The sequence below is a fragment of the Mustela putorius genome, unplaced genomic scaffold (assembly GCF_011764305.1).
Source record: "Mustela putorius furo isolate JIRA1106 unplaced genomic scaffold, ASM1176430v1.1 tig00000832_pilon_pilon_pilon, whole genome shotgun sequence".
NCBI classification, from domain to species: Eukaryota; Metazoa; Chordata; class Mammalia; order Carnivora; family Mustelidae; genus Mustela; species Mustela putorius.
In genome coordinates this window covers 6023340-6095428 of record NW_025421491.1, presented here as the reverse complement: position 1 = coordinate 6095428, position 72089 = coordinate 6023340, and the positions used below count along the sequence as shown (strand labels likewise).

General features: G+C 40.2%; 1 protein-coding gene across 1 annotated transcript; it reads right to left on the bottom strand.

Annotated features, from left to right (window-relative positions):
• Window positions 1–13833: 13833 nt before the first annotated feature.
• On the bottom strand, window positions 13834–61645 carry ADAMTS5 (ADAM metallopeptidase with thrombospondin type 1 motif 5). The gene is made up of 8 exons (XM_004757449.3): window positions 59770–61645; window positions 48773–48905; window positions 37360–37527; window positions 28261–28544; window positions 27056–27239; window positions 26520–26695; window positions 24558–24733; window positions 13834–20570 (listed from the first exon to the last, which is right to left on the bottom strand). Exons 1-8 carry the CDS (start codon window positions 60874–60876, stop codon window positions 20003–20005), a joined length of 2796 nt encoding a protein of 931 aa, XP_004757506.1. The 5' UTR covers window positions 60877–61645; the 3' UTR covers window positions 13834–20002.
• Between the last annotated feature and the right edge of the window lie 10444 nt (window positions 61646–72089).

Genomic DNA, 72089 nt, shown 5'->3' with positions numbered 1-72089 from the left:
ACTCCCCTTCCCTGTTTTGAAATTGAGCAAGTACTTCCAGGAGGAAAGTTGCAGTGATCACACGGCTCACCTCATGTGTTTCCCTTCTCTCCATTAACATGATCCTAGACTGCCAGCTGTCTAATACCTGAAAATAGGTGTTTTGCATACTTTTTTCAGTTTTCTTGTTATTTATAATGGGAGGGTGACTCCAGTTCTTATGACTGGGTTACAGGCAGAAGAGACAGTCCTTTGTTAAAATTGTAATCTTTTTAATTTTTTTTAATTTTCATCTGTGTCAAAACAATAATTTGTGATTGTATACTTTCAAAATCCACATTTGTCATACACACTTGTCTTAAGTGGAAGTAGTATTAGAAGATTTTATTATGGAATTTCTTAGATATTTCTGTCTGAATCATATGACTTAAATTTTGATGACAACATCCAAGACCAAAACCTTTTAACAAACCAATCCCCCAAAGCAGCAAAATGTGTTTGTTTCTTTCACTTTTGCATTTACAAGTTTCAAAGTAAAATTCATGTTTAGAATAAATTAGTGCTGCTGTAAGATTTTCATTCCTTTATCTTATTTTGCATATTAGAATCATATTCTTGCATTAATTTACAAAGCAAAGAAATAAAAAGACAAGAAAAAAATTAGAATATCAGCATACACACACATAAAACCATGTATTGAACACAAACTTCTTTTTTCTTGGATCATTTTGCCATGCAAATAAACACTTCCAAAAGAGACAAGAAAACATTAGTACCCCCTGGAATATAATATATAAAGATGAGCTTTAGTGTTTCTCTTTGGAAGTTTAAATAGTATTCTGCCCCCAAACAGGACTTTAAAGAGACTCCTTTCTGTTCACAATCATGTCTACCCAATGCTTCCAACTCTGGTTATAATCTCACTTTGATCCCCTTATCTACTCTCCCTTCTTACATTCTGTCTGCTCTTGTTCTAAATCAGACTGACACATCACAGAGGCAGGATTTTAAGTGGGACAACTCCAGATTCCTAGTGAGGACCAGAAGTCCTATGTACTTTCTGAATCCCTGAAGCTCAAAGAGCTGTTGGTTTGGGTCAGTGTGGTAGAGCGGGGAACAATGAGAAAGCTTGGGCATGATACCATGCTTGCCACAGAAGAGCATCCTGATGTGACATGGAAATGTGAGGTGTTTGAGGACATGAATATGGACCTGATCCTTTTGAGTCAGTAGATGAAAGGATGTTATTAACAGTGTTGGCAGGTTATTTGAGTTCTAGTCATGAATTATTGATCTTTTCCGTAAAAATGCGAAAGGGCAGGTGACCACACATTTTCTAATTAGTTTTGGCATCATCAGCTTCTAGTCATCTCTCTGTGTACGTGTTTTCTTTTACAGGTAAATAAACTAACTCCAGCTGCACTGCTGTGTCAGCTCTTCCAACGAGGTTGGCCCCTAGCTCTGAGTTGGCTGCATACAAACCTAGTTCTGTCTCTAACCTAATATTTGCTTTGACTTTTCATTCCCAGGTCCATAATACTCTTGAATTCCTCTCACGATTTCTATATATTTTAATCCAATGAAGCAAGCATTGAGTTAGCACCCATCTGGAATCAAAGTATGATGCAATATTTGGAAAGCAATTATAAAACAATACACAGTACCATCTTATGTATGAGGAATTATTATTTATCTAATAGCTGGAGGTTTTAGAAGGATCTTGGGGTATTTAGAAAGTGTTAGGTGTTAGCATGACTTAAGGTAAGGATGTAGATGTTGATGATCACCTTGGGTCTTCTCAGATCCTTGAAACAAATTTCAGTGAAATTAACAATACATGTTGTAGGTTGAGTCAAGATATGGAACTGTGATTTAAAGGATGGAAATGTGACCATTTTCAAGGTTTTCCACTTACAAGATGTTATTTCTTTGGTAGCTCTTTTTTTTTTTCCTTCTCATTTTCCCATTGGTTTTAAATTATTCATCTTAGTTTGAAACTGTTCTTTGGTACATTTTGAAAGGTAATAAGAAAGTTGCGGAGAAATCAAATGAAAAAAAAAAAATAAATGAAAGTGTTTAACGTGTGACCCAATACTAAGGCAGTGAATATAGTTGTGGGGTGGAAACTTTTCAGACATAAGGAAGTTTAGATCCAGCTCCCTGCCATTTTGTTTGATGTTCACGTGACTCTCTACTCACCTAGATTATGTCTCATTAGTACTTAAAGTCAGTTAATTGTGATCTCATGCTCATTTTGTGACTTTTAACATTTACATTATCAGTAGGTTTATCAATATTTTTATGTCATAGTCACATAATAGATCTACATGAGAAGAAAATAAGGGTTTAGCTACTTAAATTAGTTCTCTCGGACATGTACATTTTCATATTAAATGTAGGAAAAACTATATTTTTTTAAGTTTTTGTTACAGGAGTCCAGAGTGAGCATTCATTCTCTCTCCCAACTTTTCCTTCTCATATTCTTTCTCTTTCACTCAGTGTCTCTCTGCCTTTCTCTATTTTTACTCGTGGCTTGATTTTATTGGTATATCCAGTCTGTCATTCATTCATTAAATGTGACTGGAAGCAAAGTTCCAATAGAAGTCTAGCACAAACATGACTGGTTTATTTCAGTGTAAGCCCATCAACCAAAGGTGGAAAAAATTCCAAAAAACTCTATTTGCTGGAAAATTTGCTAATAAGCTTTTGGTTACTCAAAGGCTTGCTCACAATGTGGGAGCTGAGGGTGGGGGAGGGCTGGGTGGAGAGAAGACAAAATATAATAAACACAACAGAAATTCACTGGCATCAAACTGATTGGAGTGCTTTAGGAAAACAAGTTAAGAGAGAACTATGAAAACCGGCTTTGTACTTTGGAAAAGTGGAACGTTTCAGAGATGCCGATTAAAAAGATTGAAACTAATAGCAGTGCCCCAAAGCAAGGTTTCTGTTTCAGGCCTGTGTATGCACATTTTATTCTCCATTCATGAAGAAACCTTAGTCTGCAAACAGAATGTATACCAGACCCCTCAAGGATCTAAGAGTTTCATCGACATTGAGAATTAATGTAAACACAAACTCATCTTTTAGAGTGACAAAAAGTTAAGCTAAAATGAAACAAATGGAGGGTTTTTTTTTTTCAGGCGTACTTGTTTTCTATTCCATTTGTTGACTCTACCATGAATTTAAATAAATTCTCGGTGTGTTCTTGGTTTATTTGACTTGATTTTAAAAGGCAGAGGGTGAATTTCAGTCTCTAAATTTGAAAGAATGCATTTGGAGTGAGGTTCTCCTAGCTTCCTGGAGGAAGTGGCAGTTAAATTGGCCCCTAGAAAAAGAGTACAATTTCAGCAACAAAATGATGGGGTAGAGTCTTCCCTTCAGAAGGGATGGGGTCTTTGAATGTTAGGACAGGGTGAAGGACCAACTCTTATTAGATGAGTGAGAGTGACCTTATGGTGCACGACAAAGGCAAATGGTGGGGGGGTGGAATTAGGCTTGCATTTGCCGTAGACTCTGCCAGCACTAGGAGTTCTGTCTGAATAATTGATATTTGGAAGACACTGACGATTTTAAGAGGAGCCCCATGAAGTTAAAGTGCGTATGCTAGGAAGGAGAAATGAAGAACGACCAATGTTTATGGAGTTATTCCTCTGTGTTATGCATTACATAAGCATGCTAAATACTCCATTAGACAGATTGGGCAAGTAGGGCTGAGAGGTTGAAAACTTGCTAGCACTGTAGATTTAATATTCAGAACCAGGCTTGTTGAATGAACAAAGCCTAAGCTTCCACAGGGACAAGGCGGAAGAATGCTTCAGGAGCAGAGATCTGGGCATAAGGCAAAGACACCAGGGTTAGAGGTCCTAGAAATTGACAGAGAGTTCCTAAATTGGTATGTAACATTACACAATGTAGACCAAACACCGGAATTCTAGATTTGGTTTTTTTTTTTTCTGATTTTTAAAGTTTTTAAGATTTCTGGATTAGCACACTAGGCATGCTTAATAATATAGCTCTTTCCAACTTCCCATTCAAATATACATAATGATATACAGAGTAGCATGATCAGATATGAGAGTCAGATGTGTGGCTGGAAAAGTTGGTTGGGATTTAAATGCTCTGAGTACCCACCATCCATCATTTACTAGATTCCAGAGCCAGACCCTCTAGGGTGAAGAATGGACCTGTAAATACTCTTCAAAGTGTGGAATTCCCACGGATGAGAACCCACTGTGTTTCTGAATGCAACAGCACTATGGAAGTTTGTAGCTCTATCCTGGTAAATGTAGCCAAAAAGATTTAGTTAAATATCCAGGAAAACATGCTGCTTTCAGTATTTGGCTTTGAACTGACAAAGGGAATTAGTCACCCCCTGTATATCACATGCACAGTGACTCAGAAGCAAGGTAATATGTTTTCAGAGAGGGTTCTCAGTTTTGATGACTTGTGTGAGCATACCAGTCGCTGTGTGTCAGGTTTCGAATTGAGCCAAGATGGGCCTTTATGACTGAAAGTCATTTCTGTGAGAGAGAAAGCACATCAAAGTGCAATCATTTTTCAAGTGGTACACTCGCTTCTAGAGATGTAGCGTCCTTGGCCTTGACTTGAAAGCTGTGGTGTTGAGTCTTTTAGGAGGTGGAAGGTAATGGTTTTAGACAGCAGAAATAAACGAGAACCTCAGGAATCCTTCTGGTTTGGCTGATGGAATCCAGTGGCAAGTACACTGTATACATCTGGAAATGAATAATAGCCTCATGAAAATGTAAGCAGAATTTCATAGTGTGTCCGCCCCTGATCCCCTGATCTTACCTGCTCTTTAACCACAATGCCTGTGACAGTCTCTGCCCCACCCCACTCTGTCTCACGTTTTTCTTCGTCTTCAAGAGACTGTTTGTGGCTTCTTTTTGGTTTTGACCAAATTTCCAGCTTTTGTACTGCTGGTGATTTCCTTTCAAAATTGTGGTTTAAAAAAAAAAAAAGAGAGAGAGAAAGAAAACAAAACCCCACTTTCTCCCCTCTTTAGTCAATTATAATAGCATTAGGGCTATTCTAAACAGTCAAGTTTGAGAATATATATTTTGGCATAAATCTTCCTATGCAAGTCTTTATACAACTGTCATTCTTAAAAAAGATTCTTAAAGAAAAAACAAAAACCTAATATCTAGGGGCTCCTTGGTGGCTCAGTCTGTGAAGCACCTGCCTTCAGCTTAGGTCATGATCCCAGGGTGCTGGGATGGAGCCCCAAGTTGGGCTCCCTGCTCAGTGGGAAGCCTGCTTCTCCCTCTTCCTCTGCCTGCCGCTCTCTCTGCTTGTTTGGTGTGTGCTCTCTCTCTCTGTCAAACAAATAAATAAAATCTTGAAAACAAACAGGCAAGCAAACAAACAAACAAAAAACCCCAATATTTATAATTAGTGGTTTACATTGAAAACTGACTTGGGATTGTCTGTTGTAGTACTGTATTTTTGTATTTTCTAAAGTTTTCATGTTTCAAACACTCCCTAAAAACTAAAAATGTTCATTTATAGCCCATACTATTCAAAAATAAATACTATTTGCACCTAAAATAAAATAGTGTGTTAAAGTGCCCCTGAAGGAACAAAACTTTCTTTATTCTCAATTCTTTTCACTTGGCTATATGGAAAATATTCCGCTTAGCTCATTCAGAAAAATGTGCAAACCTGGCTTTGGGCACAAGACTAATTTTCTAAAATGGACAGGCCAGGGCTGGTTTCTATACATTTCTTACAATCAGTTGCCTGTGGCTAGAAGTAAGACAAACAGTGATTTATACCAATTGCCTGTCATCAGTCTATGCCATGTTCACCTGCATAATCCAATGATTGTCTTGGCGATGCCCAGGCTCCTAACCTACCTGAGATTATTTGGTTCTTAATTCGACAAAATACACACCCAGTGCCAATGTTCCAAGAATGAAGCACGGGCCCCCAGCCCCTGCTGCTCCAACTTCCTAACAGGGAGGAGAAAACAGTCACAGACATGTTGACTCACACATCTTGTTAGAAGGTAAGAAGTAGTCCCCCGAGAGTGTGGATCACACAGGCAGAGTAAGACAGGGGGGGGTCCTTTAAAGCAGTGTGGTTTTTTGTTTGTTTTACATATTTTATTTATTTGAGTGAGAGCATGATGGGGGGAGGGTCAGTGGGAGAAGCACACTTTCCTCTGAGCAGAGAGACTGATGCAGGACTCGATCCTGGAGTTCCCTGAGCTGGAGGCAGTCACTTAACCAACTGAGCCACCCAGTTGCCCCTAAAGTAGTGTTTTTCAACCTCAATACTACTGACATTTGGATGGGGTAATTTTTTGTCATGGGAGGAGCTATCCTGTGCATTGCAACATCCCTTGATTTTATTCATTAGAAGCCAATAACATCTCCCCTCCCTCTATTGTAACAATCAAAAATATCTCTAAACATTTTCAAATGTTGGGGGAGTTCAATATTTGGTGGGGTGGGTCAAATGTCCCCTGAATGAGAACCACTGTGCTTGGGAAAAAGTAAAACTAAGCTTTCACAATGGGCAGCACTGCCTAATGAATGAATGCAAGAAGTATACAGCAATCTATAAGATGAAAGAGATTAAGACAAATATTTATTAAATATACTTAAAAATAATACACCCACACAGCATCCATTGACACTTTTGGAAAACTATTATGGGGGATAGGAGGGGTAAAAGTGAGCCTTCACAGTTATGATAATTTTGACTCAACTGTGTTTGCAAGAAAAATTAGGGTGTAAGAATAATAGAGATGTTTTTCTACACTGGCCCTTATTTCGACCAACTCACTGGTTTAAAATCTACCCTCCTGGTTATATAAAATAATCATAATTTTTCCTCCTCATGATTAGCCTGTAAACTATTTGAAAACATATGCTATGCTGTTCTGAAGTTCCTTTCCAACTTTTTTCATCATACAAAATAGAACTTAGTTTTAAGTTCCTACATCTTTCTCACTTCTTTTCTATAATGGAGTTTCAGTCTGCTGATATAATTCCTAAATTAAGGTTTCCAGGATTAGAATGAAAACTCAAATCAAGTAAAAATGCTTTTGTCTGCAAGAAAAAGAAAATCTAGTAAGGACTTAAAACCTTTAAAAAGTTCCCACTGAACAAGAATTTCATAGACTGTTGACTGTTGGCATTGGTTAAACTGCTCAAGGACCCAGTATCTCCCTGACCATCTGCCCCACCATGGTTCATATGGACATAGGAAGGAGGTGGGAATGTATGTTAGCATTAGCAGTGTTTGTAACATGCAGAAGAGGAAGAAGATCACTGTGTTGAGTTCTATCAATGCACTTCAAGAGTCTAGATCCTTTCTTGATGACACTTCCTTTTTCAGATTTTATTTATTTATTTGACAGAGCAGAGAAAGAACACAAGCAGGTAGAGCAGCAGGCAGAGGGAGAAGCAGGCTCCCTGCTGAGCAAGGAGCCTGATGCAGGGTTCCATCCCAGGACGCTGGGATCATGACCTGAGCTGAAGGCAGCTGCTTAGCTCCTAAGCCACTCAGGAGTCCCAAATGACATTGTTTTTAAGTGTAGTATAGAAACGATTCTACTACAATATAATTTCTTTGTCACCTATGTATGCTTTCTTCCCGGCTTTACATCTTTGAATCCTGGAACTCTGTGTTGTTTGTTATCATACTCCAAAATTATTACAGGCCACATTACACAAATGATCAGTACATTAGTTTTTAAAAATTGCCAGTGTGTACTAAATATGCTCTACACATAAGTGAAATTTTCATTTGCAAGCTGTTTCTTAGAAAATTGTCATTTAGAACATGTTTATTTTTCCTTTTGTTACATTGGAATTACTTGTTTAGCTTTTGAAAGTCCATGGATTCTCTAGATATGATATATAATATTTTGTGTGCATTGCATTTATTAAGCGAACCTCAGATTTAATCAGCTTATTAAAGTGTTATTTAGTTCAAGAAATTTGAGTTTCTCATACAATATAGATTTGTCCAGAAAAAAGGATGAATGGAAGATCAAAGGAAATGTACTTTGAGAAGATTATTTTCAGGAAAATAGGACAACCAGAAAGGAATCTTTGTTGGAGATTTCCGTTTCTTCCTCTGATCCTAAAGTTACAAACAAACAAAGAAAAACACCTTCAGGGACAGGCCTGGGTTTCATGTCAAATTCTGTCATGAGCTCACACACTGGACACTAGTCAGTGGTGGAATTAAAACAACAGCAGCAGCAACAACAACAAACAAGAGTTTTAGGAATCTATCTTTATTGGATTATAGACCCAAAATAATGGGCTCCAGAAACACTTTACTCCAATATTGAAATGGTTTTGTTCTTTCGCTAAGAAAAAGATGTGATACATGAGAGTCCTTTCTAAAAGCTCAACAGTGCACACCTTTTAAAATTTGTGCTCATGGGTTTATATATCTGACTGGCCCTCTATAGGACCAATGGTGGAAGAATTGGTGGGATTAGAAGCGAGGTCCATCACTTTAAAGGATTTGGAACCTGACCATTACATTAAATAGAGCTGTATTAGGTGCTGTTTGTATCACTTAAACGACACATCTACTGAGTCCTCATCCTTTTAAGGTAGAGGGTTTTTACTTGTTCGTGAAATGACTTGTAGGTGATTGAACAGTTTACTGTGTTATTGTATACATCTGGCTTAATATATTCTGGAAAATGAAGATTTATTATGTGTTCAACTCCACATCGACAATTGATATCAAAGTCTTTCTTTACAACATTAAATTTGGTGCCTTCTTAAGTGAGGCACTTGTGGTCCACAGAATGGCAACAATTTTTAGACATGTTGAAATATTATTTTAGGGAAAGGCATGTGGATTGTGAAAACAAAATCAAAACAAAAAACAATAAAAATCAATTCATCTTCCCCACCCAACCAGGGAGATTCCCCAGAGTCAGGGCCAGTACAACAATTTGATTACAAGACTGTGTGACTTATTATCTGTAGCTTGCTTGTTTTATACAAAAATAAATATAAAGAGTAATGATTTCCATTTAATTGTTAACTATTATGCCTTTGCAATTCTAAACAGTGTCATTTCTGAAATGAAAGCCTCCATTTTTATGTGTGTAGAAAAGATACGTTAGTGAGAAAAATTAACTTTAAAAGGTTGATTAACCAAACCAGAAAAAGTGGCATATTGTATGATATCAACTTTTGGAAGAATCAAGAAAAGACCTTTGAGTGTGGCCAGTTCACACATGATGGAATTTTTAATTCATTGTGTCAAAACAGAATGTTCTGAGACTTCCAGATCTCAGCCATGAGGAACCCTGTAGATTCCACTGGTTGTCTAGAAACACCTGCTCTTGGAACCCAGGACCACCTTGTAAGACAACTGACTATAACTTGGTGAAGATAGCACTGGAGAAAGGCCCGAGATTACATAAAAAGGGAAAGGAGGGGCTGACCCTGACCCTCTGACTGTCCCTGCCAAGACACTAGGCATGTGAGTGAACCAATCTTGGCCCCTCCACTCCAGGCAGCCACCAGATGCTTCTCACCAAATGACCCCGGGTGACCTGTAGGAGCAGACATGTTGTTCAATGGAGCCCTGACTCACAGAATCACGAGGTTCAATAAACCATTGTTTTAAGCCACTAAGTTTTGGGATGACTTGTTAATAGCAATATAGAATCAAAACATCCCTGTTAAATCTTTAACTTATTTGACAAAAACCTCTCTTCAGTATATACTGCAACAAATGATTTGTTATCTGCATTTTGGAAAACATTGTTGCAGGTGACAGATTTTCCCATCCATCAGCTGTCTCTTCTCATCCTGTTTTTGCTTGTTCTCATCACTGTGATTCTCACTCCACAGCCAGCTTCTCACTAACCGGGTCCCCAAGTACATATGGATCTCTCATCCAGCAGCCCCTGTGACTCCATATCAAAGTTAGCTTAAATGGGGGTCTCATCTCATGCCTTCATGCTATTTCTACTAACTCAGATACTGTGTTTGTGTCTTGTGTTTCTCCTTTGTATTGTAGCCCTAATAACTGGGCCTTACCCCTGTCATTCTGCTTAAGGGTCTAATCAGCTCATCTTTCTGATGCTCCGTTCTAGATTGGGATCCCTCCTCATTTTCACTTGCATTTTCATTTTCTGTAGGCACCATAAGAATCGCCGCATATTCAGCAGCTTAAAACAACACCAATTTATCATCTCCCAGTTTTATAGATGTGGAGGCTCAGCATGGCTTTGGTGAGTCTCTGCTCTGGGTATTACCAGGTTGGAATTACAGTATCACAGCAGTATATCCCTTTCCAGGGGCTCTGGGGACAAAGGCGATTGCAAGTTTCTTCATGTTGTTGCTCGAATCTCATGTCCCGCCATCGTAGGACTGAGGTCCCTGTGTCCTCCCTGGCTGTCAGCTGGGGGCATTCTCAGCTTCTAGATTCTGCATTTCCTTGACTGGTTGATACCTTTCTCCATCTTCAAAGCCAGCAATGGCACAGGGAATCTTTCACATCCTTGGAATTTCTCTGACTTCCCCTTGGGCCGTTCTCTTCTGCGCGTAATTCATGTGATTACAGCAGTTTCCCCGTGAACCCAGAATAATCACCCGATTTGAAGGTTTGTGAATTGGTAACATTAATTTTGTCTGCAAAATACTTCACATCAGTCTCTGCATTAGTGTTTGATTGAATAAATGAGCGATGGGAGTTATAGAGGGATAGCTTTAGTATTCTTCCCTCTACAACCTATCATCTCAGGAATTGAATAAAGATCGGTCTTGTAATCAAGGAACTGAGTTCTTGCTACCACCCTACTACCTTGGCTTCTCTGCTCCCCCGGCCCAAACTGGCCTGCCTTTTGTCCACAATGTCAGCATGACCTGTTTAAAATATTCCCTTTACCATATGGTGCCCACTTCCTTCATCTCCACTGACGGTTTCCCACACCCCCCGATGATGAGTATTTGCCTGGATTGCCATCTCTTCATTCATCCGTTCTTTTTCATCCATTCAGCAAGGACTAATGGAGCACTTATTGAATGCCAGGCATCTTCCTAGAAGCTGGTGATATGGCAGTGAAAAGAACAAAAAGAGTCCTCAAATGCGTACATTATGTACACATATAAATGTATGTATCATGATACCAGACATGTATATGCAATGATTATGTAATGTGATTTCAAGCACTGATAAAGGTCATGAGGAAAAATGAAGGAGAAATGGTTCTATTTGATTTAGGGTGGTTAGGAATGGCCTGAGAGGTAATATTAAAGCAGAGACCTGAAGGGAGGGAAGAAACAAGGGTCTCTCTGGGGCAGAATGTTCTAGGCAAAAGGCTCTGGACAGGGTTCATGCTTGGAGGGGAGTGCCAGGGTGAGGGAACTAAGAGAGAAAGTCAGGTAGAAGGCAGGAACCGCATCCCTGCAGACTTTGAAGGCCATGAAAATATGATTGTTTCCTACTTTGGTTAAGATAGGAAGGTGTTGGAGAATTTTTAGCAAAGGAGCTAACTGATCTGACTCATGGCTTTCTGTGATCAGTCTGGCTGCGACATAGGAAACAGGAGGCATTTGCTGTTGCTCAGGGTAGAAAAGGTGGTGGCTTGGACAAAGACAATAGCAGCAGAGCAAACTATCAAGGAGCTGTTCTTAGTAAAACCTGGAGGAAAGGGACCTTTCTTGATTGTTCCTGGGCACTAATATCTCATCTGGCACGCCAATCGCAGTCACAACTCCAGACACTGCCTGCGGGTTCCACTTGTGTAGATCCTTGTGTCTTGTCTTCTGCCCAGTCTTACCCAGCTCTAAAGTCTGAGCTTTCATCTTGAAACTGACTAAAACACAATGATTCAAGGAGGGAAAGAAAGCAAACACCTTTGAAGAAGCAAAGAGATAGTAAAGAGGCTCAAGAGAAAAGAAACAATGTAGGTACATTCCTACAATGCCTGGTAGGTACCAGACTTATCTAAAAGACGAGTGGGTTAACAGCCCCCAACACTTTTGTAGATGAAGAATTCATTTAACCTAAAACTAGTTCAGCCCCTGTTTTTGGAATGAGTCTACTTCCAAGTGATTAAGGCATGCACTTTCCTGCCCTCCAGGATTGAGATGCTTTCAGTAATGAATAACAACAACAAAATGTCTTTAACTCCAATTCAAGGCAAACCCTGAGAAGACTTAAAATAGGGAGACAAGGTACTGTGGGCAGCTAGAAGTGAAAAAAGAATTAAATATTACAGCAAAGTCTATGAATTCATGTCAAATGAGGTCCTGGGACTGCTTCATGGCTTTCTCCATTTCCAGGAATAGCCCAGGTAGCTGATCGTCCTGAGATTTTATTCTTTTCACCCGTGACATGGGCATGGTGGGGGAACAGAGAAAGAGAAGTTACACCCTTTGCTTGTGTCTGCATTTAGACACAGGTGATCATTCATTCTGTGGGAAAACATGAGTTTAGTTGAACAGCTGAAACAATAAGACATCAAGAAAGATTCCCACGAAATCTAGGAATCATGGATGATTTGGACCTTTCCAGTGTCCGGAGTGCCATTTCTAACCATTTTGCTGACTCTACTCCAAATCTCAAAGCTCCCCTCAGGACCATTTTTTATGTCTTTGACCTTGTCTGAACCAGCTCATTATGAGCTGTGAAGGAGTTTGCAAGGTTAAATACCAATTTAAAAAAAAAAAAAATTCTTCCCAGCAATTTGCTAGTTTTCAAAATCAAATTCCCTCTTCTCTCTCCTTAAACAACAGTCCTTTGTACACTCTGAGCACTTGCCTCTGTTCTTGCTGCTTTTCTGACTCTCCATAGTTTCCTTGCTGTTTTTACTGGAATTTCAGGACTTCTCTTGCATTTACTCAAGGGGCCCACTGCATATTGGGCCATGGAAACACTCCCCGAATTTCTCCCATCTCTCATAGTCTTCCATTCACCAGAGTCGCTCCCTCAGACTCACAATCCATGCAGATTGAAGACTCTCAGTGCCTCAAGAAGCTAGAAATTGCTAAGAAATATCGATCATGCTTATCCCAGTACCTGGCACTTGGTAATCGCTGGATCACCATTTACAGTTACTACAACGTGATCGTCATCAGCAATACCACGATCTTCAGACCAACCTCATACCAGTCATGGGGAGAAACACATGGGGGAAAGTTTGTGAGATGTTTAGCACAGGGTGTGACCCAAAGATATGGCCAACTGATCTTAGCATATTATGATGCTGATTGAGTTTCTGCACCATCTTTTAAACGTTTAGGTGTTTAGAACTACTTTTTAAAAGTCTATAGATCCTACTAAGAAGGTAATTGAAGGTACCAGAATTCTGAAATATTATTTGATATAAGGGAGAAATTCAGTGTTTGCAGCATACACTAATAGTAATGATTTCAGGTTTAGAAGGAATCAATGTCCTTAGGAACCTTAATGCCATAAACTTGTTAGCAAACCAGGATTTCCCTAGTGAATGAATGCCAGTTCGCTTTGAATTTCCATGCATGCATTAGTACTGACTCTTTTGTTTTCTTTGTGGCATAAGTTTATCTTTAAAAAAGTAAAAACAAAACAGGTAGATTAGGGTGCTTGCTGTTCCTAACATAACACCAGAATTTCAACACTAGAAATACTTTAGGGGGTGACAGTCTGGTAAGAAGAACTTAAAACAATTAAGTCCAAAGTCCTATAACCAATGTAGAAGTATGAATTGTCTATGCCAAATGGGAGAAGAATGGTAGAAATTACAGAGAGCCTAGGGCTTCCTTAAGACCTGGCTTAAGACCTACTGTTGTTACGAGAAAATTAAAAATAAATGGACAATAGTTTCCAATTCTAAAACATATTATATGCAGTACATACTTTAACCTAGTTTACAATTAACATTTATTATGCCCACTGAAACCACAAAGCCAATGTTTAATTTTACAGTTTAAAGTCACACATAGGGAAATGCTTTACAAAATAGGATATTGTTCCTCAATGAAAAATATTACAGTATAGGTCCCAAATGACTCAGTTCAAGTGGTTTACCTGAATAACAGAGCTGTTGTGGAATGCAGGCTACAAGACACAGTAATGCTTTCAATAGATGATTCAGGTTCAAAATTTGCCAAAGCTGAAGAGACATTTTAAACAAGACCCGTCTTAGTTTTCCAAGATTTTTGGTTTTTCAACTACATTACATTTATGGAAAAACACCATCACTTCTGAAAAAATTGAAGATAGTAAGCAGCTGACATTTTACCATTTGTATACATCAACATGTCAATCTTTAATATCTTACTCTACCTTGAAATCATGCTTCATGATTTAAAAAATGTCAGTTGTACCCACTTAGGTAGATCACCTGTCTTTACTCCCAGACTCTAATACAGAAATCAAATATTTGTGCCACTGGTTACATCAAATTAAATACATTTCTGCAATCTGTTAATTACCTGTGGTCTATTTAAAAAGCATGTATATGATTTCTGCTCATATATCATACTAAAATGTAATCAGTATTTGTCAACTCCTTACATGTAAGTCATGCCTGAGCGTGTAATTCAATAACACCATCCAGACACAATGTAGTTTTCTTAATCAAAAATCTAGTCTTACAAAGTCACACCCAACATGATCTCCTATTCTATTCTCCTATACTCAGTCTGGGTTGAAGGGCTTCTAATATGCTGTGCATTGCTGAATGAAAGACTCAGAAGTTGTAGCCAAGTGTTTACCATGGACATAAAATATCACAAAGCTAAAAAATTCAGGCTAAAACACAAGTTTGTGTATAGGAAGCAAAGTTGTTTGTTTGAAAGGCAGGTTTGACAGGAACACCAATGGCTTAGTAAGTGATGTTAACATGACTCTTCTGAAGGTCTGTTCCTCTAGCCTGACACTCTTCAAGTTTTGACGTCATCTTAAACATCCTTGCTGTACCTGTAGTTTATGTCACTGAACCCTGCTGATCAGACTGACCCTCAGATGCAATTTCCCAAACACTGAGTATCGAGTTGTGCTTTGCCTTGACCCAAAACTTAGAGTTCTCTTTTGCAAATTGAAAAATCATGTAGAATAAAATAGTAACTCAGATATACCACACCTGACAGTTGATCGCTGAAGATATTAGCACCTTGATAAAAATTACAATCGTTCGTTGGATGTGCTAAAAGAAAATGAAAAAAAAAAAAAAAAAGAATGCTTCTTTATTTACAAATCACAGTTCTCCTCACAGTGTTAGACTTTGGATCACTCTGATGTGGCCAAGTCTTAGACGATGGGCCATTTGGTTTTTCATTTGACCTCTGGCAGTCCACATGGACCAGTTGGTGGAGCTCCAGGATCAGAACCACAGGTAGCCAACTTATTGCTAAAGTGCTACTAGATTAGGAAGGTGCAACTAACTGGGTTAACTAATATGTACATTTCAGTCTTAATCTCTTTTAAAATCAACAGCTTCTAACAACATATGCTTTTATTTTTTCCCACAAAATCTGCATTGAGAATTATGGTATCATTGTTCCAGAAAGACATTTGGCAGATCGGATACTTTTGTGATCTGAACATCACGTATATTTCCATTTTTGTCTCACTAATGCAATAAATTCTTATTTCAATATGTTCCCATATGTTAAAGGACTAGATGATTATACATTATAGACTGATATGTTTCGTGATCATATAACTTCAGAAGTTATTTCTTTAGTTAGTGCTGGCAGAAAGACTATTAGGAAGATTGGTTTTTCAGTGCACTAATTAGCTAACTTGATCTACCTGTTTGACAGTCTAAAACTACAGGTTGTTGGCAAATAAGAAAAATGATAGAGAAAATATACCAGTTCCTTGTTTATGTGTCTAAGTGATAGATCACCTGGACCCTGACCTTGGTTCTACGATAACTTCTGTACTCTTGGTTATTCTTAACTTCGAAATGTTAAAAAATATCACGGATTTTTATTGCCTCAAGTTTAATTATAAATAGATTAGTACTATTCACCAATCCTCAGCCATAAACTATTAATAAAATTTGGCCATTATTCCATTCAATTTTATTTCACAAAGGAAGTGAACTCTAAGTCATACACAAGTTCTGGACTTCACTGGATCTGGTTGCCATGCTCACCTAAACTATTACGATGACCTTGTTACTAAGGAAGGAGTCAAGGGGGAAAACATTGGAACCAGAGATTGAGCTAGTCAGCTGTATCTCCAAGGGTGTTTTGCTTTATTGCTGTGACCAGACTGAAATCCTAGTCAGAGGCAAGCTGATGTGATCAAAGGTGACCTTCCTTGCCCAAGTCCTATTTGCACTCCATGAGATTTATTAGTAGTAGTACAAAGTCACACTCTATCAGTGGAGACCCCATATTTGTAGAAATAGCCATGACTACTAATATTTGAAAAACTTAAATTCAATTTGTTTACTCTTACTATCAAATCTTACCAATACTAGAGACCAAATGATTTTCACTTTTAAGGAGTGTTTTGGAAGCAGCAAAGGATAAAATTTGGTTTAATTATCACCCATGTCTCTCAGAGGTTGTGTGTACACAAATTTTATGGAATAACTCAACAGCTCCTTGTCCAAGTTTATCAGTAGGAAATGAATGGACCTGGTTCTCATTTGTGTCTTGGCTTCTGTGGAAGCTTCCAGGATATCTATACCTCAAGTTTAGAACTGAGACCTTCGTTGGTTGAATAAGATTTTTCTTATCTGTGACTTGAAAAAAAATTAGTATTAACGAAACCCAAAAGAGCTATTAATGTCACTACAAGTAATGAACATTACTAGTCAAGAAAGATTAAATTTAAAACTTCCTTAGGAAAACTAGAATATTAGAATAAGGATACGTGGGGAATATATACATATATGCCTGTTTCACGCAGAAAGCCTTCTGTAAAAAAATACAAAAGCAACCAGTGCTGTATATTATGTAAACTCACAAAGTGTACTTTATACACAAACATGAAGCATAAATTAAAAGTAGGACAACAGCAAAACATTTTAAATATAGAATTTGCACATATTTTTGTTAAATAAGAATAAATACTTTTGTCACACAAATTCACATACCAGTCGCAAAAACAATAAATTACTTTTTTTTTCAGTGCTGCAACTTTATTTTTGTTTGTGATAAATCCCTTAATTCTTAGTTTAGTGGGATAAAACTGTTTCCACAGGAAGGCAAAGGAAGTTGAATTGAGTGACTCAATTAAAATAACGCCTTAAACTTTTAACAAGGCAGGGCTTAATTTGGCCTTTTCTGTTCTGGAAGAAAGAAATGTGGTTTTCTTCTGTGCTCCCTTTATTCAGTGAAACTTAATCTGAAGTGTTTAGTTTTGTGGGATTAGATTCTTACTAACCTGAGCATTTTCAGACAAACTTTTTCTTCCCCGCCAAGGAAGGAGCCTCAGCCTCACAAATGGCAGACACCTTTTTCACGATGCAAGTTTGGAAAGGTGAAATGCATAGTCCAGCATCCAACTGGTCTGAACTAGATTTCATGACGGAGGATTTTCCCTTACCATTCCTTATATCTACTGAACACTTCATTTTTCTGAATTTCAGTCTCCAGTCTGTATTGTTTTTCTCAGGAGTTTAGATAGACATACATTCCTCAGTCAATCTAAAGGAAACTCCTTAAAAGCACAGAATAGTGGTTTATTCCTTTTAAGCTCTCTTGGATCATTTCATTGAGAAGTATAAAACTTCATTAGATCGGGGAAAAATAAATGTGAATACAGTATAGAGAAGCAGAGTAGGAGACAAGCATGTTTGCCCTTCTATTACTTCTTAATGTTGCCATGAACATAACCACAAAAGATAAAAATAAACTTCGTCAGGATTGAGTTAATTGATTAAAATTATTTTGTAATTGGGAAAAAGTAATGTTGGCCTTTTACTAATTCTCTCGCAATAGTCAAATGGTGTGATATAAACATTTTTTTTCTGACTGATTTGGATAGCATTGTTACCTCTCCCTGATATCTGCTGAACTCCATCAAATGTTTGGAGGCCAAAAGTTCTATACGGGCCTCACTTTTCTAATTAATAATTTATTAAGAATAAATGACCAAGTCTAAAGCAAAGAGAGTCTATGAAAAGCCAAAGGATGATTATCAGTTTTGTAAAACAATTATTTGTTTTACCAAATAATTTCCTAAGAAAATATTTAAAACAGTGAGACATCCATTCTTCACACCCACTGAAATGAATGTGATATAGCTAGATCAATTACATAATTCTTTTATATTAAAAATATCTTCTAATAAAAATAAACTCTTGTGAGCTTAAGGGAACTCAAACAATGGTCCCTTAACACCTTTATATGCAAACCTTTAATAGTAGGCACATTTGGTATGATTATTATAAAATTTTATAACAAACAATTGGCTTTGTAATATTTCATAAAGAAAAAGAAATCCCAATGAAATTGAACACTTTGGATTTTCTGAATTATGAGGTGCAGGGGTGCAGTTTACTGTTTAAAAAAAATATTTTTATGCATATGATTGTAAAACTTTTCCATATCTAACATCCAAACTTAACAACCTACCTAGACAGACTATGGAAATAGAAGCAACAAACTTCTCAAAAATCATCACATTTCATCACTCAAACACTTATGGGTACAACCAAATGCTTTCCAATTGGGAAAAATCTTAAGTATGGTATTGTTATACTCAGATTTAAAAAGAAAATGCAAGGAATTATTGCCTGTATGGTGTGGAAACAGTCTTATTAATATTAACCACTTTTTTTTTTTTTTTTTTTAAGCAAGAGCCACATTAATGATCACCACTTCTAGATGTGGCTAACTACAAAGTGATTTTTAATACTCCTCTCAAACTAAGTCAGCAAGAAGTACAAAACACTGAAGGTCTTACAGAACCCTTGAACAAACAGACAAGCGAAAACAATTACGCATTTTAAAGGCTTGCTGGTAAGAGGTATACCAGTGTTGAAGGTGTTGGATGTGAACAGAAAATTCTGCAGTATGTTTTGCATGAATATTACACAATATAAGGTATCAGATGAAAGCTTCTGAATGGGGAAAGTGGTGTGAAAATACAAATGACTATGGTGAAATATGCTTTTTTTTCCTTTTAAATTCTAACACAAGAAAACTAGTTTTTAGAGTGAGAAACTAGTTTTCAGACTCTTCGTAACACACACACACACACAAACACTATTACTACCTCCTAGTTATGCATCAGTTTGGCTGCTGCCTGGAAAAATGCAGGCAGTCGAAAGTTTAAGGAAATGGACCCGTGTATGTATTTTAAATGACTAGATACACTGAGATCCTTTTTCTGTTTAGAATTTTTCAGAAGATGCTTGCTGTCAAAATGGGTTTTTGACTAAAATTTGATCTCCTGTAGTCTGAAAGTATGTGAAATCTTATTAAAAACAGCAGCAAGTTCTTAATTTCCAGTAAAACATCCACAGCTCTTTCTGGAAACTAGGAGTTGAAATAGCTGCAGACCTACTTTGGTCAAACATTTTTTATAGAAATATATATATGTATGTGTGTGGGGGGGTACACACACACACACACACACACACACACATTTTTTTTTTATAGAACCAAGTGATATAAAGTGACATACCAAGGGAGAATGTATTTACAAACAGTAAAATTTAGCTATGGTGTATTGTGGATGATAATGATTATGATGCCTTTGAAGACATTCTAGAAGAGGTAGGTGACAAGGGGGAGACTGTTGTTCCACCATCTTCAAATGTCCCCTGACTCTACATTCATCAGTGTTTTTCTCATTCTTGTAGCCCAGGGGACGTTCGATAACTCCCAAGTGTTTCTAGTTTCCAAGGTCACCACTGTTCACACGAAACAGTGCACATCTTCCTTTGGTCACCAAGAGCAGATTCTGCCCATAATTAGACTCCTGTTGACAATGCCATCGAAGGTGACTTTCTGTGCGTTAGGTAGACCTCTTTTCACCACGACTGATCACCACCATTGGCCAGGACTGATCTGTGATGAAACATCCAGTTATCTTTGCGGAAGATCATCACCACAGGCTAACATTTCTTGAGCAAACATTGCTTAAATGCGGAAGGCCTCTGAGAGAGAAGACATCCCTTCGCTAACTTGCGGTTTGCATCCTGGCACTGCACCGTTCTGGTGTGCCAGCCCGTGTCACAGGTTCTAGAACAGGCGAGCCACGGGCCCGTCACCCACTGCAGTTGTGGAGTGGGCGAGCCCACTTTATTGCTCCCGTGGCTGGTGACAGAGTTGACTTTTTGGGTGGACTTCTTGGGAACAAAAAAACTGTAACGGACATCTAATGCTTTAGTTGGATCCGTTGCAAGAATCTGCACTATGAGAATTTCCTTCGTAGCTGAGTAGCCCATCCCGTGCAAAAAGTCATCCCTGTGGCTCCAACCGCTGTAGTTCATGACGGTTCCATTGATGTCAATGATCGTTTCTGAGGTGGAGATCATGTACTTCCCATTGATAAGGTACTCACCGTTTTTCTTCTTCAGGGCTAAGTAGGCAGTGAATCGAGTCTGGTCTTTGGCTTTGAACTGTCGGACTTTTATGTGGGTTGCCCCTTCTGGGATCCTCACCACGTCAGTGTAACCCTTACTGGAAGCAAAATGTTCCCAGAGGAGAGAGGGGGAGAGAAAGAGAGAGGAAAGAGGGAGAGGAAGAAAAGGAAAAACGTAAGTAAACACTTAATAAATCGACAAATCAAAGTTCTCTAAAAATCTTACCGTAACACAAAGTTTTAATGTAGTTAAGAGATTCATTTAAAATTGGCTTCAAAGATTAGCTTTCTTATAACAAAATAAAATTAAAATTAGACTATGATATTGTATACATTTTTATTATGATGTTCAAAATTAGGATGATGTTAGCAACCTTTTTTTTAAATGTATACCGACTTCATTTAAAGATTTACAAAAACATTATACATCTGCCCTCACTCTCACAGAAAGCTTTAAATTAATGTGTCTCAAACTCATTTGCATATTAAAATCATGTGGAGAGCTTTTAAACATTTTAAGCCCCAGACCCCAGGCCAATTAAACCCCATCTGTCAGGATGGGCATAGGCAGCAGGACTTTGGGAGTCCTTCCAAATGAGCAGAGCAGTTGGGGAACCACAGGTTTCACTGTTGAACTAGAGACAGAGTAGAAGCTCTGCTTCTATTTCAACTAGAATAGCGGATTTCTTGAGTAGAAAACAAATGAAATATAAAATTCTCTAAGTGCGTAACCATAACTTACCAATATCATCAAAAGAAAAAAATAACCTTTAATGCCATAGCAAATTTCCTCTGATACTTTTGTGTCCATGAACACTATGATAGATTGAGTGAGGTTTTATGATGGGTGACAAATAAAGTAGGTCTCTAATGAGCTATCATCTGTTCAGGAAAATGGACAAAGGCATCAATATCTCTAGTATCCGTAGCTTAGGACAGAAATGCCAATTAAGTGCCAAGGGACTATACCAGTAAGGAGTCATTTGTGAAACCCTTTGCCTCTATAAGTAATTTTATAATAAGGTCACCCCATGTTTTGCTTTCTTAGTTATTTGAATATAAAGAAATAAATTGTCTGTGAAGTTTGATGTGTGTGAAATTTAATTAACTACCACTAAATTCTTATTCAGGTTTGGAGGTGATAGGGCAACTGATTCATACCCTGAAAATCCAAGTGTATTTCCCCTGCTCAGGCATTCCCTCTGAATTAGAGGGGAGGCTCCTCCAGAGGGAAGCCTGCTGTCTACTGGGCATCTGATGGACAGGGACTGATGGCTACACAGGGGTCAGAGTTTCCTACTGCTGGGAAGAGAGAAAATACAGTACTGATGTTGCTTATCCATTCAGCGTGACTCATTATTTTTAGTTTTGTAATACAGTTTAGATTTGTTACAGGACTTATTTATTTGAAATATCTAACAGCAAGAGATCATATGCAAACCTACAGTGGCTTCGAACAAAACCAGGAGGGATGTTGGAGAGAATATATCATCTTACATAGAAAACATACAAAGTGTAGGTATATATATTAAACATATAAAGTGTTTGAACAAGTGCACTCTAAAACCAATTGCAGTGTTAGGCTCTAAAGCCATGACCCTTTACTCATAGTTTACTCCTTTCCTGAAATCTTCCCCACCCCCCCTCTGCCAATCATACTTTCTAACAGTCATGTGAAAATATGTTCTGGTTGTATTCAGAGTTTAAATGATACATATCAGAGTGTAAAGAAAATAAAGAATGCAGGGTAAGGGAAACTGGTAGGAGAGCATTTTTTTAATGCTTATTCCTGAGAGCCTGTCTCAGATTCATGAGAAACAGTTGGGACTGGCAGCACTTCCGGGGTCTTCAGACGGAGCTTCCCAAGGCCACGGCCAGTGGGAGGACTGGTGCCTTGATCTCTTAGCACCTTAGTAAAATATGATTCTCTTATTCTCCTGGTACTGAGCAACAGAAGGACTGAGTTGCCATTTACTGAGATGAAGAACATTGAGAGAGGGGTGAATTGAGGTTACGGTCCTATTTGTGAAGTGGCTTTAGCTTGATGAAATATTTTAATATGCATGATCTCATTGGATCCTCACAGCAATATGAACTTGCAAGAACATTACTATTAATTCCATTTGACTCTCAAGAATTCTGATAGTAAAAAAAAACAAAAAAACAAAATAAAAAATAAAAATGAAGTGACTCTCGAGAGATCACACAGTCTTTGTAAATCACCGAACCAGAGCTTGATTACAAAGATTTCAGCTCCAAGATCAATGTCCTTCTTTATACACTACACTAGGCCAAGGTAATTTATCTGGAAACGTTAAACAGACCATTTGTACCACATAATATAATCTTGGTCAAATCAATTTGCAAGCTGTCAGGTTGCCCACCACTTATTGCTCTCATGAATTTCTTCATCTTTTCATGGGACAACAAATGTGCAGACACTGGTTGCCAACACAAAAAACAAAATGCCAAATTTACTATTTAGAAAAAGTGGCTTCTAAGTTTATGTAGGAACACTAACACTACATAGTACCTAGTATATAAGGTATTTTTTTTTAAGATTTTATTTATTTATTTGACAGACAAAGATCACAAGTAGGCAGAGAGGCAGGCAGAGAGAGATGGTGAAGCAGACTTCCCACTGACCAGAGAGCCCAATGTGGGGCTCGATCCCAGGACCCTGAGATCATGACCTGAGCTGAAGGCAGAGGGTTAACCCACTGAACCACCCAGGTGCCCCTACATAAGGTATTTTATTTCCTACTTGATTCCTGAATTTCTTCTTCTTCCTTCCTTCTTTCTTTTTTTTCTGCCCTAAGATATAGACTTTGCTTTGACATTCATCGGCCATGCAAAATGAGATGAGCCCTAAACTTTCAGAGTCCCAGTTTCCTAGACTTCATCATTTCTAAAGTGTCTTGCACCTTTGCAATATATAAAACTGCAGTACACGGTAGACATGTGGGATATTTTATAAATAGAATTCAATAGAATTGGATGAATAATTACTAACTCACTAGTAAATAGGATTAGTAATGCATATTTAAAGACAGAATAAATTCTTTAGCCATGCTATTTTTTTTATTGTATGAAAGATAATTTAATAAATCCTTATGGCTACTAGGTTTACATATTACCCTCCAGCTAAAAAGAACACAGCACACCCATCAAGAAAAATACAGGTGCACTGGACCAATACCACTCAGCCTAAGAGTGGTTTGGTGAAGAAGAAAGACAATCCTGCATTCCAGCAGACCCTTTAGCCGTTCCCTGATCCTCACAGATAACATAATATTTAACAGAGGGATGCCTGGGTGGCTCGGTTGGTTTCGGCTCAGGGCATGATCTCATGGGTCACAGGGTTGAGCCCCTCGTAGAGCGCTGGATCAGGTCAGTGGGGAGTCTGCTCGAACATTCTCTCCCTTTGCCCCTCTCCCCACGTGTGTGTGTGCATGTTCCCACTCTTTCTAAAATAAGTCAATAAACCTTAAAAAATATTTAATTCCAGAAATTGGTACTTTATAAACTTGCATATTTAAAATGAAAGCATAATCAAAGACCGTAAGAGGAAGCAGACATTATTGTACGTTCTTTATAGAGTCGATATAAACCAGGAGCGCTCACTATAAATGACACTGCTGCCTCCAGCCCTGCAGTTAACTGACGTTTGCAATGGGACATGTCTTCTCAAGAAAAATACAGCTTAGTGAAAATGTGTCTGTAAAATGAAATAATTATGATGGAAACCAGCCGTCCTCCCCTAAATGCGGTTTCAGGAATAACAGATCTGCCAGAAATCGCTAGTGGGGATTTCACAGCTTTTTTGTTTTCGGTGCTCGCATGCTGTAAGATCTTGACCTCAGAGCCACGCAGTTTCTCTGCTTCCAGAAGCCGTGGGAGTTTGCACTCTGCAACCAGAGCTTTCTCACGCCCTCTTTGGTTGTCATACGTAGGATATATTACTAGGGCCATGCTGGACCTCCTCCCAGAGACACCTTACGATGTAACACAAGTCCCCTTTTCTCAGTGGTGCAAGTCTAAAGCCTCGCTTGATGCCTGTCAGGGCAATGATTCTCTCACCTTACCTTTTTTTATTGAAAGTTCCAATCACCTTTGTGCAGCTGGAGTTGTCTCCCCCACACACGGCACACTTGTCATACTGCAGCTTTGAGCCGATGATGCCATCACAGCCGGTGCGTACACACTTGCCCCGGACACAGACGGAGTTACTATACGGCCTGCATTCGGTCCCATCTGTCACCTGAATAACAAGGACCCCGTTAGCAATGGGAAGGTACCTGTGCACAGGTACTTGGTTTTCATGGTAAAACAGCAAGTTCCAATTTGTGGAGTTTTGTGTTTGACAAGGATAGTGCATCGAAAAATAACCAACCAACCCCAAACCCTAGTGGCCTGAAAAATCCTGATGTCTTGCCAGAAAGCAGATCTGGGATAAATCTGGGTTATGCCCTTTTTCTCTTGAGCTTAATTCCAAATATGCCAGGAGACCTAAGGTACCCATTTCCCTTGCTGCTGTGTGAAGCACAGTCCCCAGGACGATTTCCCTTAGCCTGGGGGACTTGTCACTTGTGTGGAGAGCAGAAAATGAACATGCTCCAGATTGTGGAGATCCTTCTTTGTGGCGTGATTGTTACTATAGAAATAGATTTGAAAATCTGAAATTGACATTCAAAACCTTGTTAATGGCTGGAAAGCATTCCCTATCGTGCGCTGAACTGTCAGATGCTGAAATCGAAACCAATGAATTAGCGTAGAAAGAGTCTGGGGAAGTCAGAGGAAAGTACTTGCTGGGAGACTCTGACTGCATGTTGAGTAAAGGAATCAGTATGTTCTTAAAAAGCAGTTATGGGGGCGCCTGGGTGGCTCAGACGGTGAAGCAGCTGCCTTGGGCTCAAGTCATCATCCCAGAGTCCTGGGATGGACCCCGCGTCGGGCTCTCTGCTCAGCGGGGAACCTGCTTCTCCCTGTTGCTCCTCCTACTGGTGCTCTCAGTCTCTCTCTCTGTCAATTAAATAAATAAAATCTTAAAAAAAAAAAAAAAAGCTAGTTGTAAAATAGTCGATATATGGACTCCCTGGTTTGTACATGTGAGTATATATAAGAAATATGTACAGTCTTGTATGTAAATAAACAGATGTGCTTTGTACTTGTGTATATACAACTCTTTTCATGTGCGTGTATGTGCGTGTGTGTATGTGTGTGAACCGAAGCAGGACACACGTCAACAGGCTCACAGCTCTCCGGGTGGTGGCAATGCCAGCTGATATTTTTGCTCTTATTCTTTGTCCTATCTTTTAAGTGAAAATATATTATCTTGCAATAAAAAGACAAAGTATTTTAAAATTACTTAAGTTGGATGTTAACTTATTTTTCAGTCATATTTCACACATATCTGGAGGCCAGATTCAGATTTTAAATGTAGCACCTGTTTATAAATTAGAAAAAACATTATTTTATGTTGCTTCGTAACACCAATTGTGAGGAATAAAACTTAGTAACTTAGAAAATGCTGTCCTGTGAAAAATAAGGGATAATTTCACATGCATATATTACAATGTCAATACCTATAAGGACATTGGTTCATATTAAGGGTGCAAGACATTTAAAGGTCTGGGTCAGAGATGATGATCTTGAAACCTATTTTCATAAGTCACCAAAGAAATTCTTAATTAAATGATAGAAAAGTAGAGAGCTTTCTTGCTTTCAGTTTCCTATACCAACGTACTGAGGAAATTCAGGTTGTTTTCATGGCAGTTTTGAAGTGAAGGTCACACCTTACCTTCCCTGACAGTTACAACTTTTCCAAAATAGCTTTTAAAACATTAACTCGTTTTGTTTACAGGATATTTTTTGTTCTTCATATAAGTTTTGCAAACAAAGACACTACAGAGATGAAAATAAAACCCTCCAAAACTTAGTCATCCAATAAATAATGACAGTTGATATTTAGTATCTCTAGGCTTTATTCTACCAAATAATTTCTGGCGAGGACGCTTGCTGTTTCTGGACAGTCGGTGTGCGGTTACCTTTGGAGAAAACACCACGTAGTAACCAGTGCCCTTGGCTCTGCAGGTCAGTTTGCACACGTCTCCCAGCAGGACGCCTGCATATTTGGGGACCCACTCCACAAACGTTTTCACTCCTTTTGCGTCAGACTGATACCCATTTTTGGCCTCACACTGCTCGTGACGAAAAGATTTACCTAAAAAACAAACAAGTCATGTTATTACTTTGTTTCTTCTGAAACTCAGGCATAGTCATGTGCATTTGAGTAATTTTAACATGAAGATGAGAACTTTTTTTTCAGAGCTTCTTTACACACCAGTGCTGGGTTTTATCTGTACATGGGAGTTGAAAGCAACAATTATTTTCTTCCTACCCTCTAAATATCTGATTTTTTTATTAGTAGTTTAAAACATCGCTCATGTATTTGTTATTGATTCTCACACTGGTGGAACTGTGGAGTTCTCCAGGTGATTTCTCCAGCCTTCTCTATCTGCTACTGCTAGAATACAAATTACACGTGGCACATGGTGGTTGCCGACACTTGGGAGCAGCGTACCGTTAGGTGGGCAGGGCATGACATTGCAGGAGCGGTAGATGGCCCTCTTCCCCGTGCAGTAGCGGCCGCTGTTTCTGGGTGCGGGATTATTGCAGTGCCGGTAGGCAAACTGTACTCCTCCCCCACATGAGCGAGAACACTGGCCCCAAGGCCCCCAGGACCCCCAGTTGCCATGGCTTGATGTCTAAAATAGAAAATAGAAGACATTTTAATGCAGAAAGGAGGAAAAAAAAAAAAACATTCAAAACATATATTTAGAAATCACTTGCATCCGATGACATAGTGGAAATCCCGTCACAGGTATAAATTTTCATGGACTTGAACATGGCCACAGATATTGGACATTCTGGAATTATAGTGCAAATCCAATTCTAAGCAAGTCATTGCTTCTGCTCCCTGCCGCCCCCTGGCACTAGGATCTGGATGTTTCCCTGGCAGAACAGAGCACGCTATAAGGAGTCCTGGGTTTTTCTGTGCCTTCTGATGGTGCATTGCTGTTAATAACCACTTGAACCATAGCTAACTTTCTGTCAACTCTGATCCTGCATCTTGGACAAAATATATGATGCTAAAGATTGTGCATGATGCCTGGAATGGTTGGTTGCATTTACATTTTTTCTCCCTGTTTAGCATTGATATTCTGCATTCCCTTGTTGATACCACACATCCCATCAGAGACAGACCCTCTGTCACACGCATAATGCATTTGACCTGAGTTTGGCTTCAGTCTCATTAGACTAGAGTCCTTCTCTGTAGAGAGGGACTGTGACAGATATTGAAATGCACCCACGCCCCATGCACACACCACCTGCGCCCACACCACAGGGGAGTTGTAGACTCCGGGTCTATCATTCTGCAGGGTCTATCATTCTGTAGCAGGAAGCAGAGACACTTCTAGAGGGAAGACTATTATAAACCCCTCCGCTTAGGACTGGGTGATGAATTTCTTCTGGCTGCTGTCAGAGTATCTAAGAATGCACAGTTGTAGGACAGTCTTAGAAGACAGAAGCACTGTGCCTTCTGTTAGTGCTCTCCTCGGGACTTCGAAACTCAGAGATGAGCCCACAAATGCTCTGCTTGGGCATCTCAAGGAAAAATATTTTAACTGGGGAAGAAAGCCTTCTTGTGACAGTGCCCACACATGTCACAGGAATGGACTTCAGATCCTGTGTCCCCAGGCATTGCGTGACAAGCAAATCACTTACTGAATAATATTTTTTCTTGGTTTTGTCCACACACTTGCCCTGCAGGCAGATCCTCCCTTTCCCACATGGTGTTCCCTCCACGGCCGGCAGCTTCTTGGTGAGACACACCATCTGGCCTTGGCGCACCACGGCGCACCAGAGGCGGGCGCAGACGTCCATGCCGGGGCACACGGAGTACTCGGGCCCAAAAGTCAGGTTGCACTGCTGCGTGGCATCGTACGTCTGTCCGGGGAGTTCTTCCGGGCCCAGGATCTGCTTGCGGGGTAGATCTAGCAAACAGTTACCTAAAAGAATAACCAAGATTGACCACTGCTCTGTGTTTGGGTTTGAAGCTACTAAAATCCTGCATCTGAAAATTCAGTGCTCACAGATCTACAGGCTGAAGCCCTGGAGGAGGGCCTCCTTCGGGGCCGGTAGAGCGCACCTCTTTGCATTCCCGAACCCCGTCCAGGATTTTCCGTGGGCTAGCTATGTGCTCTGGGACATCTCTAATAATGGCAGTGGGATGATCAAATAAAATTATTTTGTAATAATTAGTTGTGAAAATAGCCATTGTGCTGAGGGAGTAGGAGAAATTGTCACAGACCTATAGGAAATAATATAATGGATATAATAGCAACGACAATAGTCATAGTAAATAAGCATTTACAACTCTGAGAAAGAGTTTATCCATGTTGTCTATACTTTTGTCTACTTTTAGATTTTCTCTTCCTCATGTGCCCACCCAAGTCTCCTCCCCATTAATTGCATAAACAATAAAAAAAAGTGAGACCTGATTCATTCTTGCCCTCAACAAGCATTTGGTCAGCACCTACAATGTTCTGGCATACTAGACATAGTATGATATTGGGATACTAGATATTGGGAAATACTAGATATTGGGAAATACATACTAGATATTGGGAAAACACACAAAAAAATCCAGATCCACCCCCTCCACCCCTGCGGTCTCCCACTAAGGTGGAGAAAACAGAAAAAATCAAGTATTTCTTCTGGACGTATGTGAATTTTAATAAAGAATTCAAGAGTCACAGAATAAAGGAGCAGTGGGCAAAGACAAGACATTATCTTTGATAATTTGGAATGAAACCCATCTTTTAATTCTTCTTCTTTGTCACCGTTTGGGTCTGTTCTTTAACACAACTAGTAGTTGTTGGGTACTCGAAGTATGTTGCACAAAGTTGGTGCTCTCCTTACATAATATGGGGGATATAAGGGAGTAAGTTTGGGGGAATCAATAGAAGTGGCCACATACTCGGGCAAAACAAATTCAGAAGCTGATACCTTCTTCCTCTCCCCTCAGAAGCTTCCCTAAGACTCCGTGACCTGTGGTTAACACCATGAATTGTCTCTGGGCCTACGGGATCATGCACATCGCCCTTCAGTTTCTGCCCACTTTTGTCTACTTAGGATTTTGGGATTTTCTCATCAACTATTCATAGTACTAAAAATAAAAAAAAATATTTGTTACACATTTACACCATTCTCCCTTTCTTTTCTTTTCTTTTTTTTTTTTTAAGATTTTATTTAATTATTTGACAGACAGAGATCACAGGTTGGCAGAGAGAGAGAGAGGGAAGCAGCTCCCCACCAAGCAGAGAACCTGATGCGGGGGCCTGATTCCAGGGACCCCGAGATCGTGACCTGTGCCGAAGGCAGAGGCTTAACCCACTGAGCCACCCAGGCACCCCACCATTCTCCCTTTTTAAAATATATTCACTTGTTGGGGCAACTGGGTGGCTCAGTGGGTTAAGCCTCTGCCTTCAGCTCAGATCATGATCTCAGGGTCCTGGGATCAAGCCCTGCATTGGGCTCTCTGCTCAGCGGGGAGCCTGTTTCCTCCTCTCTCTCTCTCTCTGCCTGCCTCTCTGTCTATGTGTGGTCTCTGTCTGTCAAATAAGTAAGTAAAATCTTTAAAAAATATGTATTCACTTGTTTAATCCTCACAAGAACTCCACAAAGCAGATTCTAGTATTTTCCTTTTCTTACAGATAAGGAAATTGAGAAATGGAAAAATTGGTCACTGAGCCAAGGTCACATAGCTATTAGGGGTTTATGCTTCATCGCGTAGCATCTTGCCTCTGCATGTGGATAGATTTCCTGTTTTACTGTGGACCTGGCAGGTATGTGGAGGAATCCTTCAAATAACAGATACTGTGTCTAATGGTGGAAACACCCAGTCTAAAGTCTAATTCTGGCCAAACACCAAGTGGCTGAGTGTTCTTGACCAAGCTAATTAATATCTCCTTAACGGATTTTCAAGTTCTGGGAAATGTCTCTCTTCTCACTGTGACTAACAGATAGAAAGGGTGACCAGAAAAATACAAAGCAATGACAGTTGATACTATGCTCAACGTATTTAACAATTTTAGATATATTCGAGTCATTCTTTTTACTTAACAAAAGAAAATCTCATTTCAATCCTACTTTCCACTGAGACATGGAAGAGTCAGCATGTTTTAAGTATACTGCAAATATTTTCGTTCAAGTTTCTTCAAAGGGAATACCTTAGAATTTGCCAATCTGTGATGGAAGCATTATATGAAAATGAATACGGAGCAGAGTTCCTATTTAATTTCCAAGCCAGAACGTTTGAAGAGGTAAAGCTTCTGAAGGCAAGCCAGAAAAAGCATTAAAAATCAGTAACCCGCCAAAGAGAACTTTGGGAGAAAAACATCCAGTTAAAAGAAAAACATCAACACCGAGTCAATAGGAAAGAATGATAGTAAACCCTCACTAAACCTTGTTTAGTAAGATTAGGCATCGACAACTCCAAGAGAAGCGTTATCTTCATTGTTACATTAAAAAGAAAAAAAAAAAAAAGGGACGCCTGAGTGACTCAGTTGGTTAAGCAGCTGCCTTCGGCTCAGGTCATGATCTCAATATCCTGGGATCAAGTCCCGCATCGGGCTCCTTGCCCAGCAGGGAGCCTGCTTTTCCCTCTGCCTCTGCTGCCACTCTGCCTGCCTGTGTGCTCTCTCTCTCTCTCTTTCTCTCTCTCTCTCTGACAAATAAATAAATAAAATCTTAAAAAAAAAAAAAAGAAAAAAGAAAGAAAGGAAGAAGATTGTGTAAACCAGGGAATGCTCCACAGATTGCTGATGTTACAAGACTGTCAACAAATTTCTGAGACAGCGAGAATGCTCTCCAATTCTTCAAAAGTGCTGTTTTAAGAAACTCTTATTTTACTAAAAAGCACAGAACCGTTAAGACTGCACCACTAAGGATTAGCTGGGAAGTCTTCAACATGTGTGGGTACACGTGGCATGGATCCACCTTGTACGTCTCAAGCCAACATAACTCACCACCTCTTTGTGGACCTGTAGTCACTGACCTCTTTCTACCTCCAGAGGACATGATATGAGCAGAAAGAAATGTAGAATTCAATTTGAAATCAACTTATAACAAGTAGACTTCAAGATGTGGCCATCTCTTTAAAAAGCTTAATGCCACAGTAGAAGTTTTGTTCTGTTTTTGTTGATTTGAGTATAGCTGACAGATAATGGTACATTAGTTTCAGGTCCAAAGTATAAGTTTTAAAAAATGAATCACACTTTTGCTTTGCTATGAAAGATACTGTATCTCAGCTCTATGGTTTTCCCTTAGAGAAAGGGAACTGGGGTGGAGTTCCTGCTTATAATCAAATGATTTATTTCAGAATTGCCATTAATTTATTATTCCAATGTTCTCATCAGGATGTGTTGCTGCCTTAGTTTCTGTTTACCCTATACATTGAATTTTGACCATTTGCAATAAAATAGGTATAGACCTCTTTCGCAAATGGAATGCTTTCATTGTTGTACTATGGAACAACAACAAAAAATAATCTAGAGCCTGATTCTGAATCTCATGGTATAAAATATTTAAAATCTAATGCTGGATTATTGTCCATTAAAAAAAAAATGCTACAGTTTGGGGGAAGAATGAAAGAGATAATCTGTCAATCTTCCAGTATCATTTGCCTTGAGCTCTAAAAGTAGCCAATCTACTGCTGACTTTTCTGAATCTGCTTGACTTTTATTCTCAACCACTCCTTCCTACCTAGTTCACAAATATTTCACTTTATCCCCGTTTAAAATCCTATCTGGGCTTTGTTGCCAACATTTTGCCTGTTTGTTCTTTTCCACACATTGCCAACTTTTTTTTTTTTTTTTCCTCTCTGCATCCTTCTTTTCTTTTGTTTTAAGGTTTCCTATGTATAAAAATGGATAGCTTCCAAAAGAAAGACAATACAAATGTGTCCATATTGCCTTTTTTTTTTTTTTTGCCATCCGTGTTCAGTTAAATGCTTAAAGGTATAAAAGTTAAAAAGTAAAAGGCAGTGATTTGTGATGGATAAACAAAGGAAAGAAAGTGGAAGTCTCTCCGTGGCCACAGAGTATACTACGGGTGATGGAAGGTGTGCCAGACCGCTGGGAAACAGCAGAAAAATCGTGGCTTTTTTGTACCTGACAGCCAGCACTGTTTGTCCTTCATTTTAATGATTAATGAAAATTATCAGCTCAAAGTTAGCTCTTCTCTAGTCTTTTCATATTTTCTTCTCTGTTTCTAACGCTATGGTTATTTCTGTCCTCTCTTCCTTTCTAATACACAGGCATGAAATTAGGCATCAGCCCAGATATCCACGGCATATCAGAAATCAACATTCCTAATGAAACTCATCCATTGCAGATTGTCCCCTTTTACTTCCAAGCACAACTCCCTGGCCTGGCAACTCAAAGTTCTTTTAGGTCTTTATTTGAATGGCTAACATGAAAGAGAAACTGGTGTATTATGGGCATCAGTGGCAGATGAAAGGTGGAAGAGAACACTTAAAGGCGCTGAAATGTACAGACCATGGTTGCTGATCAAAAGTGATCCTGGGGGTCTGTTTGTGAAACTGTCACAAGCTTTAAGGGCTCTGTTTAGCAAAGGTGATGCCAAGGAAATTAGATGGAAAAGTGTCCTTGTTAAAGAATGAAGCATAGCTGTGTTGTTGTTGTTGTTGTTGTTGTTGTTTAACACAGATCACCGTGTCCTTACAATATAGGTCTTACGTGCAGACTCTTTCAAAGAACATATTTATTGTGAAAATTGAGATCCTATCATGACGGACCTTAAAATGTATGAGTACTACCTTAAAAACTGAACATTAAGATCTTATTTAATACTAGACTATAGTCTCCACAGACAAAGAATTCACAGAACTGGGAGAGCCAGGTTTCTAATAGCCTTTTATCTCCAAAGTTCTGTGTTTAGTGGATGCAGTGAACTTAGCTTTTCAAACATGCTGCATGTTACTATTTCACAGTTCTCTCTAGATTTTCCTTTGCAGTCTGTTGTCAAGAGGGTTCCTGAGCTGTGCCTGTTTGGGAGGTGGCCTTTTTCATCACCTGGCACCGTGGACTTAGGGAGGGAGCAGAGGCAGCTATCTTTCTTGGTTTCAAGGTTATAGGATTTGAGAAAGGAAATTCAATAACCTGCTTTCACTGCACAATTTCCTTGCCAGTGCTTACCTTTATTTCTGAGGCCTTGCCAGCTTGCCTAGAGCTAACTTGTATAAACACTGCAGAATGTCTATAAGGATCTTGGCAAAGGTGGTTGGGGAGGGGGGTTCCCCTGAGACATGGCTTCTCCTTTTCTGAATCACAAATCTGTAGGCACAGTTATTTTAGCGTGTGCATGTAGATTTTTCAACCATAACCAAATTGCTACATAGTTCTTGGAACTAAATCAGGAAACACTCAGGATTAATGAATTTAAATTTGGCAGTGGGAGAGTGCTACAAATGTCCAGCTACTTATGGCTAATAATTTTAAAAACAAATCAAATGATTTGAACTTAGTTGTGCTTTAAGACCTCATTTCTCTAGAGCCACTGGAGGTGAGAGGGAGAGATGGGTTGTTATCTATAAATGGGTTTTCCAGAAAAAGAACTCTTTAGGTCCCATTGAAAAATTCTGTAATTCTTGGGAGAATATCTCCTTCAACATAGCAATGGTTTTGCAGCCTTTATATTAGTGTCACAATTCAGTTTTCCTCAGGAATTGCAAATCACTTTTTTTCTGAGTATCAATAATGGTATCATGTGAAATATGGAGATACCTTCGGGGATCATGGTGGTGTGATACTGTTTTTGACCCTTTGGGAAAAGGAGCCAGATCTCTGAACTGTCAATGATTCAGGGCTATACTTTACAGCTTTTCTGGTTTCTCCCTTATCATCAAATGATATTCCTTTTCACTCTCAGTCTATCTGTCTGAAGTGCACCCCCGGACCCCCTACCATAACTATTTCATTGCTTAAATCGTTATGGCCTATAAAATTAGTGCAGAAAAAGAGTAGAACTATTTCTATTAACTCAATGAATGGCTTGGGATGGAAGTCTGAGTCATTTCCTAGGAGCAACGTAAAACAATTTTACTACATGGTTTTTTGGTATCAGTGGAGTCTTCTAAGAAAGATGTGCTTCTTTTCCTTTCCTCTAGGACTTTGATGCTCTCCCTGGTTCTCTCGTAAGCTCTGAAGTTGAAATGTCAGAGCCTCAAACATCTCAAAATTGTGCTTATTAGTTTCTATCATCACACTTTCACTTTAACTTAAGTCAGTTTTCTGGTGACGGGGTAAAAGTTACTAGATTATTTGAATTCATGTTTAAATGACAGTGCTTAGAGCATACCACTGTTTCAATATCTGTGAGAACTATTTTCAAATGAGCATAGTTGAGCTTGGCTAACCCTAACCATGGTACCATTGCCTTCTTTGGCTTTCCATATTCTGAAATGACTTCATTCATTACAGGCTACTGATAAAATTAGTGTGTGTGCGCGTGTGCGCGTGTGTGTGTGCGTGTTTTGGTTGTAACACAGGACTGCCTAAACAATATATTAAAAAATGAGGGTCTAAGCTTGATGAAATGAGTTAATAAGTAGGCTTATCAGGTATTTATTGTTCCAAGAGTTTTGCTAATTTAATCAGTTTATTCAACATATCCATGGGAAATTCAGAAAAGATTATATCAGTGCCAGTAAACAAAATCCACCTCTACTAGACGTATGCTCCTTGGTTGTTATCTACCATGAGGATCTCTGGAATGGACACAGTGAGCTGTATAAAATATGTCATTTGTTGGAAAACTTTTAAAAAGCTGAGTGTGGAGACTTTTAAATACAGAAGTAATGTTAAGAAATGAAGACAATACTGAAAGCATATTTACTGCACAGAACGTAAGATCATGAATTCCACAAACATGAAATAAACGAATCATTCCAAAATTATGGCAAGAAGGAACAAAATTCTGCACAGCATTGTAATTAGCTGACCTAATACTTGCACAGGAAAAAAAGAATTGGTTCCATTTTAGCCATAACTATTTGCTGCCTTAGCAACTAAATCCGTTCATTTAGGGATTCAAACTTTAGCTCAAACTTTTGGAATGTGTAATGTGTGATTCTGAAATAAAATATTAATGTTATTTCATTTTCAGAAAACCTGAAATAAAAGGCAGCAAAAGCAATATTAAAAGTGGAGACTAGGGTTCCACCCAAGAGGGACTTTATTAGATCCTGACTTGGTCAGTGTGGACAGGGAGATAATTATGTAAACATTCACTGCAGAACTTTATCAGCATTAAATCAGCATTGTAAATTGAGCTACACAGAAAATTATCACTTAGTATTAGTCTAAAGGAAAAGCCTAATACATTGATTCCTAGTATTTTTTTTCCTAAATCTTTGCATTATTGGGATGTCCTTTTAATGAGCAGAGAACAGACTGTATTGTGGGAAATTTTAAACCAGGCTAGGCATGTGAATTGTTTTTAGGAATAGGATATTTTAAAAAGTTTAAAGTAACTAAAACATTACTGGTTCACCACTATTGCAGCAAAACTGAGTTAATGAACAGATTTTTCCTCCGAGAGACTGAAGAACTGTGTGGCAGAATTCCTTTTTGTCTAAAAGAGTTGAATTCATCAATTGTTTTGACATTACACAGCCAAAGTTCAAAGTGGTCAGCGTGCTATAATATCTTAGTATTATGAAATAGGCCATAAACTTTGTGGAACTAGGAAAAACAACTCTCTGAGACTCTCCTTAGCTAATTCTGAACCACACATCATGAGATAATTTTATGGACAGTTATTATGATCAAAAAATTTCTGTCATATTCAGTCCATACTCAGTCTTTTGGAAAGAGACAAATTTTAAGAGAAAAAAAGAAGGAATGAGAATAAGTCCATTTTTATAACATGAGAAACTTGAACTACCTTGGCGTCTGTAGTTGAATCACTTGACTTGAACGCATCTATCCTCCTGTGCCTCTAGTAGTTTCAAGTCCAAGGGATGTTAGGAAATTAGCAACAGCTTGTTTTGAAGACTACTTAAGGGTCAGAATTTATTATTTCTAAAAACCTCTACTTCTTTGGTATTTTTATGTAATTTACAGGACCAATCCCCGATTTGCAGAATTTAATAAAATAGATTATGCTCTTGAACTGTATCTAGCGGGTAACAGTCAAAGATTTTCTTTTGAAGTTCTTAAAGTGTTTTCCCGCCATTCAAATTGATTCTTCTCTTTCTGTTCTGCAGTTTTCACTCTACTTCCCGGAGAATCTGCTGTCAGGATGAAGCCAGATTCTTCCAGTGAATGCAAATCTAAAGAGCTTCCTTTTTGGTTTTCTGTTGCCATAAAGAGGATCCGACAGAATTGTCACCTACGTCTTAACCACACCCCTATAATAGGCATGTAACAAATAATTCTGAGAGTCATATTAATAGCAGGGAAACAAGATGTCTGCCAACATTCTCACAGGAAGCTAGTGGTGAAAGAGGGAATAAAAGCCAGGCTTTCAGGGCACTGGCGAGGCATTCTGTGTGGTCTCCCACACTGCTTCTCTTTTGAACTTCTCAATTCCAAAGCAAAAATACCATAGCTACAATGCCACCAAGGACGTTGGCATTATACACCAACAGACCATCCCTCTGCTCCTCTCCTGACCCTATCTAAACAACCACTGTCTCAGGAGGCATGGTGGGCTTCATGAGGATGTCATAAAGTAACACTGGTAATAATCTCCCCTAAGTGTTGTTATTGAGCCCGTGTTGTCTTAAATGATACATACCGTGGCCATCATCCAGGAATTCTGTGATGGTGGCTGAGGTGCACTTGGACCAGGGTTTGGATGCATCAATGCTCGTTAGGATAGAAGACATTAAGCGCTTATCTTCTGTGGAACCAAAGTTTTCTTCACAGAACTTGGAATCATCATGGGAGAGGCCAAGGAGATGTCCTAAAGCAGAGAAGAGAAGGAATGCAATAATGGGTGATTTTGCATTTCCACTTTTCTATGACAATTATACGAGCACTTGGTTTCCCATCTCCCAGCACCACCCCCTCCAAATGTGCATGAGTTCATTTTAACTGCCTTCTCATGCACAGGCTGGACCCCCAGGGAAATTAAAGCTGTGTGTAGTCAGAGCAGTCACTTTGGGTGAACATTTAGGGGAAAACTGAAAAATTACATTAAGGAGTGGATGCTCCCATAATCCATCTGGATCACACATGCTCAATGACATGTAGAAACGGGCCTTATTTAGAATCCAGAATTGGCAACTGTGGGATTATGTCATAGCCCTCACTACATATTATTCTGATTACTTGTCTAATTTTCTGCCTTCTCCGATCAATTACGAGCCCCACGAGATCAGAGAGCATCTCCTCCATCTACTGTTGAAATCTCTGTATTTAACTCAATGTTCTGCAAGTTGCAAGCACTTAATAGATGGTTTTTGAATATCAGTAACTTCTATTTTCTTGGCCAAGTTAATAGGTAGCTAACAATCTGAGAGATGATTCCCCCCAGATGACTGAGCCCCAGTCATCTGGGGGGAAAAGAAAGAGAAATTATGAATTTGCCGATTCCAGGCAAAGATAAGCTTGCTTTCACCCTTCCAATTCTTTCAGTTCTTTCATTTGCAAAGTTCTGCATGTTTACTAATCCCACAAAGGAATGATATATTTTGAAAACACACCCATTTACATTGTAGAAATGTCTAAAATACCAAGATGCCCATCATGGAGTGTTAAAGCTTAAAGAGAAAACAAATACTAGAAAGATAAGTCATTGTCCAAATTTATCAGTTTATCATTCTGCCTCGGTCCACCACACATGGTCTCTGCAATCCCACACTGCATTTCCAGTCTATCAAGCTAGGTATCCTAACCACATTCTTATCATCAAAATTGTTTTCTTATTATATAAGATTAATTTTCACATCATCTAAGGATAAAATGACACTCACCAGTAAATCTAAAATACTGTTTTAAAAAAAATTCCAAGGCAGTGGTTTGTATAGACTCTAAAAAAGCAGACAAGGAGATCTCAGTTGCTTTTCTTTTTTAGTAAAGCTTTATAGAATCGTACACATAGCATTAAAAAGGGTGTATAAAATACTACAGAAAAGTGATTAATGCATTCTTTTTGGGCTCCTGTATGCCAAAGGCAGGGACTTTTGGCCATGCTGCCAAAAAAAAAAAAAAAAAAAAAAAAAAAAAGGTCCAGCATGCAACAGTAAAACAGAGATGAAATCTTTCATGCCACATTCCAAGTACTTTTGGCCAACTTGTTAAATCACCAACACTTCGTAACAAAATTGTCCACTGAAGCAGCTGCTTGCTGCTATGGCTGAAGTTAAGTAGCTAGGGCTCGGTGACCTTCCAAAGCTCCACATTTTTATGGTATTTATGCAGTTATTTACTTCAATAGCATTTGCCAACCTAGCAAGTTTTCGGTGGGAAACCGTCCTGCTCTCACGTTTTATTTGCCCAGTAGCACGAATGCGCATCAGAGTCTGTGAAGTATGGCCCAAGTCATATGCAACAGACTGGCAGGGCTTCGTCCAAGTTTTGGGTGGTGTGTTGATTTCTTTTTCCTGCAACCCACAGGTCAGAAAAAACCCGAACATTTCATCATGCCCGGCTCAAAATGACTTGAAGTTACTTGGTACGTCTAATACTTAGAAGAGGCACTCTGAGAAGGCACCCTGTGCTCCTTGAACTTTTCTACCGTAGAATCTTTATCAGCTAACATTGTGGGATTTGTGTGGAAGTTTCACACCTGGGTTTTTTTCCCTGGCATAGAAAAGAAAGAGGGAAAGTGGCCTAAGGTGACCTCTGCCACATAACATTTATTTGAATCCAGGTTTTGTATTTTAGAAAAGTATGTGACTTCTAATTCTAGTTCATAAGATCGCCATATTTACTTAACAAAGCAATAGTCTTTTCCTCCATATATATGTAAATAATTAGCACTTTCTAGATGAATATTTTTAGGATTTTATTTATTTGAGAGAGAGAGAGAGAAAATATGAGCAGGAGGAGGTACAGAAACAGAGGGAGAAGCAGACTTCCCTCAGAGCAGGAAGCCTGACATGGGGCTGGGATTATGACCTGAGCTGAAGGCAGATGCTTAACCAACTGAACCATCAAGTGCCCCTAGATAAATTTTTATTATAGCATCCAAGTGATTTTCACTTCCTTTGGAGGATAAGTTTCAGATTTCTGGTTTAAAATACAAGCCATGTATGGGCACCTGGATGGCTCAGTGGGTTAAGCCTCTGCCTTCAGCTCAGGTCATGATCTCAGGGTCCTAAAATCGAGTCCTGCATCGGGCTCTCTGCTTGGCAGGGAGCCTGCTTCTTCCCTCTCTCTCTGCCTCCCTCTCCACCTACTTGTGATCTCTCTCCGTCAAATAAATAAATAAACTTTTTAAAAATAAATAAATAAATAAATAAATAAAATACAGGCCATGTCGCAAACACCAAATTCTCTTTGAGAAATCTGGCAGAGTACCTCAAATTTTTCTTTCATACAGAAAGAGGAGGCATCTAATTTTATAAAGATTTCAATTATATAAGGAAAGCCATTTATTTAAAAATATTTTGGTACAGTTTTATGAATCTTTTGGCATGTGACTTGGCATAATATTGTGAATTTTATGCTCTCTAAATTTGCTAATTTATCAATGTAACTTAATTGCTGCCAAAGATACATATAAGGTATTTTTATATGGACAACCAAAAAGATTGCCATTCTGAGCATGAACAAACCTTAGTTCCACTTCAACAAGAACTAAAAGAAGATGTGAATTTTGTCAGTTCTGCAAAGTGAGTCAGGAACGGGCTGCTTGAAGGTCAACTGAGAGACAGACTCTTTGGAGGAATGTTTTGTCTTCCATGAAGAAAGTCTGTCAGCTTGCTGGGAGAGGCATGCTCTCTCAAGGACACCAGGAGTCATGGTCAACGCGAAGAACATTTAAGCACCCATGGAAACAGGCAGCTAGTTCCAGTAACTGCAACCAGGACACAGTGAGAGAGACCCATGTGACTTCCCTTCAGGAGCTGGACAGGAATTAAAATGGAAGATCAATGGGAGGGACGTTTGGATGCTCTTCAGGAGGAACGTGACAGCCATACTAAGGACCGGGAACAGCAAAAGAGGTGGTTATTTTCAAATGGGATCCCCCAATCAAGATGCTAAGACATCTAATGTTGGTCTGAAATTTGCTCATATCTTTGAGCAAGAAATGGCAAGATATATACAAAGGCACAAGCTGTTTTAAAAGGACATTCACATTAGAGAAAACACACCATGGTGCTAAAAGATTATGAACAGAAAATCCAGAAATCCAAGAAATTTAAACTATAATGTTGTAGCTGACAATAATACAGTTCAAGCCGGTGTTGTGAAAGGCTTAATCAGAATGCATCATGATGTCACCGATCTCCTAGGACATCTGCCTTTTGCAGTGAGAGCTTGTTCATCAATCACCCACAGAGATGTTTAAAATCACAGGTGTGGGTTGGAGACTAAGCATTTTTCCACTAAGCAGCCTCTAGCAGGATTAGCACAGCTGGGATTTACAAAATATGTCCCAGAGAATAAGACAGCATGGGAAGAATATAAAGAATTGTTGGAGAGAATGTTTACAAGCCCTAAATTAACTGGTTGTTTTATCGAGCTGTATCTCATGATGAGTTTTTGGAACAACACAGAGCAGAGTTAGTTGAGACGTGAGGTCCTTGGAGGAGGCAGGGTGACAGGGCCATGAAACCCACAAAGAAAGGCAATATAGATATTTCTTTCTTGAGTCCATGTAGAAAAGAGGAGTGAAGAGAAGTCAGAGCAATTTTGAAGGTAAGAGTTTTGAAGAAGCTCAACCAAGCTCAGGCAGTAGAACCGTCCTGAGAAGCAACAATGCAGGTACTAAATTTAAGAAGGCAGTTCCCTGTCAGGGTTTCAAGTAGAGGCCCCAAGGTCTTGCTCTAAGGACGAATTAGTATTTGTATTTTTATTCATATTTTTATTTGGAGGTATTATTATTTTGTGATTAGTAGACATGCAAAAGATTGAAGACCAGTTTGTCGGCTTAAAGTAATCTCGCTCATGATGCTGTCTTTCTTAGTCAATCATTAGTTCTTGATTGGTGTAATTGGTAACCTCTCATCTCAAATCCTGAGGAGATGAAGGAACAAACACACTTGAGTAGTGGATGCACTAGTTAATAGCATTTGTATTTATATACAAAAGAAGGAAATAAAAGGTATTACAGGAGTCAGAGGGAAACTCAGAGAATAATGCAACCGTGTAATCCAATATTTTCCCACGTGATGCAGACCTCAGAACTCTATCTTGCTTTTTGAAATCATTTGTAAAAATCAAGATGTAAGTTGAAAATGCTTTTGGAGAGAATACTGATCTATTCTTAATAGATATTAAATCAAATCGCAAATACAACAATCTTGCTAACGAATGTCCATCACACAAAGTGACATCAGGAAAGACTTTATTTGGATGACATTAAGGAAAGGAATTTCACAGTAAATTATGTCAAAGCAAGGTCTCTAGGATAAGAGTCTGAATTATATTGTTATCTCAGGATTAGCCAATAATTAGTCAATGATAATTTCTCTAATATAATAATTATCTTCTTAAAGGCAAATGGCAACATTAAATTAAACTAAAGGCAACATTTCATTAAATACATTTCATCACTGATATTCACAATATAGACTTAAAAAGTATTTTGCCTCCTTAAATTCACAAATGAATCTGATGTTAGAAAATCTGAGATCATGTACACTGGGTGAAGACACGTAACGAGAAAGGAAAATATTGGTCCAGCTTTTTATTCAGCTCAGGTGTTACTGTACCATAAGGGCTGACTTATCACATTAACCTCAGGAAGGAAATCTGTTTGTTTTTCTAAACTTTGGTCTGAAAATTAAACAGAATTTCAAACTCTTGTCTCTTGACCCCAACTGACCAATGAACAAGGGGACACAGAACCACATCCTAAAAAAAAAAAAAAGTCACAAGCTCTGTAATGTGTTTACTTAAGAAAGCACTGCTCAGATGAAGCATCTGTTTCTTAATGAGGTCATGTTTTTATTTTACCTAATTTTCCAGCTGGGATTATTGAGGTGTAAGAAGATCTTGCCAGGGGTTGAAGAGTGAGCCAACAACTCACATGGGATCAGAATCCAGAATCCTTGAAGAAGAGATTCGGGAGCTCTAATAATTGGATTATACACGTCTATTCAAATGCAAATCTTTATATAGAAGTGATAAAATTCCCAAAGTCCCGTTTCAAAACATTAAACATACATGGTAAGTACATGTTGTATCAATTATTTAATTTGGAAGGAAGAAAACTCAATTTTTTCACCTTATAGCAAGCTGTGTCCATCTCCTTTTGAATCAAATTCAGGTTTACCTCCTGAAAAATGAACACTAACAGACCATTATAGGAAAGCAGAAAAACCCTGGGCTTTAGAGCCAGGTGAATTGGGTTCAGATCTGACCCTTGTTGTATACTAGTTGTTGGCCTCAGACAGGTCTGGAAACTTCTTAAAAACACTTGTATCTCTGTGTGTCAGTTTTTACTTACTTGATAAATTTTGATATTACTAGACACTTCTGATTTAGGAGAGAAGGGGGAAATTGACTACTCATTAGAGGAAAAAAAAATCACGCATTACGTTTGTGATGTATTTACTTTTTATACGACCTTCAACTTGGATTTCCACGCGTGTGACGGACAATCTCTAGGCCTACCCAAGAGGAAGGGAAATTGGGATAGGATTTTAAAAATACAGAACTGACACTAAACAATCTCTCAGTGCTGCTGGACATATTAGTATAGACCCATTCCCACCTTTCATCTGGGGGCTGAGAAAGACACAGTGTGGCCTTGCTCCAGGCTGGACAGAAAAAAAAAAAAAAAAAAAAAAGGCTCAGTTCATGTTGATTAAAGCTATAGGTTTGGGGGGGTAAATACCAAGTTTAATCCAGTTTTCTTTCACTTCACATCTCACAGTCAGTCTTGACATCTGATTCTGGGAATTGGCTTCCATCTACGGTATTTCTAGGGCCTCTGCAGCTTTTCAAAACCCAGCCTTGTTTAATCTAATCATCCATGGGAGCTCAGTCACACGCAGATCAGCACAACCAGAGAACTCCGTCTAACCACAGCAAAACATGGGCAGCCATGCTGTTGCCTCAGCCACTTCCTCAGCCTCCAGCTGAATGTTTGGCTCTGACTTTTTTTTAAAAAAGATTTTATGTATTTATTTTAGAGAGAGAGAAAACACAAGTGAGAGAGCAAGTAGCGGGGGTGGTGGCTTAAGGGGGAAAGGGGCAGAAGGCAAGAGAGAAGCAGACTTCCCACTGAGCGGGGAGTGCAATATAGGTCTCAATCTCCGGACCCTGAGATCATGACCTTGAGCCAAAGTCACTTAACTGACTGAGCCACCCAGGCGCCCTTGGCTTTGATTTTCTAAGTTGACTGACTTTGGCTTAGGAAACATTTGGCGTCTTTCATGGTGGAGAGATTCACTTAGCACATTTTATAACGAACTACTATAAAGCCAAGCTTCAGCAAGTTCACAAATTATGGATTTCATTAGCCTAAATAAAATCAGATTGTTCCCCCTAGCATATTAGAAGCTGGCACAACATCAATAAAATTATTATTCTGAAGAACCATGTGGGCAGCAGGTGAAATCTTTAGTCTTACAAGCCAATAATAAAAGTTTGACAAGTTAAAAATATAAACTCAAAATGTAAACTTACATTCATTTGAAAACTTTCTACAGTTCACACTTGGGTTGTAAAATGGCCATTACCACATTCTTGCCTCCAGTCAAGGCACAGGGGTGGGGACTGTGTTCTTGATGCTTTAAAGCAACTTTTTAAATTGTCCTGATGATTTAAGTTAATGTTTACATATACATAAGAGCCATGGGGAAGACAAATTATTACTGCCTCTGTAGAGTCTATCCATATCAAAATCTGTTTTCCAGAAGCTTATGCTGGCATCATTTGATGATATAACTCCAGAGTCCAGCTTTTTATTAATTTTTAATTTTTTTAAGATTTTATTTATTTATTTGACAGAGAAAGAGAGCCAGCATAAGCAGGGGGAGCGACAGGGGGAGAAGCAGACTCCCCGTTGAGAAGGGAGACAACATGGGTCTCAATCCTGGGACCCCGATGACCTGAGCCGAAAGCAGATGCTTAACCGACGGAGCCACCGAGGCACCTCATCTTTTTTAAGAAACAATTAGCAGGAAAAGAGATGTATCCACATTAACATGTGATCCAGGAAGAGTCACTTTTCAGAATTGTTCATTGAAACCATCCTGACTTTTACATGATGGGTAGAAAAGGTTTAAGATAGGTATTTCAGACTTGCCGCTATTTATCTTACATGTTCATTTCCAAGTTAGGACATTTTTCAGGTAGAGGGCATAAAAGGCCAAAGGAAAATTTTGATTCAGATAGAACGACTTTGTATTTTCAACCACTATCTGCTCGAGGAAGCAGCGGTAGAGCATTGCATGAGAAACTGTAAGTCGATTGATGAAAGCCTTATTCTTTTTTTTTTTTTTAAGCTTTCTATTTTATTTGTTTATTTGCCAGAGAGAGACACAGTAAGAGAGGGAACACAAGCAGGGAGAGTGGGTGAAGGAGAAAAAGGCTTCCTGCTGATCAGGAGCCCGATGTAGGGCTTGATCCCAGGACTCCAAGACCATGACCTGAGCTGAAGGCAGATACTCAACGACTGAGCCACCGAGACACCTCATTAAAGCCTTAATCTTAACCAAATATATCCTCTTGCTCCATATAGGAGAAATAAAGTAGAAAAATTACAGGAATAGTCTGGAAACTTTCTCCATTGCTTATGCTTTGAGCGCAGTCATGTATTTCCACTGGGTACACGATGCGGATTGCGCATTTGGGAATGGGCTCAAGAAGATTCAAGGCACTTGGGCAAAACGGAGGTCACTTTGTCACCATCCATGATCTGTACATTTAACCTCCCAATCTGGAAAGTGTTTACATATACATAAGTGTCTAATAAAAGGGGAGGGAGGAAATGACATAAGAATGGAGTGGAAGGGCAAGGGGGGAAGACGTGAGCATGGTTAGCTCAGACCCATATTTTCACGCAACGATCTAAAAATAAAGCACTGGGAACAGATCTGCCAGCAGCGTTACCAAAGATCACACTGGCTGCGGAGGCAAGACTGTAATTACAGACAGATGATTAGGAAATATTTTGTGAGGTTATCATCTCTAATTTCTTTAAGGCTTGTACTTTGTAACACATGCTCACAATATTTAGGCAAAAAGTGAAATTAAAGAATAATAAAGCAATTAGAAAATAGAGCACATGAAAGCCAGATCCCCTTAGGAAAGGGAAATTAAGTCCATATCCTCCCTCCCCAGATCTTAAATTTCTCCGATTTGGCTATATGTAATGCAGAAAGACAAATTAAATAGGCAGTGTTTGATGGAAGGATGGATCATAGAGAATTCTAAAGAAGGAAATAGAGCTGGTTCAACCAAGACATTAAAGGGAAGCCAGGGCATAGTCATGGAGCAAAGATTCAAGTTTGATTTTTCACATAGAAGCCTACATTTCAGGGCACCTGGGTGGCTCAGTGGGTTAAGCCTCTGCCTTCGGCTCAGGTCATGATCCCAGGATCCTGGGATCAAGCCCCATATCGGGCTCTCTGCTCAGTAGGGAGCCTGGTTCCTCCTCTCTCTCTCCCTGTCTGCCTCTCTGCCTACTTATAATCTCGGTCTGTCAAATAAATAAATAAATAAATCTTAAAAAAAAAAAAAAAAAGAAGCCTACATTTCTCCTTCACCATTCCCTTGTAAAACTGTATCCAATCTTGCACTGTTAAGAAAAGTTCTTACCGTACATGTACAGTTTTAATAAAACATTTGTTCTCATAAGCTCCTGTCTTCCTACCTCTCACAATTTCAGGTCGGCCGGTGTCTACCCTTGGTTTAGGAATTTAGGAGGGCCAGGAAAGGTAATGCTGGAAGGTTCTACATTCCAGCCCAGTTGCCTTGAGAGTCAGTGCAACCCCAAAGAAGTTGCATTTACTGCCACGGTGATACCCTTACAGAGAAACCTCCCCAATGCTATCAACCTGTGAGAGTGGTTCACTGCAGGACTGAAGGAAGAAACAGCCCTTCCCTCAAGAACTCCGTAATCCCTTCCTGAGAAGATCAGGATTTAGGGCTCGTTATGGACAGATGATGATCAGGGTGTTGCTTCCCCAGTCCAAAATGAACCAGCCTTTGCCTACCAAGGGATTGAGAACGTTTCTTTTGGAAGTTCCATCACTCTGAATAATGGTGACTGATTACTGCTTTTGAAATCATCCCTGCCCAAATCCTCTTAAGGATTTGGTCCAATTCTTCTTAGCTTCCACCGTACATTCTGAATGTTGCTTTGGGCAGCTCTTGTGTTTCTCCCACTGACATACCACCCCCCCACACACACACACTGATAGAGATAGGTAAGAAATACTGATTAAAGATCTATATTCGGCTGGTTATTATCAGTTTAATAGGTATGAATGAGAGATAGGTGAAAACATACTCCCAGGGGCCAGAAGCTCAGTTGGCGTACGTGTTTTTAAAAGTTTTTCGGATATACCGGGTCTTCTAGAGAAGCACACCAGAGTCACACCTTATTGTTCGCCTGCCTTACATACAAGAGATGGAGACTGAGGATGTGAATATCTTGCATGAGACAAAACAGAGACCCCTGAGGCAGAGAAGGGACTCCATCTTGAAGCTAAAGAAGTCTAATTAATAACGTGTAAATTATTATCAGTGATGCCGTTGGATGGTTATTCATGTTAAAGGTTTATGTTTTTGTGTCTTTTTTTTTTCTCCTTAGAGGGTAAGAAGAGTGTCAGTTAAGAAAATTAAGGTCACAATTAATACTTAGGAATTGAAATTTAACTACTGATTTCTATTTTCACTGCTGTAATATATTGACTTATACAATGACATCTTTGCTTTGAAGTTACTTTAACTTTCCAAAGAAAACATAGCAGCTAGAAATCTACCCCTTGTGAAATGTTCTCTGCCTACTACTAGGAATGTGAAAAAGAAGCTTTAGTTTCTCTTTAAAAATTATGGTTTTAGGTTAAAAGCTAAATCCGTTTAATAAAAATACAGCAAAAAAAAGTATCAAACCATACTTTCCTCCCAAAAGGATGATGCTAAAGGTGATACACACTTTTAAAGCAAAACGAACTAGTTAACTAAAAAGCAAAAACAGAAGTGTACGTGGGTGTAAATAACAGCTGGTATCTGTAACCTACCCAATCTGGTCCCTGAAATAATCCCATGAAATCGGCACCCTTGTTCCTGTATTTCAGATATGAAAACAAGTTTCAAGAGTTTAAATAATAAGACCAATAATAAGACTGGTAGAAAGTACTCTAGCAAGAATTGAGCCCAGATGTGTCTGATTCCAACATCTAATTCTAAAGTACTGAACTACTCATATACCTAGGAACCCGGGTCATCACCTGGAAAACACATATCCTAACTGGCAGGATATTTTTCAACAATGAGCCTGGTCCAAAAATTCTAATTTTAAGATTTAGTTGTGTTTCTTATGACACACAAATCGGGTGACATAGGAAGACAAACCCTGTTGATTGCCGGTCTTGGTTTCTCTGTCTTTGCTATTAAAAAGGAGATAGGACTGTTTATCGTGAGCTATTGTTCCCCTTTGACAGGAGCTCTGATCACTCACAATGAAATAAACATGACAAATTTCTGTGCAAACTGATTAGCCCTGGATGAGTCGGTAGAGCCTCAGTAGCTTTTAAGAGGGGGCATTCCTGCATACCATAATCAACTGTGACAAATTCCATCTAAGAGTCATTGCCAGAAGCTTAAGAAGACAGGAGCAGTAGCAAATTTCTCTTAAACTCTTCAATGACACTGTCAAAAAGGAAATGTCTCCTGGGTGCCTGATTTGCCATCCTCCTCCTTAACTAGTTAACCCTGAGAGTGCAAATATAAACAAATGCAATCCCCAACAGAGCGTCTGAACCTGGAGAAATCTGGGATTAATTGCCAAGTATTTGGATTCCTGTTGCAGCTGTTATGCGTGTTTGATTTGGCGAGGGAAGGGAAAAGGCGCTGCATACCAATTTCGTGAGCCACGGTGAATGCCGCATGGAGGCCATCATCTTCAATCACAGCACAGCTGCGCTCCGGAGAACATATGGTCCCGACGTCTGCCATTCCCAGGGTGTCACATGAATGATGCCCACATAAATCCTGCCCCGGAGAAAGAAAGAAATCATTAAAATCAATTGCCATCCAGAAGGAGCCACCTTGTAGAGCCTCTTGCTCACTCCAGACAGCAAGAGTGGATATGTTTATGGTATCACCTGTTCAGCTCTGGAAATGTTCCAATGACAAACGAACGGCATTAGTTCTTCCCAGCTACTCTGGGCCCCAGAGGCACAGAAGGATGATGGGACTCAATTACATTTAAAAAGATGTCCTAAGATTGTGGTTTGTCCCTTACAACAGCCGCGGTAGCTTTCCCAAAGCTCTGGAGCATATATTCAGGCACATTTGTCTGGGATCACTTTCACATAGAGTCAGGCTTACTAAAGTCCTACTCTTCAGGCTTAAATTCATGCTAAATTTATCAGAAGACTGGCCTAATAATTTATCTTCTATCACTGCGGCAAACTGCAACCACCTATTTGTGACAAAACGTCAGTGTGTCCGTAATTCAAATGGGAAACTAAATTGTAATCCAAGAGCATAATTCCTCGGAAGAGCATCTCCTGATTTCCAAATGGAGGTGGGTTGTGTCTCCAAAAATGTATACAGTCGTACTCATAGCATTTCATGTAGATTGAAGATGTAGATTTCATGTAGATTTCTCAATCTTATTAATCTTCAGAAAATATATGTAATATATTGCTTTTATACAAGTGAGTGTGTGCATTTTTTTCCTAGTGAGAAGCTGTATAGCTCTTAAGAGATTCTCAAAGGAAAACATGATCATACCCCCTTAAAATGATCATTAAAAATTATCAATTTGATTGAAAGAGACATCAGAAGACAACTTTAAGAGAAAATATAAACCAAAATTGTTGACATGATAGATCTGTAATAATCTTTCATTTAAATGCTATTTGAGCTTTAAAAGACATTAGAACTTCTAGTACTTGACTACTGTTTTCAATGAAAATTAATTAACATCATGTACATTGACATCCACAAGAGCAAGACAATATCCTAGTAAGCCATGAGTGAATAATCATAGAAGGAAAGGATTTTTTTTAAAATCAACTATTATGAAAGATGACTATTTACCAATTGCAATAATAAGTATTGTTTCTATTACAGCTACCATGTTTGCATCCCCAACTATCACCACGTCTGGCTTATGCTACAAACTCAACCAACATTTGCTTAATTGAGGTGAATTGTGACATACAGTCAGATGCAATGCAGAGCTCACACACTTTGATATGCAACACGCTAGCAAGATCTCAACAGATTCCTGGAAGTCAGTGTAAGATACTATTACTACATAACCAAAATCACCTACTCAATGTCAATATACTCTTCTAAATCTTCCCTATGTTCCTGCACACAAATCCAGCCAAGGTAAAGAATATCTAAAAGATATACCCTATTATCTTCTTTCTAGTACATTTTCAGGTCCTTATTGTGTTCCATATATTATGAGATCCCAGCTGTGATGAATTACATTGCTGTCACCATATTATTATAGCTTCAGACAGTGGAAATTTAGGCCAAGTAGGGTTGGTGAATCAAGTCCCCAAACCAGCGATAGCCTCCCCAACTTTCCTGTGTATCCTCATATGTCATCCCGTGGGATCTCAAATTACAGCTGTTGAGAACAAATTAGTAGTTTTTAAAATTGAAATTGGAATACACTTTTGCATAATAATCAGTCTTTGAGATAATAATATAGTAAAATACATTTTTAATCCTGTTTTTCTCCAATCATTTCAGTAACGTTAAGACGACAGACTTAGTTGTCATTGCTAGACACCATGGGTTATTTCTGCACACATTTAAAAAAAATAAGATTTATGTTTATTTTCACAAATTGAAGTTCATTATATCTAGATAATAAAATGCAAGAATTGTTTTCCCTTCTTATTCCACATGTCAAGAACAAGCTCAGATGAAGAGCCACAGCGAATGGAAACGGCCCTCGTCAATAGAGTTTAAACTGGATTCTTCATATCTCTCTTTGCTGTAGCAATTGCTCGTTAGAAGCTATCAACGCTCCTTGTTATCCTTGAATTGCATTAAGTGCATTTGGCCCTTTGCCATAGCAATGGGTGCCTGTGACAAAATTATCAACAGAAACAATTTTTTTTTTTTTAAACCACACTGATTAAACCTCTTGATGACACGGCCATACTCTATATATTTTTGTAACTATAATTATGTAAACTAGTAACCTCTCAATCTCATTCACACAATTTCAAACCTTGATACCCCGTTACGGTTTCATTTCCAAGACTGGCAATGAATGCCTGTGTTTTTGTGCTATCCAATGTTCATTCCAATGTATTAAACCTCAGCTTGTGCATCAAATTTATTAAGAATACAGCACATCACACTGATGTCTATTTACTGGTGGAGATTTATAACAACATTTACAGTTGCAAACCTTATTTGAAGTTTGTAGGATTTTTTTTTTATTATTCAGAACAGGAGTAAGGATACTAAAGGGGCAATAGCATCTCTCTATCTATCTATCCATCTACCATCCATCCATCCATCTTATGGATATGGAGGCAGGGAATACTGGAAAAATGTGAATCACATACACTGTCCCCCTAAAAGGTAATTAAATTACAAGTGCTGACCAGAGTTTTTCTGCTTGGTCAGTTTAGATCTGAAGGTAAGCTACATCTTTTTTATGCTAAAGGTGGTTCTTTTCATACAAGAGCTATTTCTTAACACTATGGTGTAGATAGCAATGCAAAGAAAGATTTAGTGAAATGAAAGGGTTGCTAAAGTATGCAGAAGCTCACTAGGTGGGCTTGTGATGTTGGCCAGGAAATAAGACTGGAACATTGTTTGTAAATCAAAAATACAGCAGAGGTGGTCAGCAAGACCAATGAAGACTTGACAAGAACATCTCTGACATGGTGGCCTTTCACCAGGTGTGGCCATTTAGAGGACCAAGAATATGTCAACATCTTTGATTCATTCTGGAATTTAGAAGGCCTCGTAGCATCCTTTGGATGGAGAAGGGGGCAGGGGCAGGGATCCAGTGAAGTATGCTACCTTGAGAAGCAGATGTCCAGAAGATAGTACAATTTAACAAATCCCAATGGTTGGTACTAGGTTGGGAAAATGGACCAAACAGACATGAGAATGCACAAAGTGGAATGAGTAAGAGAAGCTACAGGATTTCTAGCCTTGACTGGGAGGCTGGTCTTTCAAGCAGCATAAACATGCTGAGGGAAAGAGCCAAAAGAAACACAAGGGGAGAAAAGCAGATGTCATCTTAATTGCAGCAATGGAAGCCCAAATTAACCAAGAATACTTATACAATGAAATCTGGAGTTAAATAATAGCAACTTCTTTTTCTATAGATATTATGATCTTGTAAGCATGGTAAAGCATGGAGCTCAAGAGAAGGACACAGAGAGGGTTTAACTAGCCTTAGATGTCTGTCTCTCGTCTCAATTCCTATGAAGAGGGATTAGTAATAGAGTTAATCTGGTGTGGTACATATTTAAGTTACATGAATTATACAAACATCGAGTGGCTCAGTTGGTTAAGCATCTGCCTTCTGCTCAGGTCATGATCCTGGAGTCCCGGGACTGAGCCACGGACAGGGCTCCCTGCTCAGCTGGCAGTCTACTTCTTCCCCCGCCCCTCACTCAGCTCCTGCTCTCTCTCTCTCTCATGCTCTCTCTCTCTCTCTCTCTCTGTCTCAAATAAGTAAATAAAATCTTTTTAAAAAATTGGGATTGCATAAAAATATTAAAGACAAACAAAAAATACATACATTTACATACCATAATTTACATTTATACTGTGCATCCAATTCTTGAGGTGACATCTGTCTTTTGGGCTACCTATACAGCAACCCCCAATAGTAGAGGTTTTGATTTAGATCTCAAGAGAAACTACATTAATTGGGCCTGGTAGTTAGTCTGACTATTATAAGGACCCATGTTACACAATCTCTATCGCTTATGGGTACAACTAGGTAATATCAAACATACAGAGCCCAACTGGATTAGGGACCAAGGGGTCCAGATTCACTTATCCCTAACACAATTACCATGTGCTCACAATCTGCTGACACTGTGATAAATAAATATCATCCGATCTTGACCTTAAGACACACCACGGTCTAGTGAGCAGAACAGATATGCCAAGAGGAAAGCAGATTATGGCATGCGATGATGAACAGATTTTTGAGGGGATGCAGAAGGGAACTGACATGCTCTCCTGGAGTGAATCAATAAAAGTGTCTCACAAGAGTAACTAGATATTGAGGGAGGAACAGAAGTCTGACAGTCTTAAAGGGTATCCTAGGTAGGAAAGACTGGTCAATACATCAGGGGATGGTAAAAGGCAGGCTCTATTTGGCGAAATGACAGGACGTTTGTCATGACTGGAGAATTGGGTGGAAGCCAATCAGGGGAAGCTGGAGAGACAGTCTGGGCCCAGAGATCCAACATGGGACATTTTGTCTATAAATGTGAAGGAAGATGAAAAGAAGAGGGAGGCAGCAAGTTTTGGACTGCGGGGCGGAGATGCTTGGAAGAGTAATTTTGGAGAATGGGAATGGAAGCTGATTAAACACAGTGAATACAAAGTAGATCACTTTTGTTTTGTTTTGTTTTGTTTTTAAAGTAGATCACTTTTCAATTCTAATGCTATTAGTAAGACTCATTACCTAAGATGTTTATATGCTTTGAGACAAAGTCCCTTCATCATTAACATAAGGAATTTGGACCAGGTGTTCTCTACATCTTTCTAGTTCTCCCTGTGTTGGTATTAAATAAAAACACTCCAATTTACAGGTGGAGAAATAAAAGCTCAGGGCTTGCAAAGCTCCAAAGTTGCAAACTTGAGACTGCTGAAGTCAAAATTCAAACCTATAGCTTAACATCCCAATTCCTGAACCACCTTCACTAGGTTACTGGTAAATCATCACGCATGTTTTTCTGGACATTACTGTTATCTTTGACATTTATAATCTGTGCCTGGTAAGTAAATTCTTTTCCTGTGACAAATACCATGGCATGGTCTTTCTATCTATGGTATATTCGTTAAGACTCAATTTAGAAGCCTACTGAGTTTACAAAATGTGCTGAGAAAGATATTCCAAAGAAGAAGATGGAGTTTTGGGTATGAAACCTGGACATCTTTTCTTTGCACTTCTCTCTCTCTCCTGCCACATCTGATGTGTAAGTCCTGATTCCATCTACCAAATGTTTCAGGTAACTGCCTACTCCTTCTCATTTCCTTCCGTTCTTCCTTCCTGCCTGCACTGCCATCTGGGGCTTCTAAGTGGTCCCTTTGTCTCCTGTAACATCCCTGCCTGTATGCTGCAGTCAGTTACCTTCTAGAGCCCAGATCTGATTAGGCTGCACCATGCAGTCCACCTTCTACAACGCAACCCAGGCTTCCTGTCAGCCTCCACTGCACTGTTATAACCTCTCTTGTCCACAGTTTCCTACATATCTTATCAACTCTTCGGTGCCAAACCTTAGCCCAAACATTCCTTTTGCTAGAAAGGCTTAATGAACTTGCATTCACCTCATTTTAAAATTTCTTGATTTGGCCCCTGCTTCTTAATTTCTAAGGCTAATGCTTTAATTTTGGTTATCTCAAGGCTCCTCCTGCAGGTTACTGAAATCGCCTGCAAAAGGCTCCCCCTGGGCTGAGTTCAACTACTCATGTTGGACGGCTCATACCGGAACATACTTCTGGTCACTGCTGTTTCCTTTCCATAGATTCCCACTGGATTTAATTTACAATTTAAACTCTTAAATGTGGCGCTCTGGACTAACTTGCATCTCCCTCCCCAAAACCCAAATTCATATATTAAAATCTTAATCCCCAGTGTGACTGTATTTGGAGACAGAGCCCTTAAGAAGCTAATTAAGGTTAAATGAGATCATAAGGGTGGGGTCCCAATCCAATAGAATTAGTTAATGTCCTTAAATGAAGAGAACTTGAGATCTCTCTCTCTCTGTCTCTCTCTCTGGACACATAATTTCTTTTCTAATCTAGTTGTTACCATCTTCTCTACACCCTGTCACCCTTCTGTTCTTATATTGTCTATCATATCCCTTCTAACCCCCTACATTTCACATGTTGCCCCTGGGCCATTGCACAAGATCCTGGGCACGTCTGCAACGCTTATCTCCTCCTTATAGCTAACTCCTAGGCCTTCTTCCAAATTGAACTCAGATGGGTTAGGAAACCTTCTAATGTATTTCCAAGATATCTAATGACCACATGTACCATAAAAATCATCATGCTATATAACAATTTTCCATTTTTCTGTCTGTTTCCTGGAATAGACTCTTAGGAAAGGGGTCACATTCAAATTTTCTGAATCCCTCTCTGCTTATTAGGAACACACCGACTGAATAAATTAGTTACAATATCTTGTTTAGAGAGCACTAGACAAGGCTAGCTTCTCTACCTGCCGTTTGGCAGTTATTAGTCTTAGAAGACTATCAATTTTCATGAATGACCCTAGCTGTCCAATTACGATGATAGTATGGGTGCAGATTATAGAAAGAATTAATTGTAAAATGGCTTATGATGATGGATAGTACCTAAGAAATTCTCAATAAATCTGGCTGAATCCAAATAAAATGTATCCATCCTTTGAGTTTTAACTCAATCATACATCTGTATCAAAGTCTATATAAAGATCCACAGGCAGAATTGGTCACTTCTCCCCTCTCTTTTCACAGCCTTTGTTATAACTCGGGTCACATTTACCCAAGTTAGTTCCCAACACTAGGGAGATTCATGTATGCACCCGCTTCGATTCCCCTGGTGATAAGCCCAGGTGGGTAGGGAGCAGGTATATCCCATCTTGCTGCCTTCAGCTGCATAAATGCATGCCTCACACATGGAAGGCACTTCTAGATATGCACCAAAAGTGAGAGAGAAAGACAAAGATGACATACGTCCTGTGTGTTGTGGTATATTGTCTGTAATGGACATTAGATTCCTTAGCATATTTTTCTTTCTTTCTTTCTTTCTTTCTTTCTTTCTTTCTTTCTTTCTTTCTTTCTTCTTTCTTTTTTTCTTTCTTTATCCATTGAGATATAATTGACTTCTTATATTAGTTTTAGGTACAACATGATGATTTGATACATGTCTATGTTGTGAAACGAATGCCACAATAGGTCTATTTAAAATCCATCGCTATGCATAATTACATTTTGTATTTTTCTCATGATGACAGCCTTTAAGATCTATTCTCTTAGGAACTTGCAATTCACATGTGTTTTTAAAATGTCAGTTGGAGCTGTTTAATTAATCTGCTCCCAATCTTCCCATTTCTGAGTTATTTAGATTTTTGTTGATTGGAATTGATCTATAGGCTGGGAACCCTGGACTGGAGTTCACTGCAGACTTCAAATGGGATTTGAACTCATATATGCAACTGAATTAGTCAATCCCATCAGCAAGGAAATAAGAAAAGGTACATCCATCTTCTTCTTCCTAGCTTCTGGCCTCTCCCTTCAGGGCTCCCTATTGTCACAACCTAACAAGGGGCGGGCTGGTAGAGGAGAGCACTGCAGGGCAGAACAACATAAAGAGAGGTGTAGCTGAGAGACAACTGCCTATTAATTGGCACAGTCATAGTTAACGAAAGTAAATGGACCTTGTATATTGCAAAGTCTGTAGCTGGTTCATTTTCAGTCCAATGCTTTTGATCCATGTGAGGTATGGGATGGGGGGACCTTAAACAATCTCTGATTTTGTCATTCACCAGGTAGGGTTTTTGTTTCTAGAGAAGAATACGTGAAATCCCAAGTGGGTTTTAAAGAACCTATTTAAATATAAAAGAGGAAGCCAGGGACAAGGAAAGGATTCTGGAAAGCAAAATTAAATCCTGGGGAGATCAGATTTCTACTGTTTGATGGCAGAAGTGGTGTGAATTCCAGCATGAATGCTATTCCAGAATGAAAACGGCTCCTATGCCAGAGAATTGCCTGGTGCAAAGTTTCTCTAATTACAGTGCCGGGGTTCAGTGAAGTGTGCTAGTTTGATAAAAGAATTACCAGCACTATTCTGCTGACTCCTGGACACAACGTTCAAGGTGGCCTAGGCTAGTAAACAGGAGTGGAAAACATATCCTCACACATTTGCTTCAAGCCCGAAACACAAGCAATTTAAGAGAAGACATCTGGACACAAAATTTGAACAGTGCTCAGAGCCCATCAAAACATGGATTTGATGGCTTGGCGTCTGGCTGCTAAGCAACGCGCTTCTTACATTCAAAACAGAGTTGTAAAAGTTGGATCCTGGTGCCAACTGTGGGCATTTCTCATTGAAAAAAAAAATAGTCACGGACATTTTTTTTTTTAGGTCGTAAGATATCTGATTTCTATGGTAGAAGAGCTCAGATTATTGCGGCTCTAGTTCTCTCATTTTCCATATTCTGAAGTATTAGATGGAACTTAATTTTACATTTTGAAGTACTCTTAATGAACGCCACAAAAGGGTCTTGTAATATTTTTCTCTGTCCCCAAATTAACAGCATTCTTTCGAATTGAAGTATGTATATTCACTATACACATGCTTTTTCAAATATTTGGTTCCCCTCAAGTTAGATGTATATACCAGAGGGCCAACCGCAAGCTAAATGAGATTTGCTTCACCAAAAGTATGCTTCTGCTTGGCAGGGAGGCCAGGGAGGGCCCATGTATAATATTTTCCATGTGCAGACTAGTTTGGAAAATGTATGTTATTATAATACTTATTAACATTAAGATAGACCGCTAATTTCTCTCTCCCTTGTTTCTATCTACTTAAAATGTTTCTGATACGTTCCAGAGCTTGGAACATAGGAATTGCTAACTTCCCAAATAAAACACAAATCCAGAAAAAGCAACAGACAGATCATTCAGAACCATGGACTAGTTTTCTTTCTTTCTTTCTTTCTTTCTGGGAAGCAGTTAGGAAAATGATGGGGCAGGAGGTAGGGAGGAATAGGGTTTTCTATTAATTTTTATTTGTCTTAAAAGTTGTGGAATGTGCATTTGTATTAAAAAATGAAACTGAACTATTAAAATGACCTAGTCTTTGGAGTAGTGTGCCTACAAAAGTATTTTTTTCCTGTCTTTAGAGAACTTCCTTCCACAAACTCTCTGAAGCCTTCTTCTTGGCAGCTTCTTGTGATGCAGCAAAGCAAGAAATCCAGACGTGGAAAATTGCTTGCAAAAAAAAAAAAAAAAAAAAAGGCTTAGAAACCAAATAAGAAAGGGCTAGTTTTTACAGGAGAACTCCACTTCATATGGAAGGCTACAAAACAAATGTTCTTCCGTGTCAAAGATTTATGTAGCGCTGAGAAATTAAAGGATGGTTTTACATCACTTAATGAGAAGGCAGATTTTCCGTCGTGCATAGCATTGTGGCTGCCAGGTTCTTCCTAAGCTGTTGCCCTCTGGCACCCTTGTTTACATGTGGTTTACATTTGTGTCCACCCCATGGACCACAAGTGTTTCTCCATTCCAAATTTATCAACACTTTTCCTTCATACCAGCGGTGCCTCAGCAAAAACAGAGAATTAGGTAGTGGAGCTGTGTGATTCCAAAACTTCCTGCAAGCCATCATCAGTGCATTTCCTATCCTAGCTAGGATGCCCCATTTCATACCAAGCTTTTGCATGATATTTCAAAGTTTCGAATCCTTCAGCTACCCTGGATGGATCCCAAACACTTAAAGAATGAGCTTTAAAAGGCAGTTTCTATCAGGCATCTGAGAGGCATGACTTAAAGCTGCCAATCAGAGGAGAGTCATGAAGTAGACTCAGAGCTCTGGGCAAGCCAGGCTCCAAAACAGCCCAGACTCTGTGTCTGAAAGTCACACTTCACATGGTGATGGAATGATTGAGCAAATAGATACTGTGTGCGCCCCAGAACTTTTGGACCTATAAAGATCACTTTCTTTCCCTTTCTGTAACCATCTTCCTTAAAAGAGGGAAATCCTGGGCAAACATTCCTTCCTCATGTCTTGACTCTTTGCCCAGATCTTTCCACACTGGGGCTTCAGAAACATATTCATCCAAATCCCAAACATGCAAGTTGGATGTGACCCTTCCCTGGAAGCTCTGGAGGGACAGGCGGTGCTTGTGGGGCATTGGAGGACTCGGGAGAGGAGTTGCTGAGGAACCTGACAGCATTAGGTTCCTGTATTTTCCCTGCCTCCCTGCCCTCCTGAATTCCTTCCTTTCCAGAAACTGAAATTCCACCAGGTGGACATGTAAGAACTCCATTAAACAGACAGATTAGGAGGGAGGGAAGAGTCTTTCCTCTGGAGAGTCTTTCCTCAACTTATGTCACAGAAGTGGTTCACTGAAGAAGGTATGGACCTTTACAAAGAAAGGGTGTGGATAAAAGTGACTACAATGGATGAACCAATAAAACCCTTCCCATTAGGTTGGACAAAGTTTATACTGAGGTTCACTGGGAAGGAGAGGCTCTCTCCCACCAAAACAAGAAAGAAGGGAAGGTGGAGAGAAGGAGAGAGAGAGAGAGAGAGAGAAAGAAATATCTTGCATTCCAAAGACAAACTTTCTTTCCGCCTCTTTCCATTTAGCTATGCACATTTCCCCATGCATTCCAGTCCCTTCTTATCCTACTTACGCATCTAGGACACCATGTCTCCGACTAGACACATTCTGCCTGACTGATGGATGGTGGATGCACGTTTACTCATTTAAGGCAGCGACTGCTGCTGGGGAGCCCCTGACTGCAGGAGCAAAGCTGAAGGCTGACTGGGTTTCCTGCGAGGAGCGGTTAAGCACATCGGCAGTGGCAGGAGGTTTGTGGGAGAAACGAGGCCCTTGGCAAGGCTGAACCTCCACCTACCTCTTTCCACCAGCGCTTGGACCACCCGCACAGGGTGAACTTACCTCTCGCGTAAATAGGATGGCCGCGTCGTAGTGCTCCTCATGGTCATCCCCCAGCTGGTTGTGCTGGTGCTGCCACTTGCAAAAGTTCTTGAGCGTGGTGGCCGCGTTCTTGCTCACCTCCAGGCTCTTGTCCTTGTCACCCAGCACTACCACCTTCACCACGGCCAGGCGGATGTGGTTCTCGATGCTGGCATGGCTGTACAGCCTGTTGGCGATGGAGGCCAGGGTCAGCAGGTAATGCTGCAGGCCCCGGCCATACATGCGCGCCATGGACGCGTCAGCCACCAGGAGAAGCTCCACCTGGCGCGCCCGGGAGATGGAGCGGCGCCGCCGCCGCCACCACGTTTGGGGTTCCTGGGCCCCATCGGAAGAGGGAGCCGACTGGTCCAGGAACTGCGGGGCCAGCGCCCAGCGTCGGTCTGGGCTGCTGTGCGCCGGGGGGCGCTCGCGAGGCCCTGGCGGGGACCCGGGAGTCTCGCAGCTGGTGCGCGGCGGCAAGGCCTCAAAGCTGAAGCCCTCGCGGGTATAGACGTGCAGGATCCGCGAGGACCCAACCCCGTACACTCGCCCGGCCTCGGCCTCGGCCCAGGGCCCGCGCAACAGCGGCTTCAGGGTGTAGCGCGCGTGCTTAACTGCGAAGAAGCCGTCGAGACCGCCACAGAGGTCAAAGACAGCCAGGGAGCGGGGGCTGCCGTCCACCGTACCGCGGTAGAAGCAGTGGTCCCGGTGGTGCCGGGTCGCACTCAGCCCGCTTCCTGCAGGCACAAAGCCAGCGGCGCCCACGGAACCATCCCGCTCCAGGTCCAGGAGGAACCTCCGGCCGCCCGCGTAGACGAGGTAGCCCACCTTGCCGCCGCCGGAGTAGATCTGGTCGATGTTCTGCACCAGCCCGCTGCTCCTGCGCTGCGGCGGCGCCAGGGGGTGCGGGTGGCCCGGAGGCTCGGCCCGCTCCTGCGCCTCCTCCCCCTGCCGCCGGCGGGGCTGGGCGGCCTCTGCAGCAGCCCACGGCTGCCCGGCTTTATCCTGGGCAGGTGCCGCGGCGGGGCCGACCGCGACCAGGGGCAGGCGGAGCGCGCACAGCAGCAGGGACGCCCACCCGAGCAGCATAGTGCGCTGCCCGCAGGGAGGGGCTGCGCCACGGGCACTTTATGGGTATTTGTTATTCGCTATGGAAGTTACCGGGGCGGGAGATGGGGGCACACACACACTTGCTTGCAAGGTTGAGTCAAGTGTCGGAAGGAGGGGGACCGGCGTCAGCGCCAGCCTGTCCCGGCTTCAGTGCCAGCGTGCGAACTTTTCTTTGTTGGTTTGGAAAATGTTTGGATTCGCGCTCCGGAAAAAAAAAGGGGAAAAAATTAAGAAAAGCCGGATTGTGGAGGTTCCGCAAATACGAGGAGAGGGGGGGAAAAACAACAAACAAAAAACCCCCCAAACTAACCCAAATTCAACCCCCAAGTGCAGCCACTATCGCCGCACGAAGAAAAGTAAGGATGGTGCCGCGCAGCAGGCGGGCAACTGGTGCGCGCTGCCTCCCGCCCCCTTGCTGCTCGGTCCCCGCCGGCGGCGGGGGTTCCAAGCTCCGGAGCCCACTTCCTTTATTTTGTGGGTTTCCTTGACTCTACTAGAACCAGGAGGAAAGGAAAAAAAGAGAGAGAAAAAGCCATAAAAATTAAAACCAAAAATGCAAGGGGCGGCCTGCGGGGAGCCCGTGAAGCGGCGCGTCCGTGTCCCTTCGGATGCAGTGTCTTCCCGCCGGCCGTCATCCCCAGTCGGCCGCTGCGAGCGCGGAGAGCAGCGCGAGCGCTGTGAAGATGCGAGGAGGTGGAACAATGAATTTATAGCGGCATGCCATCCTGCAATGGCAATTTCAACAATTCGTCACTGCAAGCTGCCTCTTAAAGGGAGAGCTTCCCCCACCCCTCCCACCCTTCCCGGTCCGCGCCTAATCAGATGGGGGAGGGCGGGAGCGGGGGGGGGGTGATCGAGGAAAGGGAGACCGCGGAGGACCCAGCGAGGTGGAAGGAGACGACGATGGAGGGAGCAAGGGCGAGGGGGAAAAGTATTGGGGTAAGAAAAACAGATTTCCTTGGCCTCATTTAAAGCCACACTGGCTCCGGGTTTGTCTGATATTTCACAACCAATCGGGGTTGGCTAACCCCGGCTTACCTCATCTCCTGAAAGGGGTGTTTTGCTGTGTTTTTAAAGTTACTGAGACCTTTCAAGTCTCTCCCTGCCTCCCTCCCTCCTGCTTCTTTTTTATCCCCCCCCCCACCCCACCCCCCTCGGTAGGAAGTTCCTGCCGCAAGTTTTTCCTCTTCGCACGCCCGTGCGCTCCGGTTTCGAAGACCTTGCAAGTCGGTCCAGCCGCCTAGGGCTTTGGTCTTCCCGGGCGCCCCTCGCCCCGCGCTCTTCTCGCCTCCTCCCAGCCGCCCCGGGTACTGGGTTTCCTCCCTCCTCATTCCCCGGCCTCTCCGCGCTGGGACGCTGGTCGGGTTCGGGCTGCGGGTGACTAACTTCTCCCAGCCACCAGCAGAGGGGCCGGGCAGCCGGGGAGCCTCCGGCGGTTCCTGGCGCGTCGCTGCGCCCTGAGTGCTGCTGTGCCCCGGGCAGGGCCGCCCGCCCGCCGCCGGGGAACGCTGGCTCCTTCGTGTGCGAGCCCAGGGCTCTCCCTGGCTCCGCGCGCCTTTCATCGAAGCCCGCAATCGGATTCCTTAATTCCGGGTGATTGGAACTTCCTCCGCTTTGCTTTAAGAAGGCAAGGCGAGAAAGTGTTAACCGTGGCATAAAATTGGGCTTTTTTTTTTTCTTTTCTTCCTAAGATTTAAAAAAAAAAAAAAAATTGTGTCCACATTTCCTCTTCTTTCTCCTGCTTAAATAAAAATTAGATACCCTGATTTGTATTTATCTGCCCGAAAACAAGCACTCATCACTCCAGGGCTTGACTTACTGTCATTCTCAGAAATTCCTGTTGGGGTGGGGGGCGGGGAAGGGGGGCACAAGGGATTGCAGGTAGGTGAGTGGCATTTTCACAGGAACTAGGTTTCCCCTTCCTTCCCTCTAATTATTAACTCTAACCAGGAATTTCTAGCCCCTTATCTGGTAGTGGTTAGAAGATCTACTGAAAGCACAGGAGCCCCGCCCACCCCCCTTCATTCTTCGGGGCTCATTACTGAATACAGCAGTAAAATTGAATCTGTAAGGATTAGCGCAGTTGTTTCCTACCTTTAATTTACAGAGAAGCGAAGCGGAGGAGAGCAAGGATGCTTCTGTGGACCCCAAGCTGCAGGTGGTCTCCCCAGATCCTTGCTGAGACACCTGGTCACTTTTTTCAGGGAGCGCAGCAGAGGATCCTGGGGTGATTTGAGGTTCTAAGAGTAGCAGCCAGCTCCAGGTGGGAATCTCAGAATTGCCCAGCAATCAAGTCCTTTGGCCAGTGCCTAGAGAACGCTCTGGAGTCAGTCACCCCGGAGGCAGAGAAAAGCATATCCTGAGAATTAGTTCACTTGAATAAATGAAATGATTGCTGAGACCTGGGACCACCCAACAACCCCTAGTAGATTCTGAACTCCCTCCAGACTTGGCAGGGAATTGCTGTTGCTTAAGGCCATCATCCCCTTCTCATTCCACCATTCCGCAGTCTCCAAGTGGTCCATTGCCCAAAGCCAGTTCTACTAGTTGAATGTTGTGAGGAACCAGAGATGTTCAGGATCAGGATTTAAAGAAAGAGAACCTGGATTCCAGTAGTCTTCTCTGTCCTTCCAGTAACCTTAAAGGCTTGTGTTCCTTGTGTCTATGGAGAGCAAACTTCATCATCATCATTATTAGTTCTACCAAGTTCACTGAAAAGTAGTTCAATATTTGGCACTAAACACCTTTTCTAAAGCAACTGTGATTTAATAATTTTAGCCACATTGTTAAGTCATTATTGTTAATCTCAAAGGATCATTCGGAGGGGTAAGCATTTTGGATGACAGTGGTTTAAACTTATTAATTATGATGATTTGTATTCATAGATAGGAGGTGTCTTTAGCACTTATGGGAATTCCAGGTGAATTTTCTTCTAAGTGAAAGTTTTTCTCCTTTTTCAAAAACACTCTATTTCTCAGTGAATCATGCCTCTGAATTTTATGCTTATAAATTTAATTACATAATTTCATTTGTACTCAGATTATTTGAATATTTAGAAATATGTTGGAGAACAAGGCAGAAGCAGATAAAGCTCCAAACTTGAGTATCAGGTACTAAGTATTAGAATCACATACTCACAAAGAAAGGCACTCATACAGCATATAAATATAATGAGTAAATTCTTACACATCCAGAAAATTTCTAGTTGGGTATAATTTTTATTTTTCTGTGAAAGTAACTTGGATACTTTAGGAAGTTCATTTGGTAATACTTTTCAAATATTACCCTAGTGGGTTAGGATGAAGTGCTATGTTCCAGAACAATGAATGTCTTGTCAGTCCAAGGAAGTAATTTGCACTGGATGAGAGTCGTCCAAGTTTTTTTTTTCTTTTTACAGTAGAAAGCTAAAATACATTAGCAATCATGTTTAGGTGATTGCCACTTCAGTCTTTCATTATTCCAAAAAGCAGTTTTATTTGAGCATTTTTCCTGAGAACTTTCTCCTGCATTTATGGAATATGTGATCACACCTGATACATAATCTCACATTTCCCAAAAGGAAGTGAGACTTTCTACACCAGACGGTTACAATTGGAAGTTATCTCGGAGATCATGTAAGGCAACTTCCTCCATCTACCAACGCGAAACTGAGAATAGAGACCAAAGTGACTGCCTGTGGATAAAAAGTCCACTCGTGGCCAGCTCCCCTGAATCCTAAAGTCTTTACTCCCTTCATTGGTGTTCATATTACCACACCTCTTAAAATCTATCCAGTCTAACAAATATTTGTTGAGGGCTGGCTGCCAACTGCTGTGTCAGGGTCTCTGGAGGCACATAGACATGAATAAGCTGTGATTAACATTGAGAGCAGATCACAGTTCAGAGATACCAGAAGATACTCGGGAGTAAAAGCTGGAAAATGCAAATGGAGAGGGAAGAGAGGGAGAGAAGACCTCCTCCTGGGGCTGCCAGCCATGTATTTCCAGGACAACTTTAGTCCACAGGATTTGGGTCTCCTCCTAAGCAGTATTTTCTCAAATTTCCATTTGCTAAAGTGTCATTTCCTCCCCCTCCCCATCTATGATTTTACTGGGAAGGGTGAGGAAGTAAGACAATCAAATAGTCCCCTCTAGCCAAGCACCTGCTCCTCACCTCCCATGGAGGAGAATCACAGCCTCTCAGTTCCTTGCAGTAAATTTCCTTTCCTGCTTCAAGATCCCTACCCCAGGCCTTGCTGAATTCTGAGCTTCCTTAGTATCCTCTCTTTTGGCGGCCTGATGATGGGTGCAGGGAGCACCTCCCCCTGGCCCTTCCGGAATGCCTTCTAGACTCCTCAGGCACCACTCTGCTTTGCCAGTTCTAGTTCTCAGCAGACTTGCCTCAAAACTAGAGGTTATTTCAGTCACCTTGTACAGTGCAGTTACGCAGGGCTGGTCCTTTTGTGACGGGCTTAAAATTATTTCTCTTAGCAGAATGTTCTCCACGTTCAGCCATGTTAATCGCTTATAAAATAGTCAACCTCACAGAAGTGGAGAGGGGAGGGGTGGCTGCCAGGGCCCAGGGAGTTACTATTCAAAGGGTACAGAGTTTCAGTTCTGCCACATGGATAAGTTCCAGAGATCTGCTCTCCACCACCATACTGTATCGTATACTTAAAAATGTATTGAGGGTACGTTTTGTGTTAAATGTTCTTACTACAAAGCAAAACAAAACTGAAGAGTACACTTTGGGAATATGGGAAGGAGTGTATTTACTATGCTAGCTTCGATATGAATCCTAATCCCAATCCTTTTCCCCCTTCTCCAAATCCCCTTGTATCCCACAATGGTCTTACATGCATCTGGACACGCCAATCTGCATGCACAATCTCGCACACATTGGACACACAACACACATCAGCATATGCATGCACGCACACGCCGTCACCCCTAACTCAGTTTCCCCTCAAGGCTGCACTGACCTGTGCACAGAAAGTCCTGAGAATAGAGTTGCAATAATAAGAGGGTTTCACACCAGTTTCTCTTCACCCTTTGCAAAGAAAACTTTCTTGAGACAGACATAGTAGAAATTTTTTTTTTTTTTTTTTTTTTAGCGAAACTTACTGGAATTCCTGATAAAACATAAAACTATTGCCTCTGCTATCTGCCTAAGATGTATTACACAACATTCTATCTGTTGTGATGGATAGCATATACTTCAGAGTTAATTTTACTTAATATTATGGAAACTAAATTTTTGAAAAGATAGATTTTTATTTCTTTTATACACAGAAATTTTATACTGTATAAAATTCTTCAAATGAATAATGTACGTGTGTATTATTTAAGACATACAGGTGCTATCTGTAAAGTAAAACCGACAAGTCAGTTTTTATGCTGACCAGCTGTGAAATGTTGTTTTAGCTTTTCTCACACAATTATGCGCATATTACTTGCTTTTATGAGTTACCCAGTTTCTTTTTTTTTTTTTTTTCTCCTTTATTTTCCGGAAATCATCTCAAAATCAAACCTTACTGGAAACACATGGAAAATCAGGAATTTCCAGCCTAAAGTAATTTGAAACACTTGAGGTTTTTATTTTTTCCTTCATGATGGCAAATTTAAGCAAAGGTTTCAAATTCTGTAATGAGTAGTAATTGCAATAGGTAGAAGTTGTTTCATAGCAACAATTAATTTTTTTTTTTTTTTAAAGTTAAACTTTCATGGAAACAATACCTTACGCAAGCTCCTGAGTATCACAGTCTTTGTTGACACACTTCAATCTCTCTGTTAAATGTTTTTGTCTTACTCTGGTCAGTGAAATAAGATGCTGACCTGTTAATCTAAACAAAATTGATAAACACCAATCAGTTACTGCCTTCCTCCCCACCGGGCAGGCAGGAAATAGAAATAGGAACCATGTAGTCAATTGGCCTACCTCCCATCCACAATGCTGGGGTCACTGCAAGTCCCTTCGATGGTTTAAGAAAGATACCTGGTATCATTTTTTCATGACTGTCCATGGATTAATGCATATCTCTCTAACACACATCTTTCCCAGTTAGGCACTAACAGATGGAAGAACAGATGATTCTCCATGAAGACAGCGGTTCAGGTAAAGGCTTTGAGGTTTTTACCTACTTCCTTTTACTCAGGAGGTGTCCTTCTTCCTACACCCCTCTTCTCGTTCCCAGGATCATTTTGGAAACGCCAAGGGAGAATGCCATCATTACTATTGCCTGAACGAAGATGCGATTCTATGTCTCAGGGAGGACCCTTCTTCCATGTCAATCACCATCAACTCTCTCCCTTTTCTCTTCCCGGCCAATCAGACTTGAGTCTGTGGGAAACTTCCTTTCCCCAGTAGCTGGAACACTCCAGAGTCCCAACATGATTGCTGTCTCTGATCTTTGAAACTAGGAGTAGATGAGCTTGAGGCAGCAGGAAGAGACAGAGAAGTAAAGTTTGATTGATTTCTAGTTCAGGGAACTTATCTTTGATGGCATTTTCCTGCATTCTTCCCCAAAGCCAGACTCTTGCTTTGTTTCTCTCTTTTCCTCATTTTGGGATCTTCTTCCAATCTATCCACACCCTTTCCAGTCCGGGTACATGATAAAACCAAGATTCCTCTTGACCCTCACACATGCAAGACATCAAATTTTTCAAGAACAGATCTGGGTAAGAAAGGATAGACTTGTCACTCATAAGACTCAAATCTGTGTTCAGAATCATCCTTAGGGAGTCCTCACTGATGTAAGAAAGATGTTAAGGTTTGAAGCCAACAGCCAAAAAAGAATTCTTGAGACATCTTTGGTGGACAAAGGTGATTTTATTAAAAGGGACAGGACACATGGGTAGAAAGAGCTGTACTGGGATCACAAGGAGTGACCCTTATATACTTACAAATTGGGAGGGGGTTAGAGACAGCTTAAGTCTCTAAGGAGTTTTGGAAGCCATTTTCCAGGACCTTGATTGGTCTAGCTATTGTTGGGAAAATGTCACTTATTACTGTCTAATAAGACCTTAGTCTTGAGACACATCTGATGTATATTGGTAAGTCACATGCTTGGAGGATGATTGCCAACACGTATCTTGGGGATAGGGAGTAGAGAAAAAGGAAGTTTCCAAAGGAATTTTTATATGTTAAAGTAGATTTACAGGGTCCAGGGGGTTGGTCTAAGGACTGCCTTTTGCCCTTAGCAAAGTATTAACATCAAGGCAACTGAGTTTCTAGAGGAAGATCACTCTGCCTGTTTCAGGGACTTGTCAATGGGCTAGCCATAAGTGGTAAGGAAATTTAATTTTTCTTTTGCCTCTGTTTCCCACATCACTCACCAACCCAGAAAGGTTATCAGGTCTTTGATGGCCCATGTCAGTTTAAGTCCAAAACTTTTAGGTGACTCTGTTGAATGGTACCTGCAAGGGTTCTTTTGATGCATAACTTTAGAATTGATTACAGTAGTTAGATGTGAATTACTAAACACCATATTTACAGGTAATTATATAAACTTTAGCATTGTTTTCTGCATTTCACATTTTCGTTTATTTCTGCCAAAGCATTAATCGCATTGTCATTATTTCATTTGGCATCATTTCATTTTGTCCTTTAACAGATAAAGTGGCTTTCTTTCAGATAATAGTGTAGATTAAGACTAAAGGTGGAGGCATTCACAGAGGGAAACTGTCATGTATTGCAGAGAGAAAGTCTCTCCCCTATATTTCACAGATGAACCCTAGAGAACTTTCAGAAAACAACCACAGTATCTCTTATTCGTGTCCTCCTGTGTTTATACTCCTGACAGTATGAAAGCTGTTAATGGGCTTGTCTTTTTGTCCCTCCTGACATCACAGAGCGTGAGGACTGCTACCCTCACCTACACATACCTCCGGCACCACCAAAACAGACCTGGGCTTAACTGATTTCAGTTAAATCCCACAAGATTTAAGTGAGGAGAGACAAAGCAAAATAATAATAGTAATAATAATAATAACAATAACAATTATTATTATTGCTTATTCTTTATCATCTTGGCCTGAATTGAAGGAAAAGAAAAAGAATTACAGGTCATGAAAAGAACCATGACTCTAACTTAGTTTAATAGATGCTTTTGGATTCTAGACCCTTACATCCAGAAGAGAATTCAGGCAGATGTCGGTACTTAAGGAAAGACTCAGTGATCCTTGTCTTCCCCACCACACAATGTAATATATCAGACCCTTAGGATTAACGGATATGGTATTCACATGTCCAGTCACTGGGTGGTTCCTTGAAGAACTTATGTATATAGTACACAACGATTCATGACTTGAAATGTGGTCAGCCTAGCAGCTGTCTGGCATTCCTGGTTCTGGGTTTTGTTTATTTCATTTTGAATACTCATTATTACGTAACAAGCAAATAACGTAAAGAGATTGAGCAAAAACTAAAACCACAACTCTTTGTTTCTTCCAAAGAAACCTCCTAAAGCCTCACAATGTGACCTTATCCGGAAATTGGGTTGTTGCAGATATAATTAATAAGATGAGGTCATACTGGGATCAGGTGAGCCTTTAAATCCAATAACTGGTGTCCTAAAAAATCACAGATACTGACACACACACACGCAGAGGGAAGATGGTCATGTGGAGATGATATAGAGGCTGGAGAGACACAGCAGCTCAAGGCAAGGAAGGCCAAGGATTGTTGGGAACCTTCTAGAAAAAGCAAGGAGGGATTCTCCTCTAGTGCCTCCAGAGTGTGGCCTGGCTGGCCCTTTGATCTTGGACTTCTAGCTTCCAGAAGGTGAGAGAACACATTTCTGTTGCTTGAAGTCAAAACCAACGAAACACACCTACAGCTTTTTGTTCAAAGGAGGTTAACTGCTATTGGTGGTGGTGGGAGTGACAAGAACATAAACAAGCCTGTGCTTTAAGATAGAAAAGAAGACGGAAACAGTTGAAAGGAGAATCCAGTGGTGGCTTAGATTTACCACATGAACGTTTTCACCTCTGGAAGGATAAGGAAAGGAGGTAGAAGGAGGATGGAACCTTGAGGTGGTTAGTGCAATGCAGTTTACTCACCAGGGAGATGAACATTTGAAGAAAGTTGCAAGGTGGCAAAATGCATTGTTATGCACAGGAAGTACACCACAGTGACTCACCAATAAAGTCAGGTTGAAAGGTGAGAGAGTACAAAGTTTTCTACAAAGCTGAAGATGGCGAAGACGAGACACAGGCAACTGGATAAAGCATGCCTGGAGTAAAATATTGGTTGGAAACTTCCAGAATCATTGTATTTTTTGCCACATGTGAAGTCAACAAATGCATTATTTCACTCATTGCCCCACAGATGTTTTGAAGAGAAGCTTGTAAGAAGAAATAATATGTCCAATAAGGAAAATACCTTCCCAAATGCTCATCCATGAGATGGGTAAGAAAACATGGGAATTTAAAGAGGCCAAGGATAAAATGACTCATTACTTTTGTGGCAATGTAACATATTTTGGGATTAAGACTCACTTGTTTTCCTGTTCTGTCATTTCCCAACCTTAAGGGACTTGAATAAGAACTCCTTGAATGTTTATTGACATTCCATTAAAAAGAGTATAAGCCATGGCCAATTTTTTTTTATTTTTTCCTTCAAAAATGTCCACAAGTACTTTGTGCTAAGGTAGGATTTTAAAATGTGTGGGTTCTCAATGTTTTCTTCATAGGACGGAGTGGGATGCTTTCTCTTTCTTAATTTTTTTGCTGAAACAGGGAAAATAAATTTCCAACCTCTGTAAAGCAGGAATCTCATCTATTTTGGAGTCTTCTATCCCTTTAAAAGTTACTGAGAACCTCTAAAAATTTGGTTTATGAGCAGTCCTCTATATGTGGTTATATCTACTAATAGTTATGATAATAGAAATGAGAACTTAAAAATAAATATTTGTTGATTTGTTTGCTAGTAACAACAATAAACCTATTCAATGCTAATTTAGGTAATATATTGTTTTTGAAAAACAACCAAATTCTCCAAAATGAAAAACATTTAGTAAAGTGAGTGGTATTGTTTTATATTTTTGCAAATCTCTCTAATTTGGATTCTCATACCTGCTTCTGTATTTGATCACTGTGACATCATAAGTCACATACCTTCCAGTGTGATGTCTTTATATTATTATAAAAATTACCTTGATCAGGACACCTGGGTGGCTCAGTGGGTTAAAGCCTCTGCCTTCGGATCAGGTCGTGATCCCAGAGTCCTGGGATCAAGCCCTACATCAGGCTCTTAGCTCAGCAGGGAGCCTGCTTCCTCCTCTCTCTCCGTCTGCCTCTCTGCCTACTTGTGATCTCTCTCTGTCAAATAAATAAATAAAATCTTAAAAAAAAATAGTTTGATCTTAGGGATCTCCTGAAAGAGTTTGAAAAACACTGCTCTAGGAACCTGGTACTTGAAAGCAGTGTCTTCATCCCTTGGGAGCTTATAGAAATCCAGAATCTCAGGCCTTGCCCCACATCCACTGGACCTACATTTTCAGAAGCTCCCCACATATGTCACACACTCATTAAAGTGAGAAAATGTGCTGTTCTAGGATACAAATCAAAGGACACTGTTGCTTGCTTTGCATCTCTTACTGACGTCTCCCTAGATGAAAAGAAAGGATCAGCTAATAGGTAAATGAAAAAGAAAACTGGCTTGACCAATTTGGATTGGTCAGAGTTCCCCATTGGGAATAATTAATATGGTAAATATCAGTATGCTTAGATGAACCATTTTGTTTGTTTGTTTGTTTGGTGGGGTGAGTTCTCTGTGCTCAAAGTTGTATGGAGCAAGGTTGGTAAATACCTGGTTTATAATTCTTCCTAAAAGTAGGTCCAAAAGACTAAACAAGGAAGTCAAAAGGAAGGAGAATCGTGTGTGTGTGTGTGTGTGTGTGTGTGTGTAGATACACAAAGTAAATATGTATCTAATATATATTTAAGATTTATTTATTTAAGAGAGAGTGTGTGTGTGAGCAGGAGGGGCAGAGGGAGAGGGAAAGAGAATCCCAAGGAGACCTCGCACTGAGTGCAAAGCCCAACCTGGGACTTGACCTCATGACACTAAGATCATGAAATGAGCTAGAACCCAGAGTCGGATACTTTACAGACTGCCCAACACAGGTGTCCCATGTGACAGTTATATTTTGATCCTTACCAGGGTCTATAGCTTATTTCTCAGTTTGCTCAGAAGGGGATGTTTGTGATAAG

Coding starts and splice junctions, on each gene's coding strand:
- ADAMTS5 (XM_004757449.3), bottom strand. CDS start 60,876: ATGCTGCTCGGGTGGGCGTCCCTGCTGCTGTGCGCGCTCCGCCTGCCC. Junction 27,240..28,260: donor CCAAGAAAAAATATTATTCA/GTAAGTGATTTG, acceptor TTTCTATTTTAG/ACATCAAGCCATGGCAACTG. Junction 24,734..26,519: donor ACGTGGTGTTTTCTCCAAAG/GTAACCGCACAC, acceptor CTTGTTATTCAG/GTGACAGATGGGACCGAATG.